Below are 72,089 nucleotides of genomic sequence, written 5' to 3' on the forward strand. Positions count from 1 at the left end.
AAATTGGTAAAATCGCATAATTTCTATTGCGTCGCCAATAAAATGCTCCTAAACCCTTCTAAGGCACTGCCGAGAATACTGAGGTCGTTCCCTAGGTCGTTACGGATGCTACTATGGAAGAATCCAAGAAAATTCGACCCGGACCCCTGACACCTAAAAAATCCGTGGGCTAACACACATGAAAAAGTGGCAAAATTGCCTAATTCCTATTTCATCAGTAATAAAATGCTCTTAAACCCCTCTAAAGCGCCGCCGGGACTACTAAAGTCATTCCCTAGGTCGTTACAGATGCTACTATAGAAGAATCCAAGAAATTTCGACCTGGACCTCCGGCACCTAAAAAATATGTGGGCTAACACATACGAAAAACTAGCAAAATCGCCTAATTCCTATTGTGTCGTCAATAAAATGCTCCTAAACCTTCTAAACACCGTCGAGGCTATTGAAGTCGTTCCTTATGTCATTATGGATGTTACTATGGAAGAATCCAAGAAAATTCTACCTGGACCCCCGGCACCTACAAAATCTGTGGGTTAACACACATGAAAAATTAGCAAAATCGCCTAATTCCTATTGCGTCGCCAATAAAATGCTCCTAAACCCTCTAAAGCGTCGTCAGGGCTACTGGAGTCGTTCCCTAGGTCATTACGAATACTACTATGGAAGAATCTAACAAAATTCTACTCGTACCTCCGGCACCTAAAAAAATTGTGGTCTAACACACACGAAACAACTGGCAATATCGCCTAATTCCTATTGTGTCGCCAATACATTACTCCAGAACCCTTCTAAAGCATTGTTGGGGCTACTAGAGTCATTCCCTAGGTCGTTATGGATGCTACTATTGAAGAATCTAAGAAAATTCATCCCGGACCTCTGGTACCTTAAACATTCGTGGGCTTACACACACGAAAAACTCGCAAAATTGCCTAATTCCTATTTCATTGCCAATAAAATGCTCCTAAACCCCTCTAAAGTGACTCCGGGGCTACTAGAGTCGTTCCCCAGGTCGTTATGGACTCTACTATGGAAGAATTCAAGAAAATGCGATCCGGACCCCCGGCACCTAAAAATTCTGTGGGCTAACACACATGAAAAACTGAAAAAATTGCTTAATATCTATTGCGTCACCAATAAAATGCTCTTCAACCCTTCTAAAGCACCGTCGGGGCTACTCGAGTCATTACCTAGGTCGTTACAGATTCTAATATAGTAAAATCCAAGAAAATTCGACCCAAACCCCCGGTACCTAGAAAATCCGTGGGCTAACACACACGAAAAACTGGCAAAATTGCCTAATTCCTATTGCGTCGCCAATAAAATGCTCCTAAACCCCTCTAACGCACCACCGGGGCTACTGAAGTCATTGCCTAGGTCTTTACGGATGCTACTATTGAAGAATTCAAGAAAATTCGACCCGAAACTCGGCACCTAAAAAATTCATGGGCTAACACACACGAAAAACTGGCAAAATTGCCTAACTCTTATTGCGTCACCAATAAAATGCTCCTAAACCCCTCTAACGCACCGCCGGGGCTACTGAAGTCGTTGCCTAGATCGTTACGGATGCTACTATTGAAGAATTCAAGAAAATTCTACCCGAACCCCCAACACCTAAAATATCTGTGGGCTAACACTCACGAAAAACTAGCAAAATTGCTTAATTCCTATTACATCACCAATAAAATGCTCTTAAACCCTTCTAAAGAGCCACTGGGGCTACTGAAGTCATTCTCTAGATTGTTACGGACGCTACTATGGAATAATCCAAGAAAATTCATCTTGAACCCCCGACACCTAAAAAATCTGTGGGCTAACACACACGAAAAACTGGCAAAATTGCCTAATTCCTATTTAATTTCCAATAAAATGCTCCTAAACCCCTCTAAAGCGCTTCTAGGGCTACTAGAGTCGTTCCCCAAGTCATTACGGATGCTACTATGGATGAATCCAAGAAAATTCGACCCAGACACCCGGCACCTAAAAATTCCGTGGGCTAACACACACGAAAAACTGGCAAAATTGCCTAATTCCTATTTCATTGCCAATAAAATGCTCCTAAACCCCTCTAAAGCGCCGCCGGGGCTACTGGAGTCGTTCCCTAGGTCGTTACGGATACTACTATGGAAGAATCCAATAATATTCGACCCGAACCCCAGACACCTAAAAAATCTGTGGGCTAACTCACACGAAAAATTGGTAAAATCGCATAATTCCTATTATGTCGCCAATAAAATGCTCCTAAACCCTTCTAAAGCACCACCGGGGAATACTGAGGTCGTTCCCTAGGTCGTTACGGATGCTACTATGAAAGAATCCAAGAAAATTCGATCCGGACCCCCGACACCTAAAAAATCCGTGGGCTAACACATACAAAAAACTGGCAAAATTGCCTAATTTCTATTTCGTCGCCAATAAAATGCTCCTAAACCCCTCTAAAGCATTGCCGGGGCTACTGAAGTCGTTCCCTAGGTCATTACGGATACTACTATGGAAGAATCCATTAAAATTTCGACCCGGACTCCCAGCACCTAAAAAATCCGTGGGTTAACACATAAAAAAAACTGGCAAAATTGCCTAATTTTATTGTGTCGCTAATAAAATTCTCCCAAACCCCTCTAAAGCGCTGTCGGGGCTACTGGAGTCATTTCCTAGGTCGTTACGGACGCTACTATGGAAGAATCCAAGAAAATTCGACCCGAATCCCCGCTACCTAAAAAATATGTGGGCTAACACATACGAAAAAATGGAAAAATTGCCTAATTTCTATTGCGTCGCCAATAAAATGCTCTTAAAGCCCTCTAAAGCATTGTCGGGGCTACTAAAGTGGTTTGCTAGGTCGTTACGGAAGCTACTATGGAAGAATCCAAGAAAATTTCAACGCGAACCCCCGGCACCTAAAATATCTGTGTGTTAACACACACGAAAAACTGGCAAAATCGCCTAATTTCTATTGAGTCGCCAATAAAATGCTCCTAATCCACTCTAAAGCGCTGTCGGGGCTACTGGAGTCGTTCCCTAGGTTGTTACGGATGATACTATGGAAGAATCCTATAAACTTCAACCCGGACCCCCGCTACCTTAAAACTCTGTGGGCTAACACACATAAAAAATTGGCAAAATCGCCTAATTCCTATTGCGTTACCAATAAAATGCTCCTAAACCCTCTAAAGCGTCGTTGGGCTACTGGAGTCGAACCCTAGGTCGTTATGAACGTTACTATGGAGGAATCTAAGAAAATTTGACCCGAACCCTCGGCATTAAAAAAATCCGTGAGATAACACACACGAAAAACTGGCAAAATTGCCTAATTCCTATTGTGTCGCCAATAAAATGCTCCTAAACACTTCTAAAGCGCCGCTGGAGCTACTGAGGTCGTTTCCTAGGTCGTTACGGATGCTATTATTGAAGAATCCAAGAAAATTAGAACCGAACCTCCGGCACCTAAAAAAATCAATGGGCTAACACATACGAAAAACTTGCAAAATTGTCATATTCCTATTACGTCGTCAATAAAATGCTCCTAAATCCCTCTAAAGCGCCGCCGGGTCTACTGAGGTCGTTCCCTAGATCGTTACGGATGTTACTATAGAAGAATCAAGAAAATTTAACCCGAACCCCTGGCACCTAAAAAATCAGTGGGTTAACACACATTAAAAACTGGCAAAATCGCCTAATTCTTATTGCGTTGCCAATAAAATACTCCTAAACTCCTCTAAAGCACCGCCGGGGCTACTGGAGTCGTTCCCTAGGTCGTTACAGATGCTACTATGGAAGAATCCAAGAAAATTCAACTCGGACCCCCGGCACCTAAAAAATCTGTGGGCTAACACACACAAAAAACTGGCAAAATTGCCTAATTTCTATTGCGTCGCAAATAAAATACTTCTAAACCCTTCAATAGCGCCGGCGAGGCTACATGAGTCGTTTCCTAGGTAGTTACGGATACTACTATTGAAAAATCCAAGGAAATTCGACCCAGACCCCCGGCACCTAAAAATTGTGTGGCTAACACACATAAAAAAACAAGCAAAATTGCACAATTCCTATTTTATTGCCAATAAAATGCTCCTAAACCCCTCTAAAGTGCCTCCGAGGCTACTAGAGTCATTCCCTAAGTCGTAACGGATGTTACTATGGAAGAATCCAAGAACATTCGACCCGGACCCCCGCCACCTAAAAATTTTGTGGCTAACATACATGAAAAACTTAAAAAATTGCCTAATTCCTATTGCATCGCCAATAAAATGCTCTTAAACCCTTAGAAAGTGCCGCCGGGGATACTAAGGTCGTTACGGATGCTACTATAGAAGAATCCAAGAAAATTCGACCCGAACCCCCACCACTTAAAAAATTTGTGGCTAACACACATGAAAAACTGGAAAAATTGACTAATTCCTATTGCGTCGCCAATAAAATGCTCCTAAACCCTTAGAAAATGCCGTCGGGGCTACTAAGGTCGTTACGGATGCTACTATGGAAGAATCCAAGAAAATTCGACCCGGACCCCCGACACCTAAATACTCGGTGGGCTAACATACACGAAAAACTAGCAAAATCGCCTAATTCCTATTGCGTTGCCAATAAAATTCTCTTAATCGCTTCTAAAGCGACGACGGGGCTACTGGAGTCGTTCCCTAGGTCATTAGGATGCTACTATGGAAGAATCTAAGAAAATTCAACCCAGACCTCCGGCACCTAAAAACTCTGTGGCTAACACACACGAAAAACTAGCAAAATCGCCTAATTTCTATTGCGTCGCAAATAAAATGCTCCTCAACCCCTCTAAAGTGTCTTCGGGGCTTTTGGAGTCATTCCCTAGGTCGTTACGGACGTTACTATTGAAGAATCCAAGAAAATTCGACCCGGACCCTCGACACATAATAAATCCGTGGGCTAACACACACGAAAAACTGGCAAAATTGCCTATTTCCTATTTCATTGCCAATAAAACTCTCGTAGACCTTCTAAAGCGACTCCGAAGCTACTAGAGCCATTTTCCAGGTCGTTACGGATGCTACTATGGAAAAATCCAAGAAAATTTGATCCGGACCCCCGGCACCTAAAAAATCTGTGGGCTAACACACACGAATAACTGGCAAAATTGTCTAATTCTTATTGCGTCGACAATAAAATGCTCCTAAACCCTTAGAAAGCGCCGCTGGGGCTACTGAGGTCGTTCCCTAGGTCATTAAGGATGCTACTATAGAAGAATCCAAGAAAATTTGACCCTGACCCCCGACACCTAAAAAATTCGTGGGCTAACACACACGAAAAATAGGCAAAATTGTCTAATTCTTATTGCGTCGCCAATAAAATGCTCCTAAACCCCTCTAAAGCGCCTCTAGGGCTACTGAAGTCGTTTCCTAGGTTGTTACGGATGCTACTATGGACGAATCCAAGAAAATTCGACCCGGACCTCCGACACTTAGAAAATCTGTAGGCTAACACACATGAAAAACTGGCAAAATTGCCTAATTCCTATTGTGTCGCCAATAAAATGCTCCTAAACCCCTCTAAAGCGCCGCCGGGGCTACTGAAGTCGTTCCCTAGGTTGTTACAGACGTTGCTATGGAAAAATCCAATAAAATTTGACCCGGACCCCCGGCACCTAAAAAGTCCATGGGTTAACACACACGAAAAAACTGGCAAAATCGCCTAATTCCTAATGCGTCGCCAATAAAATGCTCCTAAACCCCTCTAAAGAGCCGTCAGGGCTACTAGAGTCGTTCCCTAGGTCGTTACGGATGCTACTATGGAAGAATATAAGAAATTTCTACCCGGTCCCCCAGCACCTAAAAATTTAGTGAGCTAACACACACGAAAAACTAGCAAAATCGCTTAATTTCTATTGCGTCGCCAATCAAATGCTCCTAAACCCTTCTAAAGCATTGCCGGGGCTACTAGAGTCGTTCCCTAGGTCTTTACAGATGCTACTATTGAATAATCCAAGAACATTCATCCCGGACATCCGGTACCTAAAAAATTTGGGCTAACACACACGAAAAACAGGCAAAATTGCCTAATTCTTTTTGCATCGCCAATAAATTGCTCCTAAACCCCTCTAAAGCGCCGATGGGGATACCGAATTCATTCCTAAGTTGTTACAGACTCTACTATGGAAGAATTTAAGAAAATTTGACCCGGACCCCTGGCACCTAAAAAATCTGTGGGCTAACACACGAAAAACTAGCAAAATCGCCTAATATCTATTGCGTCGCCAATAAAATGCTCCTAAACCCTTCTAAAGCACCGCCGGGGCTACTGGAGTCATTCCCTAGGTTGTTACGGATGCTACTATAGAAGAATCCAAGAAAATTGGACCCGGAACGCCGGCACCTAAAAAATCCGTGGGCTAACACACACAAAAAACTGGAAAAGTTGCCTAATTCCTATTGCATCGCCAATAAAAGGCTCTTAAACCCCTCTAATGCGCCGTCGGGGCTACTGGAGTTGTTCCCTAGGTTGTTACATACGATACTATGGAAGAATCCAAGAAAATTAGACCTTGACCTCTAGCACTTAAAAAATCTGTAGGCTAACAGACACGAAAAACTGGCAAAATCGCCTAATTTCTAATTTGTCACCAATACATTACTCCAGAACCCCTGTAAAGAGCCACCGGGGCTACTGAAGTTGTTCCCCAGGTCATTACGGATGCTACTATGGTAGAATCCAAGAAATTAAGACCCGAACCCCCGGCACCTAAAAATTCTGTGGGCAAACACACACAAAAAACTAGCAAAATCGACTAATTCCTATTTCATTGCTAATAAATATTCTTAAACTCCTCTAAAGCACCTCCGGGGCTACTGGAGTCGTTTCCTAGATCGTTACGGATGCTACTATAGAAGAATCTAAGAAAACTCGACCCGGATCCCCGGCACCTAAAAAATCTGTGGGCTAACACACACGAAAAACTGAAAAAATTATCTAATTCCTATTTCATTGCCAATAAAATGCTCTTAAACCCCTCTAAATCGCCTTCGGGGCTACTAGAGTCGTTCCCTAGGTCGTTACGGATTCTACTATGGAAGAATTGAAGAAACTTCAACCCAGACCTCCCCCCCCCGGCACCTAAAAAATTTGTGGGTTAACACACACGAAAATCTAGAAAAATCGCCTAATTCCTATTGCATCCCCAATAAAATACTCCTAAACCCCTCTAAAGTGACTCCAGTGCTACTAGAGTCTATCCCCAGGTCATTACGTATGCTACTATGGAAGAATTCAAGAAAATTTGACCCAAACCCTTGGCAGCTAAAATATCTGTGGGTTAACACACACGAAAAACTAGCAAAATCGCCTAATATCTATTTCGTGGCCAATAAAATGCTTCTAAACCCTTCTAAAAGACCACCAGGGCTACTAGAGTCATTCCCCAGGTCGTTACGGATGCTACTATGGAAGAATCCAAGAAAATTCGATTCGGACCCCCGGCACCTAAAAATTCTGTGGGCTAACATACACAAAAAACTGGAAAAATTGTCTAATTCCTATTGCATCGCCAATAAAATGCTCTCAAACCCCTCTAAAGCACCGCCGGGGCTACTGGAGTCATTCCCTAGGTCGTTACGTACGATACTATGGAAGAATTTAAGAAAATTAGACCTGGACCCCCAACACCTACAAAATTCGTGGGCTAATAGATACTAAAAACTGGCAAAATCGCTTAATTCCTATTTTGTCACCAATACATTACTCCAGAACCCGTGTAAAGCGCCGCTGGGGCTACTGGAGTTGTTTCCCAGGACGTTACGGATGCTACTATGGTAGAATCCAAGAAAATTTGACCCGAACCCCCGGCACCTAAAAAATTTGTGGGCTAACACACACAAAAAACTAGCAAAATTGCCTAATTCTTATGGCGTCGCCAATAAAATGCTCCTAAACCCTTCTAAAGCGCCACTGGGGCTACAGGAATTGTTTCCTAGGTTGTTACGGATGCTAATATTAAAGAATCCAAGAAAATGCAACCCAAACCCCCGGTACATAAAAAATTCGTAGGGTAACACACATGAAAAACTGGCAAAATTGCCTAATTCCAATTGCGTCGCCAATAAAATGCTCCTATACCCTTCTAAAGTGCCGCGGGAGCTACGTGAGTTATTCTCCAGGTCGTTACGGACTCTACTATAAAATAATTCAAGAAAATTTGACCCAGAACCCCGGCACCTAAAAAATCTATGGGTTAACACACACGAAAAACTAGCAAAATTGTCTAATTCTTATTGCATTGCCAATAAAATACTCTAAACCCCTCTAAAGTGTCCCCGGGGCTACTGGAGTCGTTCCCTAGGTCGTTACGGATGCTACTATGGAAGAATCCAACAAAATTCGACCCGGACCCCCGGCACCTAAAAAATCTGTGGGATAACACACACGAAAAACTGGCAAAATTGCCTAATTTGTATTTCATTACCAATAAAATGCTCCTAAACCCCTCTAAAGCGTCTCCGGGGCTACTAGAGTCGTTCCCTAGGTCGTTGCGGATGCTATAATGGAAGAATCCAAGAATATTTAACCCGTACCCCCGGCACCAAAAAACTCTGTGGGCTAACACACACGAATAACTGGCAAAATTGCCTAATTTCTATTGGGTCGCTAATAAAATTCTCCTAAACCCTTCTAAAGCATTGCTGGGGCTACTAGAGTCGTTTCCTAGATCGTTACGGACGCTACTATAGAAGAATCTAAGAAAATTCAACCCAGACCCCTGGCACCTAAAATATTTGTGGGCTGACACACTCGAAAAACTGGCAAAATCACCTAATTCCTATTTTATTATCAATAAAATACTCCTACATCCCTCTAAAGCGCCAGGGCTACTAGAGTCGTTCCCCAGGTCGTTACGGACGCTACTGTGGAAGAATCCAAGAAAATTCAACTCGGACCCCCGGCACCTAATAAATCTATGGGCTAACACACAAAAAAAACTAGAAAATCGCCTAATTCCTATTTCATTGCCAATAAAATGCTCATAAACCCTTCTAAAGCATTGTTGGGGCTACTGAGGTCGTTCCCTAGGTCGTTACGGATGATACTATGGAATAATCCAAGAAAATTCGATCCGGACCCCCAGCACCTAAAAAATCAGTGGGCTAACACACACAAAAAACTGGCAAAATTTCCTAATTCCTATTTTGTCACCAATACATTACTCTAGAACCCTTGTAAAGCGCCGCCGGGGCTACTAGAGTCGTTCCCTAGGACGTTACGGATGATACTATGGTAGAATCCAAGAAAATTCGACTCGAACCCCCGACATCTAAAAAATTCGTGGGCTAACACACACAAAAAACTAGCAAAATTGCCTAATTTCTATGGCGTCGCCAATAAAATGTTCCTAAACCCTTCTAAAGCGCCGCTAGGGCTACAGGAATCATGATAATTTAAGTTATCAAATTGACATGCATCCTAGAAGTGACTAACAACATGCTAACTAGCTCAATTTTAAAGAAAGAATAAAATCAATTGGGTCATGAAAGTTCTAATTAAATAACAACTTTAAGCATGTTTTTGTTATCTAAATCAAGTTAAAAGAAGAAATTAAAAAAACATGAAAATCTATATTGTCAAAGAAAACTACTTGAAAAAATAATGAACAAAACTAAGAGCTTTCGTGAAATAATCCAACAAATGATAGCTAATTAATCCTAACACATGTTAACTATAAGAACTTTCTATCATTAATCTAATTATTCTTAATACATGCTAACTAAAAAAAACTACGAATCAACTAAATATAAAACATGAATTAATTAAATAAAATAAAGCTGAAAAAAGATTTTACCTCTTTCCATGCAGCGAAACTGAAGACGACGAGCGGAAGACAACTTCACCACCACCCAAGAGCTTAATAGAACTCCAATCTACAAAAAGAAAAATTAAAAATTTAGACTCGAATCTTCGTGGGTTCAATGTTATAAGAACACTATTCTTAGCCTAAATTTCGACTTCAATCTCCTATTTTTCTTGAAGAAAAATATAGATTGAAAGCTAGAAATTTTCATAACTTTTAGGCTGGGAACAAGAGTCCAAAATTCTAACCAAGTTAAGAAAATTTCTAACTTTGGGGTAGCTAAAAAACTCTCTCACTTCTTCCTCTTCTTAATGAAAATATGAGCCTTTATAGTAATCTAACTAACCTAACTAACATTGTATTTCGTAAAAAATAAAATCTTTTGAGATGATTTTCAAATAACCACATAAATAGTAATCAAAGATATAGTTATATAGAAATATGTATATTATACTAAAATTTATAAAAAGATAAAAATAGTTATAAATAATATCTTTATTTTTATAAAAGCTAATTATTTTTAAAATGTTCAAAATTTAAAGAAACTCGATAGTTAATTTGCGTTGTGGAGGGTCAAAATTGGGTGTCAACACTCACCATGATCTACAACATTTCTTTAGCATTTAGGGGGCACTCAATAAGAATTAGGCGATTTTCTCATTTTTTTCGTGTGTGTTAGTCAATTAAATTTTTGATGAACTGATTTACGGGCACTTTTTTTTCTCAAATCTTTACAGAATTCTACGTAATGACCTTGGAGAACAATACATACAACCTCACCATGATCACACTATTTTTTAGCATTTATAGGTCACTCAACGGAAAATAGATGATTTTCTCAATTTTCGTGTGTGATAGTCATTAAAATTATGGTGAACTGGTTTTCGAACACTTTTTTCCAAACTTTTACAGGACCCTTCATAATGACCTGAGAAAACAATACGTATAACTTTACCATGATCCACTCTATTTTTTTAGTATTAAGGGTCTCTTAATAAGATCAGAATTAAGTGATTTCCTCAGTTTTTCCTATGTTACTCATTGAATTTTTTTGAACTAGTTTTCGAGCATTTTTTTTTCTAAAACCTTTACAAATCCCTCTATAATAACATGGAGGAATAGTACGTATAAGCTCACAATAATCCACGCAATTATTTTGGCATTTAGGGGGCACTCAATAGAAATTAGACGATTTTTTTTCATGTGTGTTAGTCAATAAATTTTTTGGTGAACTGATTTTCGAGCACTTTTTATTCAAAACCTTTATAGGAGTATCTGTAATGACCAGTGGAACAATATGTATAACCTCACCATGATCCACACCATTTTTATAGCATTTAGGGGTCACTCAATATGAATTATGCGATTTTTTTAATTTTTCTTATGTGTTAATCAATGGATTTTTTGGTGAACTGATTTTTGAACACTTCTCCAAAATTAATACATGACCGTTTGTAATGACCTGGAGAAACAGTATGTGTCACGACCCAACCCCGTAGGCCGCGACTAGGGTCCTACCTGGACCCCCCGTACCTATATCTATTAGCTGAGGTCACATTGAATCATAAATAAGACAATATCATGTAATAAAGCCCACTGGGCGATAACATTTTCATAAACCTGTAGCCCTTTTCATTTATACCACAACCCGATAGGGCACGCAAGCCGACAAGGCTGCCATAACATAATAACATATATCATATATCATGTAGACCCAGCTGAATCAAACTGACATACACAACCCACATATACATGTCTGCAGACCTCTAAACATATAAATGACAACATATGGCGGGACAGGGCCCCCGCCGTACCCCTGAATGGATAAAACAATTTCTATACATCCGTGGACAGTATCAAAAACTAGGCTCCGATACAATGGAGCCTCTTCCAGCTGAGCTGCATGGAATCCTAAGCTGACGGACTCCCAAAATCTGTATCTGTACCTGCGGGCATGAATGCAGCCCCCCGAGAAAGGGGGTCAGTACGATATGTGTACTGAGTATGTAAAACATAATATAATACAACTGGAAACATATCTGAGATAGAGAATCATGGGATAAGATATCAATTCAGAAACCTGTACCTGTACTTTATGAATTACAAAAACATGCATGTTCGAGTCATATCATATAGCCGGCCCTTTCTGGGGTCCAGTGAATTATCTCTGTAAAACCATCATGGCCCCAGTGCCATCACCACCTTATTACAACACATCATCATATATTTATACACGTATCCTGGCCCTCTATTGAGGGACTCAGTGAATAATGCAGTGAACTGTGCACGAGAACATATCCTGGCCCGGGACTCAAGGAAAGAAGTGTTACGGTATACACGAGTAGAGTAGTGAGTAACTATATGCAATTTAAATCGTTATCAGAGACTCGACAAAATAAGAAAGTTAAGCTTTTATTTGAGAACCCGAGTAACGGTGTAGTCATCTCGAGTGTCCTCTAACTGCCATTATGGGTTGTCTCAATTATAATCTCGGGGCTCCTAGACATGTACTAAAGTAAAGCCAAATCGCTTATGGAACCAGAAACATTTGTTAACATATAGTCTGTAAGACTTGGAGCCTGTACATTTGTTACCTTTTTAACATATAAAAGTTTCCAGGGAAATAGTTCGATTATTATAAAAGTTCGATATTCAGACGTAAATAAGAGATTCTAAGAATGGAGTTACCTCGGAACTCATATCATTTTTAACCTACAACTAAGACATGCCAGAAGAAGAAAGAGAATAAACTATATGTGGTCTGTACTTTCCTTTATGGGATCTGCATACACATATTTCATACCCGGCCCATCATGGGGCTCGGTGAATCATTATGGCATCATAATCTCACTTTCGTACCAAGTACGTATCAAAGGAAATGAGAGATAGTTTTCCACCTACTAGTGTTTAACACATAGGAGCCTTACTAGGCAATACTCAATTCTTGCAGAAATTCCAATACTAAGCAGTGGATATGGGTTATGAGGCATACTTGGAGTTTTGGGAATGGAATTATCCCCACATTCCACACACACTTTACTTAAAGCTAAAACTTGCCAAAAGGAAAGAAAGATAGCTGTACGAACTTATACCAAAACATGCCAAGAGAAAGCTTTACATACCTTTTGGGAGTTACCCTTTATCCTGCTCGTCTCGTCGTCTTCTGAACCTATTCAATATGAAAGTAATACGAATATCAACTACTCTTAACTTTCCAGTATCTTGGATTACGCCTTAATGTTAATGGAATCTATTGCCTTAGTTGTTTCCTCGACTAGTCCTTTAGTTTGTTAAGGCGTTAACGAAAATTGGGCAGCACCTCCCCTATAATGTGCCCTATCCGAATTTCCAATTAGGTCCCTAAGACCTACAGCCAACCAACAACAACAACCTGCAGCAATTCATACCAACCATATACAACATAAATCCCAAACGACTTATTCAAAAATACGATATTAAAATAGGGCGTCTAGCCTTTATTTTGTGACGCCTTTAATTATACATAACGAGGGGTCATGTGGCTTATACCAGCAACACCCTAACCCACATTAGGACATATTTAGGCCCTGCAACAACAAGCCACACCCCTGCATCAGCAACTCACAAGAACGACACTTTATTTCGACAACAATTCAACTATAACGACTACAAATTAGTTTATTCCGAACGCCAAGTATTTCTAAGCCATTTTCATATTTCCAGCCACCAATAGGGCGTGTAACATGCTCCATCAGAACACATAAATCTCAAATTTAAAGAAGAAACCTTACCTTACGTTAAACTTGTCAAACTCGCCAAAACTATCCAAAATGTGAAATCTGGACAGCTTACTGTTTTACCTTGTCGCTTCGTTTCGAAGGGGTAATGGAGGGAAACAGGATTTACGCCCTTCATGAAAGTTATATACATATGTCTTAAGGTCGCAAACAATTTCGAATCATCCCTACATCAATTTTGTACAAAACGATATGACCAAAATACTTACAGCTGTCCGTGTGGAATTTCCAAAACCAAATTTGAGCAGTACCTCCTCTACACTTCATCACCACTTTTCAAGCTGATACAAGTAGAACTGGATTTTGGAGTATTAATGAAAGTTATAGAACCACTAAATACCTTTCCAAAACATATTAAATCACTCTAAACGAATCTGTACACAAGAAGTTATACCCATATTACTAACAACAGTCCCTTCCAAAAACGGGTTGGTTAATTATTTCTTAACGTTTTCTCCTTCAACTTTCTCTTATTTCTTTCCAAGTGTAAACTGCAACCATGGTTCCTTAGGCATCCTAAGACACATGTATACACCCCCACATGGTTGAAAAACATTGTAGATAATTAATTCACGGAGGAAAATTGAAGAACTCACCTTTAATTCTTCAAAAACGTTGTTGCCTTGTTCCTTTTGGTTCTTCACGTTTTTCCTCTCACGTTTCTGTCCAATTTTTCCCAAGTGTACAGCTGAAGAAATGACTTCTTAGTCATCATAATATACATATATATGCATATATACATCTCCACGTGCTTAAGAAACACCGTAGCTAATTAATTCACGGAAGAAAATTAAGGAACTTACCTTAAACTTTCTCCAACCATGGCTGCCTCTTCTCACGTTTTTTTTTTCTATGTTAGCTGCTGTTTCTGGATAATGAACATCTTAAGAAGCATATATACATATATATATATATGAGGTGACACGTGTCATCCCCCTAAGGGTGACACGTGTCAGCCCCTTATTGGGCCACCTCAACATGCGGCCAATGGGGTGCTTCCACGTGGCAGTGGGGTCCACCTCCCCCAAGCAGGTGGGTCACCTACTTGACCTCAAGCAGGTGGGTCACCTGCCTGCTCAGGTGCTGCCACGTGTCACCCTCCCATTGGCTGCCCCGCGAATTTTTTTTTCTCTTCCTCGTGGGTTCGTAATCTCGTTCGTAATCTCGTCTCACTTTAAGAGACTATGAAACCCTTGCTACGTAAGCTTGGTATGTAATCAAGTAACTCACGTATGTAAGATTTCTAAATTAGCAGCTTACGTAGATAAGTCGAGTCCTACGACTCGTTACTTGGCCTCCTATTCCTTCCGGACTCTTATGATTCCCCTTCCAACCTTCTCTACCACGGGGTATCACATCCTCCCTTCGTTGGAGTCATTTGATAGTGTCGTAGCATATCCGGTTCATATGGTAATGTCCAAGGAACTTATGAAACATTCTGAGTTTAAAAGGGTGAGGTGTAACAGTATGTATAGTGTCACCATGATCCACACTATTTTTTAGACTTTAGGGGCCACTCAATAGAAATTAGGTTATTTTCTTATTTTTTTGTGTGAGTTATTCAATGAATTTTTAGTGAACTGATTTCGGACACTTTTTCTCAACACCTTTATAGGATCCTCCTTAGTGACCGGGGGAAACAGTACTGTAACACCCCGACTTTTTGAAATGTCTAGTTAACCCGTGTCTTCGTGGTTAGATAAAGAGTGATTAATAAATTAAGATATTTGTGGTATGTCACATTTTAAGTGTTCAAGGTTCGTATTTAACGTTTTGAAATTTAGCAGGTTGCAAAATAAAAGTTGGCGAAAATTAAGGTGAGTTCCTTTATAAAGATTTTTTTGAAATTTGGGTCAAGTGTCTTGGAGCTTTTCTCCCAATCTTTAAAGATTTGTGGGGCCCAAGACCTATCAAATCGAAGTTCTACGAATCTAGTTTCCAACGTATCAAACTGTTCATCAATACGACTTCAGAATATGGAGATATTTGCATTTTTGTAAGACTGCACAAGCAAACACGTGAGGTGGGTCCCCTAGGTCGGTTGAGCTTTATAAAAGTGTATCTTCTTCATAATTTCTCATTTTCAGTTCGTGAAAAGCCCCAAAATCAGAGAAATTACTCTCTAAATCATCTTTATACTGTGAAAATCTCATCTTGGATCTTTAACGGAAATTGTACTACATTGCGAGCTCGTCACCTTGACATAGTTTACCCCGTCAATTTTGTGGCACAGTTTCTTGGGTGTTGTGGCAGTAGGGTACTACCCATATAAAGTGTTCTTTGAGCTATAAAGCGGGTGTATATCAAGGTAAGAACTTTCTTTTATTGGTTTATGGCTATTTTAGACCTCGGGTAGTAGTTCCATTGGTGAAAATTGTTATCTTTTGCCGGATAATCATGTCACCTTATCTTTTTGCATACTAATTCAGCTCTTTCCATATTGTAGTATTATGTGGGTGTAGGCAGAGGTTAATTGACCACTTAAAAGCGTTGAAAAAAGGTATGTTAAGTCTATTTCCTTATCCCAGCATGTTTCCTTAAAGCTTAGGTGCTACAAGAAGGTTGTTGTTATCGTTATTATATTTTAGCCAAAATTATTGGTTATTGGTTGCCAGAGTTGTTGTAATACTCCCTTGTTGGGATTTATATTTTGTTAGTAGCGGTCTTAGTTAGGCATGGCTTAGAGGTTGTTCGTATAGGTTGCTTATAGCTAAATTGCTCGTCTTTAGCCTAATGAATTGTTATTGTTTCCCTTGGGGCTATTGTGGTTAGCTGCATGAACGTGATCGTGCCTAAGAAGGTTATGAGTTGCCTATGGGCTATATTGATGCCTGAGAAGGCCATGTGTTGCCTATGGATCTATGAATTAACTATGAGATTATATTCATGCCTAAAAGGGCTATGTGTTGCCTGCGGGGCTATATTACTGCCTAAGAGGGATATATGACTGCCTACGGGGCTAGGGGACTACCGATAGGGGTATATAGACTGAATTAACACCTTCTAGGCTTATGGGGGCCTAGGCAGGTGGTCTTGTTTGTTATTTGTACCTACCAAGCTTATGAGGGCTTGGTTAGGTTGTTGTTTTATTATTTTTGATGTGTTTATATTTAGGAGCATGTCAGTACGCTTACCTTAGTCTTGATTCATTTATCTGATTACTTTCAGTATATTATGATACTTGCTCATAATCTATCACCTTTCATACTCGGTACATTATTTCATACTGATGCCTCATTGCCTAAGAGAACTGCATTCATGCCTGCAGGTCCCGATAGAAGACCCGATAGACCTCCTCAGCAACAGGATTGACTTCTATCAAGTTGGCTAGCCCCTTTTTTTCGGAGCCGGCAGAGTTTGGAGGTTTGTTAGCTTTTGTTGTAGATACTTGTTTGGGTAGACTGGGGCCTGTCCCGCCGAGCTTCACTACTCTTAGAGGCTTGCAGATTAGTGTGTGGGTTGTATAGCTACATCATGGCTAGGTTGGTATGGTTTGTTGGGTTGCTAGGATTGATAGTTGTTTGATGCATTGTCTTGTTACATACCTACTTTCAGTTTCTTTATAGAGATCATGGTGGCCTCGACGACCCAATCAGGACTTGTGTGCTAATTGGTTATTTATATATATGAACTGTTGGGAGTAGTTGTTTCATTTATAGGGTTGTTGTTAGGGGTATTGCCTGCCGATGGCTTAATTTAATTCGAGATATACTTGTTTGTTTTCTTGATTGCGGGTGGCTGCCATGTGCTAGTAGCAAATGGTTTAGCAGGGTCGGTTCGGGCCTGAGTTTTGGCATTCGGTGCCAGTTGCGCCCCTTGAGTTTGGGGCGTGATAAGTACATATACCCTCACCATGATCCACACCATTTTATAGTAGTTAGGAGTCACTCAACAAGAATTATACAATTATCTTAGTTTTTCGTGTGTGTAGTCAATGAATTTTTTGATGAACTAATTTCGAGCACTTTTTTCCAAAAACTTTATAGGATCCTCCATGATGACCTGGGGAACAGTACATATACACTCACTATGATCCACGCTATTTTCTTAGCATTTAGGAGCAACTCAACAAGAATTAGATAATTTTATTAATTTTTCATGTGTATTAGTCAATGATTTTTTTGTGAATTGATTTTCGGGTACTTTTTTTAAAAACCTTTACAGGATCCTCCGTAATGTCTTGAGGGAGCAAATTTTCTTAGTTTTCATGTGTGTTAGACAATGCATTTTTTGGTGAATTGATTTTCATTTACGTAGTTTTGTTTTCAAAACCTTACATGACCTTCGTAATGACTTGCGAAAATAATGCATAGAGTCTTACCATGATCCACACTATTTTTTTAGTATTTAGGGGTCACACAAAAGAAATTGAGCGATATTCTTAGTTTTTCGAGTATGTTGTCAATGAATTTTTTTAGTATTGTTTTCTCAAAACCTTTACAAGATCCTCCGTAATGACCTGGGACAATAGTACATTTGTCTCACCATGATCCACGTTATATTTTTAGCATTTAGAAGTCTCACAACAAGAATTAGGTAATTATCTCAATTTTTCGTGTGTAACTTAGACAAAAATCACAAAATTCCTGGAGTTTTTTTTTTACACAAATCAAATTTCAGACAAAATTTATAACTTCAAACTGAGATTTTAACTTCTTCATTCGAATATGTTATAAAGTGGTTAGATTTATAAATTTTAAAAAGTGTTATGAAATAAATAATGGTGGATGTCCACCACTTGTAATTACTCAGTATCTAATTCTACCACTGTTAATTGTCCCCTCTTATCATCCCTCAATTTGCCTATAAATAAGGCAATGTAGAGAATGAAAGAGGGTGCAGAAAATATCAATGCAAATACAGTTCTAAATTCGTCTTCTTCCTCTCTTCTTATTATTAATTTGCTTTCTGCCTTTTGCTTACTCTTTTAATTTAATTACTTTATAACACGTTATCAGCACGAGACTCTATCACTTTGAACTATTTTAAACAGGTAATAAAAGGGTAAGAATTTTATTTTCTTAAAATGTCTAATATTTCTAAACTTTAATTTGTTGCTCTTGATATATCTGAAAAAGGCTACTCATCATGTGCATTAGATGCCGAAATACACCTAAAATTGATGGGTCTGGCAGGCACCATCAAAGATGACAATAGGACATCTACTCAAGACCATGCCAAAGCCATGATATTTTTCCGCCACCATCTTGACGAGGGTTAAAATTACAGTACCTCACATTAAATGTACCCTTAAACTGTGGAAAAATCTAAAAGAAAGATATGACCATCTGAAGTTGGTCATCCTTCCACAAGCACGTCATAATTGGCTCAATTTGAGATTAATAAATTTTAAAAATATAATTGAATATAATTCTGCCTTGTTTAGAATTTAGCACAGTTAAATTTATGCGGAGAAAAAATTACTGAGCAAGACAAACTTGAAAAAACATACTCCACATTTTCACCCGCGAATATGTTCCTACAGTAGCATACTAAATACATTGGTGTCACGACCACCCAGAATGGGCTATGAGTGGCACCCACACTTAACCTCCCAGGTGGGAGAACCAATGATACAAACTCAACTAATAAATATGATAATAACGCGGAAGCTCAAATAAATATGTTTTTTCCAAAACCTGGAAGTCATCACATGAAGGACATTTAAATTCTAAAACTAAGTCTCGAATTATCAAACACCAAATAAATAAATAACATAACGTGTCCGAAAACTAAGGACACCATGCCATGACAAGAGATTCCATCGCCAGCTAGAAGGATAACTCACCCTGAAATCTTATGAACTGGAGACTGACTAGAGCTGAGGTCGAGTCGAAGTCGGTGTAACACTCGCTGCACTCCACAAAATAAAACAAGAAAAGATACAAGTAGGGGTCAGTATAAGACAACATGTACTGAGTAGGTACCATCAGCCAACTCAAAATAGAAATTAATATGCAATAAGTAATAGTGGGAAATCAACCGTAACACTTAACAGGTGGCAACCAACAAGATCAAGACCAAGTGACAATACAATGAACAATTTCATAACCAATCAACAATATTAAGATCACACATGAGAACTCAAGCCTCCATATCACACTCTTTTGGAAAATGAATTATTGGAGATTGGGTAGTGTTAAGTCATTTTAATTTTTTTTCCTTTAATATTACCGTGCCGGAACGTGACACCCGATTCAAATATATTGTGTCAAAACGTGACACCCGATCTAAATATTGTGTCGGAACATGACACCCGATCCAAATATACCATGTCGGAATGTGACACCCGATCCATATATACCGTGTCAGAATGTGACACCCGATCCAAATATATCGTGTCGGCTCGTGACACCCGATCCAGATATAATTACTTTATCATTTTTTATTATTACATTCCACTTTATTAATAATATTTCATCAAGCCTTCTATATTCAAGGCACCACTTTTGATAGGGCAAGTTCAGAATTATGGATTTCATGGCCTCGGAATTTCAGACCAATCACAACAACATATCAACCATCCAAACCACAACAATTAAATGCGTAGTAAACTTCACGCATTAATCAATGAATATCAATCACTATTAAGAGTCTATCTATGATATGATATAGAATAAAAACCATAACCTACCTCAACCGAAGAACCGAAGTAAAGCAAGTTAATCCACCAATGTCTTTCCTTTCTTCAATGCCTCAGACCAATTTCAATCTATCAAATATATAATATTTATAAGTAAACTAATCCGTAAACACCAATATTATATATATGTTTAACCTAGACCCAATAACTCATCCAATTCTATAAACACGTTCCTAATCTTGATGCAACTTAACATGTCAACTCCCATATTTTCTGAATTTCAAAACTAGGATTAAACCTCAATTAAATTAAATAATCACTTTAAAACTTGAGCCTTTCGTAACGCTTTCGAACGATCAAAATCTATTCAAATACATAATTTTCATAAGAATACGAATCCAATGACACCCATATAGCTATATTTATTTTTGGATAAAAAATTGGGTCAAAAAGTCATCCCGGGTCATTGAAGTCAAATCTGAAATTTTCTTTCCAATTATGTTCAATCATGATAAAATAAATTCACATGACAAATTTCAGCTAAAACGGATCGTTATTCGACCCCCAAATCAAGATTTTATATAAAAAACTCTAAGGTCATATTTCCTTATTTTAGCATTATTTCTCCACCAATATACCCTAAAAATATGTTTATAATCGCATAAAAATTTAATGGAAAGGATGAGAATAATTACCTTGATGCTTTAGAATGAAAATCCTTATTTTTCTCTTCTCCTTTATTTTTCTTTTTCCCTTTTTTTTCTTTCTTCATCCGTATATTTTTTTTTCCAAAGGTTCGTTTTCTTGTTGGCTTTCTCGCTGCTGCTTATGCCATCAGATTTTATATATATATATTATTTTATTATTATTACTATTATTATTATTTATTTCCTTTTTTTTTTCTACTCAATTATATATCAAAATTAATAAATCATATTCTTTTTCTTTAATAATTGGTATAAAGTGATAAATAAATTAACACTTTAATCCGCTAATTAAATAAGTTATGTAAGTTTTTTCCTCAACTAAATAATCATAATTATCGAAAAGTCCAAAATACTCAATTAAAATTTTACGGGATTAGTTTTTTATGAACTAAAAATTCCTAATACTCAAAACGACCTAATGGGTCATTACAACTGGATGCTAATTTACCTATATTAAATAAATTTTTAAGAGAAATACAAACTTCGGATCAAAGCTAGCTACTGATTTTGTCGATAGTATACTTTTAGGGACGTAAATCAATAGACATTAATAAAAAGAAATTAAATTCGACATACGAATGGCAAAATATCAAAGAGAAAGTGAAAATTAAAGTAAGCATGGTATTATTTCCGTAATATTATACATTTTAGCAACAAATTAAAGTAGTTTAATACATATTATATTAGTATAAATAGACATGGATTAACTTTTGTTTGCATTATATAGTACTGATAATCTGATGGCATTGAACATCGATGCAATTTTCTTCTTGCTACAACCTCAAATTCTGCATAAGCCTGTTCAAGCAAAATAATACAAAAAAAAGAGTTTAATATCAATATACTAATCTGCAAAAAAAAAAAAAATTACGCTATTAGATCATCAAAAAAATAATTACAGACAATTAATAAATGAAAATGATAAAATATATGAGATAGAACGTGTTATAACATATTAAATAACATTGATTATCACATAATGGTTTTAACCCTATTGGTATTTTTCTAAAACAAGACAGTTGAATCACAAAATATTCTGTATTCCGGCAAGGTCTGAAAAAGAACCGCACCTCTTGAGGTGTATCATATAGATAGTTTACTTTAATGCAAATATTATTGGTTGCTTTCATTCCATATTGGGTACAAAAGTTATCTTTCAAAGTAGTAGAATTCTATTGATTTGCATATAAATTGCTTAAAATTTATTTTACATCATGTGATGATATACTTATTAAGACAAAGATATAATTGTTAAACCATTTTGTTTTGTAATATAATAAAGTGGTCAGAAATTAATTAAGATGTAGGACAATATGCATGTGCTCTAAAACAAGTGGGATTAGATTTCATGTGGGTTACTTAATTAGAACTTAAACAAGTAGGATTAAATTTCATGTGGGATTGCTTAATTAGCAGCTAAAATATTATAGGTAATATTTATAGCTTCCTAAAATAGTAAATTATCAAACAATACTTTTTTTAAAACTTAAATGTGTCTTTAATTAGCATAAATAGAAATATTCAAGTAATATACATTGATAGTATCTGATCTCTTGAAATGTAATTACGGGCTATTTTTCTTAGCTTGAACTTTCTAAAAATGTTGTCATTCGTATTGTTCCTTAAAAATGAACTACTTTATGAAGGATTTGATGTACACCCCTCGATATTTTTTTAAGAGTCCAAACAATATATATTACTGGTAATTTCTCATAATAAGTAGAATTTGTAACTGAAAAATAAGATATGTATCTTATACGACATGTTAAAAATATACAATTTACAATACACTATCAGTGAATATAAGTTAAATCCGACCTTAAAAGACTTGTTGATATATTAATGAAAAAGATTAACAATACCTTTGTTCATTGGAATAACTTCTTCCATTGCTACCATTGGCCCTATAATTGGGCAAAGGAACTTGATCATTTTCTATCTGCATGACATCTTTTACAAGCAATTCATAGTGCCTTTTCACTTCTTCTGCTGATTTTCCACCAACACACCTAGCTATATTATGCCACCTATCAGGAGTGTCCTTGTCAAATAAAGCCAATGCCTCCTCAAATTTCTTGTTTTGTTTTGTTGTCCAAGTGGCCATTGTGTGTTGAAAATTGATTGGAAGAAGGAGAAGAAGTTCTAGAAGAAATTGGAGTGCTTAGGACTAAGTCAAAGGGATTGTATGGAAAAGATGGACAGGCTTTGTTATTTATAGGAACAAGATGAAGTGGATGAAAATCATAATGAAATTATTGTGAAAATTTCAAAAAAGATAACAATAACAATATATTTCATGTAATCTTATAAAAAAAGAGAGAGAGAGAGAGAAAGAGAGGGGGGAAGTGTTGGGAGTAGCAAGTTGGGGAATCTCTTTTTCATTTTGTAGGAGGGGATCTAGTTACACATAAATGTGATTCTTGTCAGCAATATGAAGTGAGGCTAATGGAAAGATGCATGTGGAGGAAAAAATAGGATAAAGTTTTATGAAGTCTCTTTCTTGCTTTTTATAGTATCATCATGAGCAAGTGGATCACCTAGCTGGTAGATAGAATTTAAATCCCTAGCTTCTCCAAAATATCAAAGCATGAAATCATTATGAATATAAACTAAAGTCTGAAGAAATGATTTATCCAAATAATTGATATATCAACCTATCAAGCTACATCATCAAATGTTTGGGAATTTCTCTATTTGATTATTTTCGTTTTTTCTTGTTTGTACACATCTTTATTTTGTTTCGATAGTGTATTGGAGGTTTATGCACTTCACTTGTTATCTATTAAACGTGCGTTAGAGTAAAATCAAATTGACTTTCTAGCATTTATTTGTTTTTTTAAAAGTTTTCTTGACCATGGTTAAAAGAGAAAATGATAAAAGATTTCTTAGTTAGTGCCCTAGCATTATTGGATGGATGTTAAGTAAAACTTTTATTCAAAATTTTACAATATCATTCTGCAACAACTAGCTAGATTGGGTAGTCTAAATATCATGATATATATGTTCCATTAACTAGGCACATTATTCCATGTTGTTTGGAATCTTTGCCAAATAGATCCTTTTGTATATGCTCTGACTGTACATGGTGTACAATAGAATATGATTCTCCTTTTTCTTTTTATTTGATTTCTTGTCGATCGTTTGGTATTTTTTGAGCTTCAATTAAATTTGAATTCAATTTTTTTTTATATTAAAGTTAAAATGTTTCCTAATAAAAATAACTCCATACTAGTTAGGACTTGACCTGAGAAGCTAAGACCACTTATTAAAAATGATTATGATTCTTCATTGAGACAATATCTTATGTTTTACCAGGTTACAAGTAAAATGGCTTTCAAGCTAATTGAATTGAAGCACTATTTTTGCCTAACAATTATATTTCCTGATCTGAAAAGGTTTACCTAAATAAAGAAAATAAATGTTGATTCAAAGACTGATTGATTTTTTAGATGGTCACTTAATTTTTATTTTATTACACTAAAATTATTAAACTTTTTATAATTAAAAAATCACCCAATTTTACTTGAGTATCGCGAGAGTCATCAAACTATTTTTTGTAAAATATCACTCAATCTTGCCTAAATATCATAAGAAGTCATTAGGAGAAAACAAACAAAAAATTATATGATACTTAAAGCAAAGTTAAGTAACTTCTTGGTTTAAAAAAAAAAGATTGTGACTTAGATGTAATTCTTAGGTGAGAATGGGTAATTTATAATAGTTGATTGACTTTATATGATATTTGATCAAGTTGAAAGTGATTTTTATGTTAAGAAATAATTTCTCAGTGACTTTTGTTTAAGTTATGTATTTATATCAAACAAAAATATTAAATATATGTAAGTATTTAATTACAAACTTAATAACTAATTAGGGACGAGTTCAGTACTCATAACTTTAAATCCTGACTCCTCCTCCGATGCTGAAGTCTTTGGAGATTATAAAAATTAAAAAAAGAAGAGAATATCCCATTATATATTAACAAGTTGTTTGGAGTGGAGGGCGGCCCTGATTCTCAAAATTTCATAGGTAAAAATTCTGCAAAAGTTGGAATAGAAATCTATATATGTTGATATATATATATAACATCAGTCTTGTAGTATTTAAGAATCTTGTCAATTGAAAATGATATGGAATAAAGCCCCACAATTTCCCCTAAAGTTTGTCTTCTCTATGATTGGTAATCATGGAGGATATTTCATGTATAGCTTTTATGAAAATGTGGACCATATATAATTGTGGTGTAGTGGTAGAACTGTTTCACACTTAATCAGAGGTTTTAGGTTCGAGTTTTGGATATGGAGAAAATTCTGTTGCGATCCTGCAGTGCGTGATCCGAATTTAATCGGAACTCCAATGCAAACATTTATAGGTGTGGATTTAGGGGGACGCAATGCATTAGTACACATTCAAATCGAATTATATATAAAATGCCTAACTTAAACCTAATAGTAGCATAATCTATTTAGGCCTTCAACACCCCTATTACATTCAAGTCTTAAGTCTTTTGGAGTCTCATGTAGAAATAATTTATTGATGGTTAGCGATGAGGCTACAACATAGATTTTCTACTTATTATAATATCATGTCATATTGTATTAATCGCCTAGTTTAAAAACTTAAACTATATTAAAGATATAAACAATGTAATTTATCATCTCATCCCATCTAAGGGCAAAAGATATAGGGTCACACATACTTTATATATATTGAAGTAGCTCATAGTCAAGTGTGTGTGCTATAGTATTTTTGACTATGCTATGTGCACCATGACAAAGCAAATGGATTGCAAAAGGCAATTACAGAAGAATTATTCTGCTGACATAGATATATTACAGGATATTGGGAGTCAATGGTTGAAAAATTAAAGAGAAATTCCTAAAGTACCATTTACTGCAAAATGGGATTTTAAACCAATAGCAGGCCGGATTCCTCTATTTACTTTTCCTAGATATGCATGAATTATACCTATATTATATATTCGCCGACTATTTTTTTTTAATCGATTGGATACGGGATTGCTTAAATGAGGTTATAAACAATATTCATTTGTTTTTCATCCGGTGTCTGGTATTCATATTGGAGTCTGATTAATTTGAATTCTTGTGGCATATATGAGGTCTATTTAAAGAAAAACGCTTCCTAACATGATTTTTGCCATGTTGAGAGCATGAATCTGAGATTTCGGATTAATATGAAGGGATACTATCCATCCCGTCACAACTCTTGTTGGTCACAAATAATATAGAGCTACATGATAAGAATTGAAAAACCATGTGTACCTTTCACTGAGATTATCCCCTTTTAGGACAACTTGCTTGGGGGATTCTTTACTTATACTGGAGTGGAGGGTCCATACATACATATATATATATATGTGTGTGTAAAAACATAAGATTTTCAGATTCCAGCCCCACCTTTCTCACTAAGAAACTAGAATGTTCTTTGGCTCATGGTCCTCTTTCAAATGAGTGGTAAATGGTAATCATGGAGAATATCTTTTTTCATAATAATAGTGTCAGGGCTAGTTTGCACCCACTAAAGGGCGGAATTAAGGTTTAACTTACGGGTTCAACAAAATCTAGTAATTTTGACTCAAACTATAATATATGTATTACGAAAACCACTAAATCTGCACAAATATTACATCAAGAATAAACAAACTTACTAACTACTTGATGTCATTCTTAGAACTTCTAAAATTTAAATCTTGAATCCACCTATCCACAACTCGATTATTCCAATGCACACCTACTATATATGTCATGTTGCACGAATGTTTATAAACAAAAAAAGTTTAGACTCTTTTTTCTCTTGAAATTCCTTGCTAGACTCAGGTGTAAGATACTAACATTTCAAGTTTTCGTTGTCCTTTGAGATTTTTAAATAAAAAGGATTCCTTTTTTTGAAACCTTTCAATTGGAGAATATATTTTTTTCCCAATTACTAACTTGGGTGACTTATAAGAAATAAAAAGAGGTACACCTTTTAAATTTGTCCAGTCATGTTCCAGTAAAAGCTTGAGAAGTACACCAAAGGATGAATAGAATCTTCGAACAAAGGGAAAAGTAATTTGTTCAAAAAAGATATTCTAATGGCAAGGACGGCACCATATTGTCATTTTTTCCAAAAAAATAATTACATAACAAAATAGTTCAACAAAAAAATATCGTCCACTGTGTCGAAAGGAAACCTCAATATTCTATCAAGAAGAAACTTTTGCATATGGAAGGAATAAGATCCAACAGAATGATCATATATCCATTGGTGCAGCACCTTCATCAGTAGGGGCACCCGCTTCAGGTACTGCTGGTTTGGTATCAACAGCTGCATCTGTGGTTGCAGCAGGAGCTTCTTCACCAGCTAACTCGAATTCATTGATCAATCCTTGGATAGTTTCTTTATCCAACGTATGGAAAGCCTCACCGACTCCTACCACAGCAACTGTACAATTCGTGCTCGTCAGCTTTTCTCCTTGCAATGTCTCCCTCAACGCGAAAAGTGCATCCTTAAGCAGACTTCCTCGTGAAGAGTCTGTGAAATTCTCAAACCTACGCTCCAAGTATGTTTTTGCAGCTTGTGACCGAGATCCAATGGCAAAAGCTTGGTATTCAAAGTAGTTACCACTAGGACAATTGTAATAGAGGTGAGCGCCAGATTCATCCAACCCACCAACAAGTAGGCCAACGCCATAAGGTCGTTTCCAGGACCGTTGAGTACAAACCTGGCCCCAAAAAGATGTCAATAGAATATAGAAGGAAAACAGGCATCGACCTTTTGAAATCAGCTAGTTCCCTTTATCAAGTAGCAGCATATGTATGTCAATTTATAATATAATCTAACAAAGGGAAACAGACAAATTATTGGGTACTAAATATCCAATCTCAAATAATTTCCTAATAAACGACTTCAATTTTGTAAAGCTATTTGCTTAACACTAATATATCAGATTAATCTTTGGTAATACAAGAGAAATTTGCTGTTATTGAGGAGGGAAAGGATGAAATTTCCTTTAACTGCTGTTTGGGCATCAAATGCTCTAATAAAGCAGCTCCTTTTTCGTTCTTTTTTAAAATTCTCTTTTTGTGTGTGTGGGGAGGGGCGAAAAGTACTTAATAGCTCCACGGGTGCTGTCTTGACTACTATCGGAACTTCACCATTATCAGAGATCTCTTCACTACAACTACCATAAAAACATTTTTGGGACAAATCTAGAACAGATTCTTATAACAGGAATCCCAGAGGAAGGACATTCTGCACACATCAACGTTCTTACAACCAAAGCTAATATATCCATTTAAAAATTGGACTGTCCAACTTTTCTTCTTAATCCATGCCAAAATAATATACCTTTTCCACACAAAAGAAAGTCTTCTAAAATATATCATACTCCACACAAGTTACAAGAAATCATTTTACTCACCTAGATACAACTTCTTCCTATTCAGTTCTGAAAACCTAAAGTAATATGTGAACCCACAATTCTTATCATACGCTAGATAGTGAACATTTAAAGTCTCCTCTTAATAAACTAAATATTATCAAACCTCCACTTGGTAACTTAAGACATAACTTACCCCAGATAATTGAACAGAAGAGCATGACAATAAAGGACATACACATGCAAGGCACATCATCAATGACTTAACGAAAAGAGTAGTATCACTTGAAGCCCCTTGAGTTTCTATAGAAGTGAGGTTATGGCAAATAGTTGTGGCTTACAAAAACCATTGAAGGTTGCAGTTGAAACTTATAGAGTTCCGTCTCTATGACCCCTTTTCTACGCAAAAAGACCTCCGTCTAAAAATGATCTCATAGAGTTAATGGGATTTAAGCAACATATAGCAATTTTTAATACATTGGAACTCAATGAATTAATGTACAGTATCACTCTCAAATATGGGTCATCCGACAAGACAAATTTATTTTTTGAAAAATAGCAATTTAGAGAAGGTATAGGTGGCAGGAAATAAGCAAACACAGAAAAAGATTATAACCTATAGAGAAGTGAGAAGGAAAAAATTGAACATCATATCTGAAATTAACTAAGAAACCATTATGCATATGCAGTTAGTTAAAGCCTTAAAGCTGTATCAAAATTACAGCATTTTGCTAAAAGCACTAGCATTCTGAAAAATCTTTGTTCGAATGCTCTCACCAGTAGAATCAGAGATCTCAAAAGCTCTACATCAGCAGAATCATAAAACCACTCAAAAATATACAAAGATCTCAAGCGAAATCACCCCCAGAACCTATGCCAATCAACAACTAGATCTATTCTAACATTTTATATCTAAACATAATCACCGAGATATTTTCCAAATTAAGAGAGAGACTGAGAGAGAGAGAGACAGGAGCGCTCCCACTTCTAATTCACGGGGAATTCAGCTACTCCTCACCTGTTCTATTGTCAATTCCTAAGGCTACTGTCCTTTACTCAATTCAAGGATACTAAGCACGGATGGGATTAAACCCCTCCGCGGAAACCAAACTAAAACTCTAACCCCTCAATTTCAATAATCCAAATACAGCATTTCACTTCATCAACAAAAAATAATAGCACGCACACAACAGTATAGCAGAAACAAATGTAAACATAAACATTTTCTCACCTGAGCTTTATCAGCGAGCTGAACAACAAGTCGACCCACGGGCAACGCCGATTCATAAGAATAACCATAATTGATACACTCCGAACGCATATACCGAGAAAGCACACGGCCGTCAGCGGTGAGTCCGGCGATGGCAACACCGATATGATCATCAACTTTGAAAATCTTCTTCTGGTGAGAAGAAAGTTCGGAATTAGCCTTGTTTACGCACGCGAGAATCACGTGCGTTTTCGATCGAAGACCTATTGCTGCTGAGCCTTGTTTCACTGCTTCCATTGCGTACTCTACCTGAAATAGCCTTCCCGCCGGCGACCATGTCGTCACGTCGGTGTCGTACTGGTTTCTGAACATTTTCTTCACAACACTATCGATTGATTAACACTCGCCGCTCTTAAAATGCTTTCTATATGTTTTCGAATTTTTGTTTCTTTTTCTTCGAGGCAAAGTGGGAAAAGGGAGTTGTGGATTTTTACTTTTTTAATTACTTGACATGACTCTCATTATAATTTATATTTTTTCAGTATTTTGTCTCTTCTTTCTATTTTTTTTTTATTTTCTATTCCAAGTGATTAAGGACAAACTTTTAAAACAAGCTTATTTTGAAAAATATTTGTATATTTTCTATTCTGTTATTTTTCCACTTCTCTAGGTCATCCAAATCAGAGTCTGATCAAACATAGTGCTTGTGTGGTGGACTTTTTAATTAGTTATAGTTTTTGACATGATGGTAAGCACAACATCCTAACAAGTATTATCAGAGCCAAGAGTGCAATTTCCAAAAGCAACATGATAGTAAACACCAACATCCTGCCTATGGCAAGGTTGCGTGGTGGACTTAGTTGTTAAGAAATAAGAAATAAAATTACATTTTTGCTATTACCTATAATATAAAACTATTAGGTTCATCCAAACCCATACCTTGTTTGCTTCACTCCTATTTGTGTGGGCATGAAAAAGATGTATAAAGTTCAGAACCTATATCTTCTACTCAAACCCTCTTTAAAATGAGAGACTCACCAGTATTATACGAAATTAGACTCATTTACGTAACGTAATAATAGATTACCAAACATAGCACGATTTTTCTTTTCAAAACATTTAGGAGAGTCGAAGAGAATATAAGATAACAATATCATATCAAAGTGAATATTTTCACCACGAGAGTCAAAATTAATACTAGAAAACTTCAATTTATATGGACAATGATGATCTAAGTTCTTCAATGCTCCAAACAAAGTATGGTTTAGGGAGAACAGAAGGAATTTGCTTCTAGGTCCTAAGAAGGATCTGCTTTAAGCCAAACAAAGGGCATTTACAAGCCAAGAACATGAAGCATAATTGCATTTTGCGCATGCATACGATTCTCAGCTTGGGGGAATACGATGGAATTTGGTGCTTCAATCACACCATCGGTAACTTCCACTCCTCTTTCTGCCGGCAAGCAATGCATAAAATAAGCTTTTTTTCCAGCTAGTTTCATCAGTTGTTCATCCACCTGTAGAGAAATAATGTCAAGCATGTTTCAGTACAGCAACAATACACGTATCTGAAATACAGGCAGAGTTCGAGTTTATTTTGATAAGTTCAGGCACAGTTCAAGTTTGTAGAATATAAAGCAATGGTTTAAGATTATAATTTGCTTTTTGATTCTTCAAAAGTTACGCATCAGAATTAGAGATGATCACATTAACCCCAAACAAGAAATACAGTTAACTAAAACAAATATCTAGAATTGACCATAATTGCATATCTAAATAACTGACCTTGCTTAATTATAATACGGAAGTCTAAAATTGTGCACAAAGTTTATGCAAAAACCAAACCTAGGCAGAGAACATCTCCACATTAAAGTTCCAGAAAGTTCGGAAAGTTGCTAGCATATTCAGGTAGAGTCTCTTTGTCACAAATGTCCAATGGTAAACACCACTGAACCCCATCCTTTCTGGTTCTTTCAGTGTCATATTCTAACCCACCCACTCCAACAGTAAATGATAAATTGGTTCCTAGAAACCTGGATCCCCATGGACCAGAAAAGTTAAATAGAAGATCACTAGGAGATGTTCATACCCATGAAATATTTTCATAAACCCTTAATAAAGTTGACCTCGCTACAATAGCATGATAGCTATAGCAAGAGGTAATTTTAGGAACCTCCTAGATTGCTGATGTAATGAACTCTCTGGCAAGAAAATTTCGTGTTAGGTTGAAATGGGAATCTAATTATCCTACTTGCACAAGCTGAATAGACAATTAATTTAGAGTCATTTCTCATGCTCCTACCTGGAATCCTTGAAATACTTGACGGCGATGTGCAGCTTCTTCCTTTTGTCCCATGCTGGCCCAGACATCTGAATAGATAACATCAGCGTCTCTAACAGCTTCTTTCGGATCATTAGTTATCTCGATTTTGCTGACTCCAGCCAGTCGTGCTTTCTCAACTGTTCCCTGATCAGGTTCAAAACCTTTGGGGCAGGCACAAACAAAGTGGAACGGAATCACTGAAGCCAGAAGCAGCCACGAATGCACTATGTTATTTCCATCTCCAACATAGACAACCTAAATTTGCAGCCACCACTAGATTATTGAAATCCATTTACCAATACAACCAAACATGTTTGAGATTATTTGAAAGAAATCTGAGATGTTTTGAGATGTTTTAACTTCCACATCCACCACCCTCTGTTTAATGAATCATTTTTGTTGGTGTAACTTGTAAGAAGAACAATGTTGATATTATAGATCACTTTTTGAATTTTTTATGCTCATTTATTTCTGTTTAGAAGTGTAGGTTAACATATACCGGAGCTTAATGCCTTATGATTGAGATGTACTCTTTTTGCATTTTCTGGGTGAACATAAATAAACCATAATTATTTCATCAGGAAAACTAAAAAAGAGCTAACCTTAGTTCCTTCCAGCTGGCCGACATGTTCAATTATTGTATGGGCATCAGCCATTATTTGACAAGGATGGTTATAATCTGTCAGGCCATTGATCACAGGCACAGTTGCATGTTTAGCTAGATCAAGAATGTCCTGCAAAAGAAAAGAAATACAATGGATACCAATATTTGATTTGCAGCGGGAATGAAAGAAAAGGGGAAAAATTTCCTAAACTCAGCGGGGACAGATAATTCAGCCCACATTTCTATTTAAGCAAAGCCTAAAGAATATTAGACATGAAAGGCTACAATTCAGTTAACTTTCTGGGAGAGGTACAGCAACATCATCAAACTGCCATCATCTGTAAGATATAGTAAATTGTTAATAAAGCTAGGGTCAAATTTGAGCAATCATTGATGGTTTGCATCATTGTAAACCTAGAGAAAAAGGAACAACGAAAACAAAAGACAATTTGATGTCCGTGGAGCCAAATGTCAACAGAGGTTTAATCATAACAAAGTTTGTAGGACCACCAAATATAAATGGGCCTTTTGTTTGCACCACCCTCAACCTCCTCCTCACTGTCCCCAGGAAAATAGAGCAGATTTGTTTCAACTATTATATGAAGTTGCCAAGAGCGGGTTTGTGGGATTTCACGGGGTATGTTGTTGTTGCCAAGAGTGGCTTTAATCAAAGATGCAAAAATGTGGACCAGGCAACTATAAGACTACAACATATAAAAATGTTATGCAATGCTTCTTACAAGCCTTAATTCTTACCAAGCACCAGGAAAAAGTCGCAACAAAAAACTCACCAGCATACCTGATGAGCAAAAACTCTAGCCATAATGATATCATTATAGCGAGAAAGAACACGGGCAACATCACGAGTTTCTTCCCGCTTACCCATCTGGATGTCATTTGGTCCCAAATAGATTGCATGGCCTCCAAGCAAGTAAAACCCTGTCTCAAAAGAAACCCGTGTCCTCATAGAAGGCTTAGAAAAAATCATCGCCATAGTTTTGCCCGCGAATGGGAGATATGTCCTCTCTCCTGATTTCAGTAACTCTTTAACCTCTTTGGCTCGATCCAAGATGTTCAAAATAGTGGCTTTGTCGAAATCACTAATGTGTAGAAAGTCCTTTTGATTGGCAGTTCCTGGAATAGAAAATTTAAAAGATATGTTAAAATATCCAACCTCAACAGACTCTGATAAGAAGTTGCACTTGACGCATGTTTGAGCGTGTTCAGATCACATCTTAGCCATCATTGATCCAAAGAACAGGTTTAAGCCATCGTCAAACATACTCTTTTGACAAATTTGCATTTTTACTATGAGTAGCTTTATGATAACTTTTCTTAGCATTCAAGTTCTAAAAATTGGATACATGGTGTTTCTCTAATTCATATATTATTTGCAAGCTATCCTTGTCAGATCAATAAGTTTTATTTTTTGCAAATAATGGCAGATAAATCTTAGGAAAGTGCCAATCAGACACATTTACATAGACAATACAAATGTCCGTGTATCAAAAATATGTCTTTTCTTAACCAAATCAGTAATGAAAAATTAAGATACTCACTCCACAGCAGGAAAACAGTTAAAACTAGAATATGTCAACAATTTTAAACAACACATGCCTATTTTTGGTGATTATTTGAACTCCAATACTTGGAAACAACTATAAATACCAAAAATTGAAAAGTAAACGAAACAACTAAGAGTCAGTAGGGTATAAACTAAAATGTTTTCCATGCCTCCATGGAAAATAATTTTCGTAGAAAATGTTTTAATGTGGGAAAAAAATCATTTTCAAGTGTTTGATTTGCCATAAAAGACAAAAAGCAGGCAGGTAAATTGACAAGGTAGAGATAACATATGAGGGTAATGTTTTGGTCATCTTTCTGATTAACAAAAACGTCTAACTGTTGGCTGAAGCAAATGACATAGCTTATGAGTTTGGATGCCCATGAAGGAAAATGACTTGGGAACACAAGTACTGAGAGTCATTTTCCCTATTTTGGTGGAAAAGGTTTCCCTTCGAGAAAACATTTTTAAAAACTCTATGTAATCAGACTCTGAAAATCATTTCAAAAACAAAGATATCATCCAGTAATCGATTTACCATCTACCAAAAACACACCCAATCACAAATGAAGCAGAGAGCAAACAAGCTCAATCATCCAATGTGCTTGATAAAAATAGACTTCCTAGACCAGTATATTAGGATAAGCAACAGTCTAACTCTTTTAGACAAAGTTCCAAAAGAAAAGAATCTGACTTTCAGACAATTAAATTAAACAAGAAAGTTAGAAATTCTGCGCCTTTTTTTGTTAAGTACTTTTTCTTTGTCACAGTCTATTCTGGCATTCTCAGAGTCACTCAAAGCATTTAGCTTTAGATGGATAACTCGTCAAGTACTTGTCTTCAGCAAACATTAAACAAACTAAGCCTGGTTGGATGAGCTTATAACTTATAGCCAAAAGCTAAAAAAATTAGTATTTCTAGCTCACGTCTTTTGACTTATGTTTGTTATTTTGGCTTAAAAACAAGTGCATAAAAGCATTCTTTTCATTTTACAAAACTGCTTAAAATCTATTTTGGCTTAAAAGCATCTAAAACAGAACAAAGCACACAAAAGTCTGCCTAAGATTGAAACGGGATTTTCTGCGTATGAAAACGCATTCCAAGCATAAACAAACCCTTGCATTACAAAATCAATCAAATCTACAGGCTACAGCTCCAAAGGAAAAAAAAAAGGTTCAAATTAAACACAGGGAAATAAAACGAAACACAAAAAATCGTGTAAATGGACCGGACCTTTTGCAATAACCGAGGAAGTAGGAGCTACTGCTGAAGAGGTGGTTTGACATGAGATGCGTTGACGTATAGCCCGAAATGTGACCGGAGAAGGTACGATTACACCGGAAAAGTGAGACGATTGCTTGCCGGAGTGAGAGAGAGTGGAAAGAGAGGAGAAAGAGAGGTTTTCCGGTGATCGGAGAGAAGATAACTGAGAGAAAATGGCGGCCATTGTTGGTGCTGTTTGGTTGGTGATTGGTGCAGAGTATTTGTGTTAATTATGATACGAATAAAACCTACTCAAGAGAAAAGAATTAGTATTAACATTAGCTTAATCACTATTAATCAATCATATATTCTACTTTTACTTAATTTTCTAATAATATGCATTATTTCTATATCAATTTATGTTGATCCATAGAATTTTAAAAATCAATCAAATTTCTTATGTTTTAAATATTATAAATTGTTAATTATTATATTTTATAGCATTTTTTTAATATAATTTTTAAATGTATAACAAACTAACAAAATAAATAAAACAAGTAAATTAAAACAGAAAAAATACAAAAACTTCATAAAATACTCTCGACTAGAAATAGTTACATTGATAAAGAGATGTCTGCTTGTAATCGCTTCTACATAGTAGTATTAAATTAATGTTGAATTTCATAGTTTAATATGAATATAATATATAAACGTGTATTTTAATTTAACTTTAACTAATACTTATGCTCTCTAATTTTAAATATATATAAATATATGTTCTATCTGATATCGTACATATATTATGCCTAATGAAACAAAGTAAAAAATACATAAAAATATTCAAAACAAGATAGGATGACTTCGAAAGAGAGTGACATGACCACTAATCGATATTGCCACTTATCAACTTTAGATATTGCAACTAGACAGGATAAGGATATTTCCTAGGTAAGAATATATGGAGAATGAAGATTAGAATAGAAAATTAATAGATATTCGTGTGTTGTCTAATTTTTTATAATTATTTTATTTTTAAATTTTATTATTATCTTTTATTACATTGCTTTAATTATTGTAGTAATTAGTATGTGTTGCAATAGTTCTTTCTTAGTGAAGAAGTCTAGATTTAGTTGGTTGTTGACTTCCGCATCCGGGGAAAGTATCTGCTACTCTGATATTAGCTATTCGAGTCATTATTATCGACTATTTGATTTTTTCATAATTGTTTTTGTATATTACTTTTAATATATTTCACTTGAGCTGAATATCTATCAAAATAATCTCTTTACCATTATATATTTCACTTGAGCTGAATATTTATCAAAATAATCTCTCTATCATCATAACATAGAAATACGGCAACGGAGTGACGAACACACTATCTTTTAGATCCCAAAAAATAGAGAAATACAAAATATTCTACTGATATATTTCACATTCTCACTAATTAATTAAAAGTAACATAAAACCTTATCTGCACAAAGGGGCGGAGCCACCTTGAGTTCAGGGAGTCCATGTGAACTCTTTTTAGCGAAAAATTGTACCTTTTATACATAATTAACATGAAAAAACATAAATAATTATCTGAATCCAGAAGCGGAGCCACCTTGAGTTCAGGAGGTTCCTGCGAACCCCTTTTGGCGGATTATACATAGTTAAATTATATATATATAATAGATAAACCCCCTTCGACTAATTTATGTGTCTACTTTTCAAATTTTGATCCCCTTTAAAAAAATTCTGACTTCACCATTGCCTGCACCTGATATTTACACTAGACTATAATGAATAATTATTACATAACACATTTCTTCACATAAATAGTTAACACACATTTTCACCTTAATTAGAGAAAGATAAAAGTTTACCCACACCTAATATTTATACCCGATATTTACACTAGACTATAATGAATAATGATTACATAACACATTTCTTCACATAAATAGTAACACTTTTTCACCTTAATCAGAGAAAGATAAAAGTTTACCGACACCTAATATTTATACCAAAGTAATGTAAACATATTTCTTCCCATATCACTAAACCATGAGTAGACAGTTTATAATTTAACCATGATAAATTAATATCTTTCGAATATGACACTTTTAATAGGCCACTTTACACTTATATTCACTAGTTCTTTACATAGACAAGAACCATAAGTTTTACCAGTTTCAGCTTTTTTTCCTTAACATTAGTATTGGAGTCTATACAAAATATATACAATATATTCACAAGTTTTCTTTACATATTTGAGCAAGAGCTATATATAATTGATCTTCAATGCTGATAGCATCGATAATAAATGGCATCTATATATATATATATATATATCGAGTTCTTGCATCAACAAACTGCAACAATCCTGTCAAAGAAATGAAGCAAGCTTACTTATACATATTGAGTGATGTTGCTCGTGTTTAAATGGAAGGGATCGATGTATAAAGGAAGAAAAATATGCGACTGGATTTGCAAAAAACTAAAAATTGTATCACTGAGAAAGATGATTGGAATAACACACCTTTGCTATGTCCAATTCCTGCTGGATCGAAGTTGAGTAAGCTTGTCCCTCCAAAGAGCTGCGACACACAATACACAAGTACAAATTAAAAGCTTTAACAAGGTAGACAAACAGAAAAATCTATATTAATCACCAAAAAAATTTCAACTTAACAGAAAACCGGGGAAAGATTGATATATATATATATTGGTATACCCCATGTAGATGTTTATTTCGACTTCAATGAAAATGTTCAAAGCACTACCTTTGTTAATTATCGTGATGTCCAGATGAAAAGTTAAAATCCATAAGAAATGATCCTCCATCTCCAACCCCTCGCGGAGAGAGGACCAGGTTTTTCAGGAAACACGAGTGCAAGAAAGTGTTTTTCACCGTACTGAGAGGGAGTTTGATTTCTCAGATGGTCTCTCAAGTAACAGTTATTTCTCAGAAAGACACTTTTTTTGTTGAAGAAAATTGGAATCAAGAGGAACTTAAGGTGACTTTCTGAGATAATAACAATTAATTGGCTGATCATGTGAGAAATTAACTTCACTGAGAGGTTAACACGTCCAGAAAAGAACTTGATAGAAGTCCAAGTTGACGCCTTCGTCTAAGGTCCTAAGCCAACAGCATTCTACATGCCATTAGTCCAATTACCTAGCATTTTAGAGCATAGAATTTGACTAAATCGTTGGAAACACTAACAACCATGCTCCTATATTTTGGTTTTTGACACATTTATACCACATCAAATATTTTGCAGCATCAAACTCATTGTCTAAATCCAATCTGTTGGCGACAAACATGTTGTCCCAACAAGTTTCCACACATGTACAAACTCACCATCTTCACAGTACAAAGTAAACAAAATATTTTGACCACATGAAAAGAAAGGTTGATAGACCTCAAGATATTTATATGTTAACGTTCGATATAATATGTAGACAAGTTAATAAAGTCTACCTGCATCTCGGTATCGTTCTTCTACTGCAGCAACCAGCATGTTCCGCACAAGAATAAACTCCTTTTCGTCAATGGATGGCTGCCTAGTAGGTCTGAATCCATAATGCTAATCAGAACTATATTTTGTTCAAAAAAACTGTAAAGTAAGGTATCGTTCTCTGTCGATATCAGGTGAATTTTCAAACTACTGCTCTTCACTTATATAACAGAAACTAATATACGCACCATATTATATCCAATTATGTGTGGTACACAAAATTCAGGAGAATCAGTAGATGACTATTTGAGGTACCAAGATTGTCATCAAATTGTATTTTCCCCAAAAGCAGAGTTATTTATTTATCCATTAAGTAGTTGATAAGTCTTGCGCTCTACCAACTGAACTAGACAGGCTTGTTGATTAAAATACACATAATGAACATAAAACAGTTTTCCCGCACTTTCCAAATGCCACTCACTTTGAAAAGGGTGTCTATAAAACTAACTTACTTGTCAAGCCCAGTGAACAATAAGCCGTCAGAAGTGGCAGCTCGCGGTGCAGGATCTGCAGACTCAACAATCCTCACACCATCACTGTATGCCAAGTTTTTATTGACTTGTATTGGCACCTAAGAAAATTAGAAACAACACAAGTACTCATACTTCAATGTTGTTTGGTTCACAAATATGGTTCCACCAAGCTATGACACCAAATTGTAAATAAAATTTCAGTTTGTGGTTCAAAGGGGATTGTTAATGACTGCATTGTCGACAATTTGTACTGATACTTCAATGTTTATAGGTTATTTTAGTTGGGACAAAAAATGTGGCCATTACCATCAACAATATCAAAAAAGTAACAAGCTCCAACTACTTTACCTTGCATTTCACAGCTATGTTGATTGCATCAGAAGGACGAAGATCGAAGCTAATACTCTCAGCATCGTTATCCAACTGTTATCACAATCACATGAAAGTTGTTAAAGCTGCATACTACCAAAAATGTACACACAATTAGGTCAGCATTCAGTAACTAGTACATTTTACGCATACCTTGGTTAGATGTAACTGAGCAAGATATGTTTCCTGCTCTCTCTTGGTAACTCGAACAAGTTTAACCTTCAAATTACAACCGTCAGATTAAGTTTGAAAATATGTGGCATTTACTGGTAAATGCACAAACAATAAACTTACTGCATAGCCCATCTTTTCGACCATTTCCTTCAAAACTTGATACATTGTAGGTCTGGCCTGAAATGGAGCAAATATTTGTATCTTTTAGTAACAGCATAAAAGCAATGCTTGCTGTAACTTTCGTTGAATGGACTTATCAGAATCAATATAAAAACATTAGACGTACAAGTTGGACATTGCGTACAGCGGCCATGAGCAGCACACTTGACATCTCCACTGTTGCATAAAATAGAGACACAACATTAGACAACCTTATTTGGTAAACACTCCCAAGAGACTGTACATTCACTAAGACAATCAATGAATCATGTACATACGAACAATTATAGGAAGAAGCAGCCCAGTCCCGTCCTCCATCCTTAGCACAATCGCGGGGTTTGGAGCATAATCATGTACATGAACCCCCTGTGGATTGTTATGGACGCATTTCACATGCCTGCCATCTCTCATCTTGATCATGAAACCATCTTTCCCGCTTTGCACTTCAACTACATACAGGATAATAGGGAAGATCACCACAAAATTGTATTGCATTTTCACTTTGACATGTGTTGAGACTTGTTGATTAATTGTGTCTTAGGTTAAATGAAGCAATACTATCACACAAATCTAGCACCAAAAAGTGCGGCATAGAGGGGATGAAATTCAGCATAATCCATCATCTCCAATCAATTTTAAGAGAAGATATAGTTTTATCCACTTGTACTAAAGATAACAACAACAATATACCTAGTGTAATCCCACAAAGTAGGGTCTGGGAGGATAGAGTGTACGCAAACCTTACTACTACTACCCTAGGCTAAAGAAAAAACAGTCTAAAGCAGTATAGAGAAAGAAATAACGAAAATGAAGACAATTATGGCAAAAATACTAGAGATAACCTGATAAATCATCATCCTAAACAATAGTTATAACAAGATACTACCAAACAACACACATCCATTCAACAAACAAAAAGTAGAAATATCACAATGAACAATAAAATCAACATACCAGCTTCAACCACGCTAGAATTGACATAATCAGCATCACTTTCATTAAAATTCTCGGCCATGCTACCATTGTCATTTGATGATGAACTGAAACTACATCCGATCATCAACTTGCTTACACGTGATCGTGGTAAACGAGCCACATTAACCCGTCGTCTAGATATCCCATTAAACCCCCAGAACTCACTTCTCAACATCTTAGCCTTCATTATAGGTGAACTGACTCTACCTGTTTGCTTTCCACGAAACAGAGGACAAACAACTGGCCCTTGCAGAGAGCTCATTTTGCCTAATTTGAATTTTATCACACAACAATTAGATTATAATCCAGTATATTCGTTTTATAAATGAATAAATATAGCTAGTAAAGTTCTTGCCATCATGATCGTGATCACGAGGCTCGCAAAAATGCAGGTAAAGTTGCGTGCTATAAACCCAAGTAGTTTATACTTTTTTGTAAAAAAAATACTGAACTTGCTCTGTTGGAATAAAAATACTAGAAATATAAAATTTATTGATTTCAGTGATCAAAACATTTTCTTCATTTTATCAACTTAAAATTAGGGGATCAAATTAATTAACATGGAAAAAAGTAAATATTCCCACCTGAATTACAAAGTTTTCCAGTGAAAAAAAGCTCTTAATCTTCAGAAGAACTCCAAAAGTCAACGGCTTCTGATCACCAGAAGAAAAATGGGCAGGGGTTCGGGGTGGGGTGGGGTGGGGTGGGGGTGGGGGGAGAGAAAGAAGATATTTAACTCAATATTTTTTGGGTGCAATATATAGGCAATGAAATACTCTCGTTCGACTTTACACTTTATTTTAAAAAAATTAAATAGAAGGATAATTTTATCAAATCATTTTTTAAATATAATGTTTTGAAAATGTAATAGAAAAATGACTATAATTAAATAATAAAAATAAATTAAAAAAACTAAGTGTAAAATTATCTTTTAATTTTATAAATTGAATAAGTATTACAGTGAATAAATAAAAATGGACAAAGAAAACATCCTACTTTTATGGAAAGCTTCAGTCATTTGACATCTATACCCTTCTCAATTAGTCAATTTTTTTTTAAAATAATCATTGAGATACCTAATGCTGAAAAAAGAAGAAAAGAAAAGGTTACCTACGCATTATCTCATTAATTTGGATTCTTCACACACACACACACACACACACACTATATATATATATATATATATATATATATATATATTTATTTATTTGTAAATTTATATTATTAGACAGAGTATTTAATGGTTTTTATCAAAAAAATAAAAAAATCTCACAGATAAGTAAAAGTAAGATTGGCTGAGTCTTACCTCACGGGTTTGCATCTCGATTTGTTAAAGAGGGAAATATTTTCACTCAGCAATTTTTTTTTAATATTTGAATGATTATAATGCGACTGAGATGGTTTTGACATGTGAAAAGAAGAGACACAGATGCCTCAGTGCGGAGGTGTGAGAGGTTGGCCATGGATGGTTTCAGAAGAGATAGGGGTAGGCCGAAGAAATATTGAGGAGAGGTGATTAGACAGGACATGGCGCAGTTACAGCTTACCGAGGACATGACCTTAGATAGAAGGGTGTGGAGGACCCATATTAGGATAGAAGGCTAGTACATAGTCTCGTTATTCTTCCGTATTAGTAGGTGCATTAGCGCACTATAATTTCTTGTTCTCTGACTTTTGTTATTATCTTTCTATTACTTTCTGTACTTTGATTACTCTATTTTATTTGCGTTATTCGTTATTTGCTTTTTCATAACGCTTTGAACTTCTTAGCCTTATCTGACCTCTTTTTATGCTTCTTTTGAGTCGAAGGTCTCTCGGAAACAGCCGTCCTATCTTGGTAGGAGTAAGGTCTGCGTACACTTTACCCTCCCCAGACCCCACGTTGTGGGATTTTACTGGGTTATTGTTATTGTTGTATTTGATTGATTATAATTTATTTTTTTTAAAAAAAAATCCATCTTGCAATATGTAAAATCTGGAAGATTAAAATAGTTGTATTTTTATTTTTTAATGTTTGACTATATACTTCTTTTCGTCCGTTTTAATTTGTCTGTCTTAATTTCTTTTTAAGTACGCTTTAAAAAGCGTCTCTTCTTAGCAACTTTTTAATTTTGATTTCTCATACATATTTAAGACCATAAAATTAAAAGACATTTTGATATATTTAATATATTTTTAATTTAAGATCACATAATTTATAAGATTTTTTAATTTTTTTTAAATTTTATGTCAAATAAAAATATGATAAACAAATTGAAATTGAGAAAATATATCTTTCAGACCACTTGATTTAGATATGAATTCTTGCCTACTATTACTAATAGATCATATCCTTCACACATTCCGTCTGTACAAACTTTTATTTAAAAAGTCTTCTTTAAGGATAAGTATGTTTTGATTTTTGTATTTTCCTAACAAGTTCACTTTCACTTGTTATCTTTACATTTATAAACAGATGATTATAAAGATTTTTGGTAAATAGGTCATTAAATCAAGAATAAATTTATAAAACATTATAAAATCAATTAACAAGATAATATTTAGCTGATGTTTGATCATGTTTTATAGGTTGTGTTTAGTCATGAGTAAAAATTGGAGTTATTTTTAATTTTTTGTGAGTAACTTAGAGTGAAGAAATTAAAAACATCTTTATGTTATTTTTTAAATTTTTGAAAATTCTGAAATTAATTTTAAGTTAAATTTCAAAATTTTATGACCAAACACGTTTGGGCCAGAGTTCAACTCTAGAAAAAAAAAAGGAAATTTTTTGCATATAGTCACTCACAAATACCTTAATTATGTTTCATAACTATAATTTGCTAATTACAATTCGTAGCTATAGTTATAACAACGTTTGTATAATTCACGCAATATTTGTATACGTTTGTATGATTCGCTATACAATTCACAGCTTTTATATAGCATTTGTAAATTTAACTATACAATTCATGCACAACGTTGATATAATTCGCTATACAATTTATAGTGTTTGTATATTTCACTATACAATTCGATCCGCGCATAACATTTGTATAAATCACGCGAATTATACAAAACTCAACATCGCACGAATTATACAAAACTCAAACTGTAATTACAGCTAGATGTTTGCCGCGAGCCATAATTAATTAAAAAATATTAACTAATTAACTAGTATATATTTACTTATCCGCGTAATTTTCTCAAAAAAAATAAAATTCCCTTGGAAATATCCCTTGAGATAGACAATGACACAGAAATTAAAGAGTTGATGCCAATTCATAGCCTTGAAATTTTCGAAAATTACAAGCAACCTGTTGAATCAGACTTTTCCCCTCACCCGATGATCAATGTAATCGATATCTATATAGAAATTTGACTAATTCAAATTTATATTAAAAATTAGACTTTTAATAAAAGATAAAGCATTTTCTATCATATACGACTTTATTCCTATAATTCAAACCGAAATTCCTCGTTAAAAATAAAAGAGTAGTTACGACGACCATTATATATCTAGATGTTGATGTTTTAATTCGTATTCAGTATCCAACTTTTAGACTCAAAGTATGGTCCTTCCACTAAAACTAAACGACTAAAAACTTAACAAGTGGATGTGTGACAAACAGAAAACAATTTAATTTTTAATTGTATATATAATGTCCAAATATCAATTATTGGTCACTCTCTCTATCCAAGCCATAAAGATCAAAGCATTTTTGGTCGTTTTTTGATGGCATTAAAAAAATATGCACTTTTTTAAAATCAACTATTAAAAAAAACATATTTAAGTGGTTAACTTATTTATACAATAGATATTTGAGATCATACGTAAAAGTTTTTCCGAATTTTGTATCAAAAATGTATAATAGGAACATTTTATCGTGTGCTTAGATGATCAATTGAAACAAACCTTAATTTCAGTATCTAAATGAAATTTATCGACAAATTTGGCTGTCATTTATTATATTGAAAAGATCTATCTTAATTATATCCACATACAGTGACAATGAGTTTTTTTCACAATTAATGCAATTTGAACCTGTTGTTACGTTTACTTTGTCATATTTTCTAAGTTACTATTGTTGACTATATGTTTATAACCTTTAATTACTTAAAGTGACATGATATTGTTAAATCTTTTTACACTAGTAACCATGTCTAGTATATTCATCAACAATTTGTGCATTTCAAAACGCAGTCACAGAAAAGATATGCATGACAGATAAATTAATATTAGAAATAATGGGTGTTACATGGAGAAACCAACAATTTAAAGTTTAAATTTTAGGATAACGATATTATGTGTTAGTAACTATATTTCGAATTTAAATTTTATACATATTTAGTGATTTTTTTTGCACAGATATAGTTTTTGAATTAAAGTTATTAAATTCGGCTGAGCTTATCGGACATAACCTAATAGCTGTATCAAGCGAAAACTTCTTTTCCTAGATTTTGAATTTAAATTTTATACAGATTTAGTGAATTATTTAGAACAAATATAAAATTTGGACTTAAGTTATTGAATTCGGCTTACCTCATGCGTAACCTTATACTTAGAGCTCTATATATTGCACTACCAAAAAAAAAAAACTAAAAGTAGCTATAAATTTCGTCGCTAAAATATTCGTAGCTAATTAATTTTTTTAATAACCCAAATAGGGACATATTTTGCACTGCTTAGCTATATAATTTATCCGTCGCTAAATTATTATTTTTTTAGCATATGTGCCTCCTGCCCTAACATAGGCAGCATCATGATACCTTTGTGATATAATGAACTTCAACTACTTTGTGAACTTCCCCAACTACCTCTACTTTTGTCACTTGAAAAAACATTAATGCAACTTTAGTATTGTTGCTCTTCAACTTCTTTCTAATAATAATCATCTGAGAAATCCCTTGAAAATGTAATTGATATTTTTTATTTCTTATTTTGAAGTAGAAGAAATAAATAGAGTTCTTTCTAAATGGAAGAAGATTCAATTATAATTATTGTTTTATTTGGAGTTATTTTGTGGACAACACTTTTTTTGTTAATAAGAAAGGCTTTTCCAAAACATTCATTTGATTTTTGCAATCGTTTGGTTTCTACAATTCATGCTTCTTTAGCAGTGACTTTGGCTTCTCTATCTGTTCAAGATTGGAGTTGTCCTGTTTGTCCTGTGGCTTCAAAATCTTCTCCCCAACAGGTACTTTTTCTATGTCGTTTTGCACGCATTTTAATTATTTTATCAGATATATACTATTTCTAGTAGCACAAATAGCGGTTCGATCCGTCAAGATTTAGGTAGACAAAAAAAAAATACCCTATACTTTTACTCGCTTTTAAAAAATATTCGAAGATCTTGTCTTTTCTTTTCATCAAATGAAAAGAAAAAGGAAGGCCTTAATTTTAGCCCTTTCAAGAATGAAGGCTTATATCATGAGTGTTTATCTATCTTTATTATAGAGTGCTGAGTTGTACACTTGTACTAGGGTGCTAAGTTGATCTATTTATATATTAAGAATTTAAGTTATATACGTCTTCGCGAAGAGCTGACACTATCATATCACACATAGATAAATCTCAAAATATAACAATTTGTAATGTTGAAAAAAATAAAATCGATTACATGCTATATAACATATAAATATTACCTGCTATCAGGTCTCTCGAAGAATGTTCATAGGTAAGCTTTTTTAAAATGTGAAATTCATAATTTTGAAAGTTTAAAATGTAAAAAGTGTTTTGCAATAACAATGCATATAACTTAAACTTGTATTTATTTATTTATTTGGTCTTAATTCTTCTTTTGCTAATTTGAAATTAAGATCTAACAATGACTCTTGGTAAAAAAATAATAATCAAACAGAGGAAGGCACTTGCAGTGACAGCAGCCTATCTTATTTATGATTTTGTATGTTGCCTCTTTGACAAACAAGTGAGGATTGATAACTTGGTTCATCATTTGGTGTGTATTGTTGGAATTGGAGCTGGCTTTGCTTATAAATTGGTAAATATATCTTCTCCTAATTACAAGTCCTCTTTACATCTTTTCCTAATTAATGAGTTTTATAGCATGTTTGATCATTTTTTTGTAAAATGAAAAGTACTTGTTTTTTTTCTAAAAAATACTTATTTTAGAAAGTTGAAATGTTTGGGTCAAACTTTTAGAGAAAAAAATAAGGGGTCATTTGGTAGCTGATTTGAAAATGAATTATGCAGGTATTAAATCTTGCATAAGTAATAATATCATGTTTGGTAACTGATTAGGAGGTAAATTATTCATGTACAAAATTAATATTGTGTTTGATTTGCTATTTAGAAATCCGCATAACTAATACATGTATAAGTTATGAGAGAATCTATATATTATTTTATGCAAGATCGAAGGTGGAATAACTAATACATGTGTAATTAATACACTAATAACTAATCACTGTATAATTATATCTGCATAAAATAATACATAAATTTACACGTAACTAATCCCTACATTACTAATATCGACATAACTCTTACCAGCTACCAGACAACTCTTAAATATTTTTGTGTAGTAGCAAAAGTTGTTTTTCAGAATCTAAAAATAACAATAACGTTTCTCGGAAACACTTTTGAAACATTGGTCATCTTCTACTATTGGCAAACATGTTTTTTCAAATTGATTAGTCAAACACAAACTGTTATTCACAAAAAGATGTTTTCGAAAAACTCTTCTAACAAATTTTATTTTCTTTAATATAAGGAGATTTTGAAAGTTGAGCCCTACAAACTATTAATCTTTCAATTAGTTACCAAATGTTTAGTCACTTATTGCAGTGTGGTTCAGAAATGGTTGCTGCATTGTGGATAACAGAGATTTCAAGTCCATTTCTTCATCTAAGGGAGATTCTCAAAGAACTTGGATACATAGACACTGATCTTAACTTTGCTGCTGATGTAAGTTTCTCAAACTTTTTAGTTCACATGCATTCCCATTTTCACTACTAAAATATTACTTTACTATTTCCCATGGAAAAATATCGAGCGTCTATTTTCACAAATATTTTGATTGTATCTGCGAGAAAAGAAAAAATAGCAATGTTTTTATATAGAATAATTAGGAAGTTTTTTACTATTTCAGTGAAAATTTATTTTCCATCATGCATTTTTTCAGTGGACTGATTCGGTAGGAAATGAGTGGAAAATTATATTCTATAGCATAAATTTCTCATTAAATCGCAATGGAAAAATATTTGTTTCTACTAATGTTTGAAGAAACAATATGAAAAGAGTAATAATTATTTTTTCGTTCTGAATCAACTAGAGGCATATCTAAAGCAGGTTTTCTTGGTTGAATTGAACTCATTGCTTGTGACTCCAACTATGTATGCTTAAAATATCACATATTTATTTTGAACACATTATCTTTATATCTTAGATTCGCCTCTGGAGTGATACATGAAGGTCTAATCCTCCAATATGCCCTCATAGCTAGTACACTCTTGGTTGCATTCGTGGTTGATGACTTTTTATGAACTAATGATAGAAATCCTTCCCTAACAGTTGTTGAACAATTCTGTCACGCCCCGGGAGGGTACCCTAGACGTAACCGGCATCCGAAGGCCATTTCTGCCCTCCGAGCGAACCACTTGGTCCAGTCACTCATTCATTCAATCACAATCTATTTGTAGGAACTCAATTAGAGAAATACTTTTCATAATATAAGGGCCGAGGGCCAAACATTTACAATCAAATGAAGACAATGAAGTAGGACTCCTCAAGATGACCGCTCGACCTCCCCACACTCTAGTCTATGAAGCCTCTATTCATGTCTAAAAGGTGCCAATGACAAGCCCATGGATACCAACAATCTAAATAAAAGGAAGGGCAACAAAACAGTACAAGAAGGCCCAATATCCTCCGGTCTAGGAGGACTCACCGACTGGCTGGAAGTGTATGTGGATCTTCAACGGAGCGTCGGTTGATGATCTCTAGTACCTGTCTCTGCATCATGAAACGATGCAGGCCAAATGGTGTCAGTACATGGAATGTACGAGTATGTAAAATGGCCGAGTACAACGAACATCAAGAAAGAATAAATCAACTCGGGAGCTCAACTCAAAAGGAATGACAACTCAATCAAAGGTCCTAAGTCTGAACAAAAATATGATTTAGACTGGACCAATCATATACAACTCAACTCAATCTGACTCAGAGTTCTATCAAAAACCTATTTGGGAGTTTCCCTTAACCGACAACCAACACTTATGAGCCAGTGAAGGTACAACAAAACGACGTTGTTGCCACGCTCGTTCATACCTTGCCAGGGTATGAACAAATCGAACACTCATGGATCCAATCCAACCAAGTCCTATAATGTCAGGACAATTCTCTCGGGGAAGCATCCGACTTTAACGGTTCAATCCCCCCTACGTTTGGCAACATAGGTATTAGGTTCGAGTATGGACTATACTCTTGCCCAATTCGATGTTCGATACTCCTCCCAAGACTCAATGCTCATAAAACTCCATCAAAGCAACTCAATCAACTCATATCGACAAGTCTCATTACAACCTTGCCAACTCATCAACTCTATCACAAACAAATCTCTTCCAAGCATACTATTTGCTCAATCTCAATCATATCATCAAAAGAAAATTTAAATGCACATGTATAACATCATCTAGATATAATCAATCATTACCTCCATCCATTTGAGAAAATCCTTGTGACTCACCACATCTTCAAGACTTCAAATCGACCCTTTTTTTTATAATAGGCAATATTTTTAAGAAAATAAAATACTTTGTCAAATCTACATAACTAAGAAGATCAATAAAACATATTTAGCAACTCATTTCTTCATCATCTCATACTCACATAAGGGCTCATTTTAGGGACCTCTTAGCTCAACAACATTGACACATAAATAATCAAGTAAGATGGAGACAAAACTTATTCAAACATGTACCATACCAAGAAACTCCATTTTCATGAATATCTAACCTCAAAGCAAGAATAGGCCACATGGGTGGACTCAACCCATGTTTTGGATAGCCTTACATACCTTAGTGAAGACTTGAAGAAAACCTTGTAGTTGGGTCTTCAATAGAGGACTCAAGTCTTGAAGTTCTTGGACTCCTTTTTGTTGGAAATTGAGAAGAAGAGAAGAGAGAGGAGCTAGGGCTTTTAGAGACAGAGAGGGGGCTGAAGAAATGGTCCCAAAATGTACCAGGCTTGTGTATATATAATTTGGGACAATTCCCAAATTGCCCTTCCTCCAAATTCTGAAAATTAGGCCAAAACGCCCTTGGCGCGATAGTGGCGCGTCGCGCCCTTACAGCGCCAAGGCCAGTTATGCCTAAAACCTGCACAACTTTTAGTGGCGCGTCGCGCCAAGGACCAAACTACTGAGGCATGTTTCTGGCGCGATAGTGGCGCATCGCGCCCTTATAGCGCCAAACCCATTGTTCTGAATTCTGGGGATTTGGCCTGAAAAACCCTGCACAACTTTTAGTGGTGTGTCGCGCCAAGGACCAAACTACTGAGGCATGTTTCTGGCGCGATAGTGGCGCGTCGCGCCCTTACAGCGCCAAGGCCATTTCCCCAGTAGTTGCAACCCAGACCAAAAATGAAATTCCTGTCGTGCTAGTTCATCTTCGGATCGTCATATCTTTTGACTCCGAACCCCAAAATTTACGTTCTTGGTGGCGTTGGAAAGAAGACTTGACGACCTTTAATTTGATAGGTCGTGGGCCACCCAAATTGACGGCTTTCAAAAGATAGGGTCGTTAAAAGTCGACCCTTACATGAACTCGTCCTAAACTTAGCCACGACGGATCTTTTGGGCTTAACTCGGTCCTAGGGGTCCTCAATGACCCCACATCACCTCCAACACTCTTAAATTCCTCAGGGACTCATCTTAACTCAAGCACATACTTCGAAATAAATACGATGGGCCCCACACGTATACAAAAAAGGTCCGAATCTTAAGGAAAATTTTGAGGGGTGTTACAAATCCGTCTTGGGAGTGTGGAGAATCGTAGGAATTCACATTGCCTTTATCGGTTTAGAATTCCTTTTGTATAGAATAAATGTATTAAAAAATGCCTTTCTTTTCTAATTCACAAATTACCCTACTTTTCTCAACTTGACACCTACTTTAAAACCAACATATGACAAAGCTTCTTTTGTTACTACTGGTTATCTCTTAAGACAAAATTGATATTTTGCAGGTTTTATTTGCAGTCATCTTTTCCATTGCTAGGATGATAGGAGGACCATATCTCAGTTATGTAACTCTTTCTGCTGTTAATCCAATCATTATAAAGGTAATGTGCATATATTTGGCATATAAAAATTATATGCCAAATTATATTACAAATAGTTATTACAAAAACACAAATTAGTGACGGACAACGTAACTTATGTGGATATAAAAAGTTTATTGCTATATTTTATTTAACGAGGAATTGATGGTAGATTTTCAAAAAATCCTATTAGCTATGAGTATTTAGTGACATATTAACTGCAAATTTCGTAGCTTTTTTTAGTAGTGGAATAACAACTAAATGTTATTGAAATTTCTAGGTCATGGCTTTGGGGCTGCAATTTGTCAGTGTTTTCTGGTTCTACAAGATTGTGAGGATGGTGATCTACAAATTGTCAAGAAGGACAAAATCTGGAACTGTACATCTTTCAAAGAAATAATTTGTTGACTATATATTTTGTTGGCATAAGACATATGTATGCCCTTTAATTTGGTTTCATTTCATATTTATGCCTTCCAACTTTGGGTGTGCACAAGTATGCATTTAAATTTGTATAAAATTAAACAAGTAGACACACATATCCTACGTGGCAGAATACACATAGGATGCCACTTAGGACACAAAATTGTCATGCAGAATGTCATGTAGGATGAATGTGTCTATTTGTTCAAGTTTTGAATGGTTAAAGTGTCCATTTATGCACTAGTAAAATTAGAGGTTATAGTTGTTAGCTGAAATCAAATTAAGAGTTATATTTATGTATTATGCCTATTTTGTTCTTGTGATATATGATTCAATATATTTAGGCATAATACATAAATATGCCCTTTAACTTGTCTCATTTCACATTTATGCCCTCAAATTTTGGATGTGCACAAATAGATACTTAAACTTTTATAAAATTGAACAAGTAGACACACATGTCCTACGTGACACAATACACGTAGGACACTATGTAGGACGCAAATTACAATGTAGGATGAATGTGTCTATTTGTTCAAGTTTTGCATAGTTAAAGTGCCTATTTGTACACTAATAAAGTTAGAGGTCATAGTTGTCAGCTGAAGCCAAAGTAAAAGTCATATTTATGTATTTCCATATATTTAATTATGTTATATTTGGATTATTTAGGAAAGTATATATATTACTTTAAAATATAGAAAACATACGGACAATCAAATGGTGGATCAATTAATAACTTTGAGAAAGTTATACCTTATATATACAATATAATTTTTTACCTGAGAGTGTTCACCCGAACCCCTCAGTTTCTCCCAAATCCATCCTTGTATATATATATAAGAAATAATTTTAATTATATAAAAATAATATAACTGATGAGCCTCTTGATTTTACTTGGCTCCGCCCTTGTGTTTTCCATTGGTATTGAGTTAAATATATATAACTTGTTCTACCCTAAAAATTCCTAAACATAATAGAAAAAGGTTTACAAAAGACTCCTAAAAGATTATAAACATATATTTATCATATATGGTACTACACATTATTTACACAGCTAACGTTTTACATGAATCAAAAGTGCACAGTTTAATTAAAGATTAAACATACTTAGTCAAATATTACAAAAATTAAATTAAAAATTTGTTATGCCTTTTTTTAATTTTTATTTAAATGTAGCATTCTAACACGTTAAAGGAAAAAAACCCACAATAACCAGCCAAACTAGCCAGCAAATCACTAGACGGCAATTTGAATTAGTAAATTATCCCTTTAATTATAAGAAAATATCTAGCTCTATGTTTACTGGGAGAAAATATTCACATCACGTAGTTTAATATAAAATATTATATATAGAAAATTATACCTGATTTAGTCCATATTTATGTATGATCACCTTTTATATATTATTATATATTTTTTAACAGGGTTAATACATTATGTATATGTTTCCTCTTCAAATATAATATTGTATAGTGGGTTACGTGACATAATATTTTATGTTGGGTTGTATATGTTTGAAAATTTCCCTTATATTGCCATTTGTTTGACCAAATTAATTTAAGAAATGTGTATGACCAATTGGCAATAAAAATACGTTTTGTTGCTGTTTTCTAGCCTTTTGGTTATCAAGACTTTTGAGAAAATTAAATAGATTCGTTTTAAATGTTTGTTTTAATCTACCGGCCTGAATTTAATTAATTAAAGCAGATCGATATAAAAAATAATAAAATTCTATTTTACTTTTGTATATATAGAACTATAGATATACTAGATTAAATGTGACCTTCCTTGCTAGCTAGTTCAACTAATAACAAGTGGTTATAATTGCGGAAAACGAAAAAAAATATTAGAACCATCTTATTATATTTTGAATCGAAATAGCGACAAGTCAAGTGTTACGGAGTTTGAGAATAGAAGTACGTTAGTCTTTTGTAGTTTCACTATGGATAGAAGGATTCATGTTGATGATCTAGATGACAAATTATCATATGTTCAACCATCTTTTGATGGATTTATGGATTTGATTAAGAATGACAAGAAGGTAATTAATAATATAAATAACCTAGCTAAGTATTATTTGATATTTTGTTACTCCATATGTTTACCATTAATTAATTTTTATATATTTTGTATTAATTTTAAATTAACATGGTGGGAAAAAATTGGCAGGTAACAAAAACTTTGGTGAGCAATGGTTGCGTGGATTATAAAGGGAATATTGCAAACAAACGAACTACTGGAGGATGGAAGGCTTCGCCATTCATCATAGGTCTCTTCTTCTTTTTTTTTTCCTCATTTTTTCTTCTTCAAATTTAAGTTATATATATTCATGTGCAATTTTTTTCATATACTATCGATATATTATATTAGATTATTTTTCATTTTCATACGATTTTTAATTAATGTTTATATAAAAAATTACCTACAGTTATCTTTTGATCAAGCGACCTGATCATGATATAAAATTCTTCCCACAGTCAATACATAAAACTTATTTTTTTTCTTTTATCGCTCAAATACAAGAAAGTAAAAAAAAAATCATTCATTTTACCTACCCTACCCCTTGGTACCACCCTCTTATCTTGTAGCGGAATCAAGAATTCTAATAAGATAATTCAAAAAAATGGTGGTGCCACTATTGGACCACTTTTATAGCTAGACTAGACATTTTTCACTATTTTTTTTTTATGTATATATGGTATCAACCCCGTTATCTTGTTGCGGAATCAAGAATTCTAATAAGATAATTCAAAAAAAAGTTGGAGTGCCACTTGGTATTCCGACCATAAAGCAATTTTTGAGCCACTTTTATAGCTAGACATTTTTCACTATTATTTATTATATGGATGTATAGTCAGATTTCTTTATAATAATAATTTTTTTATTCTAATTTGTTTATTTTTTGGTTTGATCGAGCAGTGAATGAAGTGGCGGAGAGGTTGGCATTCTTTGCAGTAGCAGTAAGTATGGTGACATATTTGGTATTTGAGATGCATCAATCACTGCCTGATGCTGCAACTCATGTCAATGATTGGATTGGAGCTGCCTATGTTTTGACACTTCTTGGAGCTTTTCTAGCTGATGCTTATTTTGGTCGATTCTTAACCATCATTATTTTCTCTTGTATCTACTTTGTGGTAAGAAATTAAATCACACATTTATTTAGTTTTCTTGTTCAACTTTCCACAATGTTTATGATATGGGTATATCCGTATATAATCATTGTATAACTTATGTGTATATATTGATTAGGAGAAGTAATCAATGAATCCCTCAATTCCACTATGTTTAGGAAAAGTTAGTTTTTAAATTTCATGTCGATTTCAAACTATATCACACAAAATGTACTGAGGGCATATAAGTTATGCATTATATATACACACAACTTTTTACTTACTGATTTTAAAATTTTGAATCCGCTTCTTATCAGGGAATGATATTATTAACACTATCAGCATCAATAGACAGCTTAAGACCACCTCTATGCACAAAGAGGCCATGCACTCCATCAACAAATGCTCAAACATCTTTTCTCTATGGAGCACTCTATCTAATTGCACTTGGGACAGGTGGCATCAAACCATGTGTTTCAACATTTGGAGCTGACCAATTTGATGAATCAGACAAAAAAGAATCACAAAAGAAATATGCATTTTTCAATTGGTTCTTTTTTGCAATTAACATGGGTGCACTATTGGGAATAACACTTTTAGTTTATGTGCAACAAGAAAAAGGATGGACTTGGGGTTTTGCTGTGCCTACAATAGCAATGTTTGCATCAATTGTTGTTTTAATTGTTGGATTCAACAAATATAGGTATAAAAAACCTATGGGAAGTGCTTTTACTAGATTTGCTCAAGTTATTGTGGTTTCTACAAGAAATCATTTTAGAGGTGTTGTGGTGGGAAATGAAAGTGAATTATATGAGATGAAGACCAAAGAGAGTGATATTTTTGGTGCTAGAAAGCTTCCTCACACTAAACAATACAGGTTAGTATTAATTTCTTTTCTTTTTTTTACTTCTTCTTTATATAAAGAGTTCATTGTGTTTTCAATACATTACTACAATCAGATCTCTCTATATTAGTCAATATTATTTCACTATAACGATCAAGATTTTTTTAGAACACTTCTTTCATGTTACGTTATATTATCTGTTCTTTATAATAATATTTCGCAATAACAACCAACGAATATTCAAAAATAGAAAGGCTCGATTGTATAATAAAAAGAACTTGCTATGATATTTGTTGCTGATCTTACACTAAATAGTTCATAGTTAACAAGATTGTTTTTTTGGTAATTTGTCACTAAATCATTGATATATAGAATTAATAACGAATTTTAATTGTTTAGCAACAAAAGTTATTTATAAACCACAAAAGTTGCTAATCGATCTGTCTCTAATTCCTATTTTTTAATTGTTAATATCAACAAATTGCTTTTAATATATGTGGTCTTTTTTCTACTAAAGACTTGCCTAGAATATTCGTAGGATTATTTTTTACAAGTTCTAAAAAACAAAAACAAAAACTATTGAAACTTTACTTTTGAAAAGGAAGAGAAATAGAATCTCCAATTTGAAACAAATGGTCAAATTTTAGCTAACAATTTTACATCCCTAAATATAAATTGTGTTGGATCTTTAAGGATCACACATATTTTCACGATATAATTAAAGTTATACGCACTGACAATCATTTTAATTAACACAATCAGTATAGTTTACTTGTTAATAACCAATATTTATTATAAGAATTTACTGGTAAGTTTAATATTCGCAATATTATCTCAACTTTTTTTCTTGTACTTTGTAGATTTTTGGATAAAGCAGCAGTAGTAACAGACGTTGAAACAATCACCAACAATAAATGGAAATTATGCACAGTAACACAAGTTGAAGAATTCAAATCCTTTATAAGAATTCTTCCAATTTGGGCCTCAACAATTGCACTTTCAATTTCATTTGCTCAACTATCAACATTTTTCCTAACACAAGCCAACATTATGGACCGAAAACTCGGCCCACATTTCACGATCCCGGCGGGGTCCGTCCCGGTCTTCACCGCCCTCAACGGGCTCCTCCTCGTCCCGATATACGAGAAATTCGTTGTCCCATACCTCCGTTCCAAAACGGGGCACCAACGTGGCATCACGTCTTTGCAACGTATCGGGGTTGGCTTATTTGTGTCAATTTTTGCACTAATGTCTGCCGCGTTGGTTGAGAGAATGAGACGTTCAAACTCTGACCCTACTAAAGGATTGAGCGTATTTTGGTTATTTCCGCAATTTTTTCTAATTGGTACGGCTGAAGTTTTCTCATATGTAGGTCAATTGGAGTTTTTTTACGACGAAGCGACGGACGGTACGAGGAGTATAAGTAGTGCATTATTTTTGAGTGAAATTGGAATTGGGAGTTGGTTAAGTTCAGCCTTAGTGAAAATTATTGAAAGTATAACTGGTGGTGTAGAGGAAGGGTGGATTAGGAATAATCTTAATAAAAGTAAGCTTGATTATTTTTATTGGATATTAACAGGAATAAACGGAGTGAATTTCTTGGTATATTTAATTGTTGCATGGAGGTACAAGGGGAGAAATTGTGAAAGAGGAACAATTAGAGATGAGTCTAATTTAATTGAACTTGATGTTCAATTCAAAAAGGAGAATGATACTGGGGAATTTTCTAGTATGGCCTCTTGAATAAGGTCTCGATAGTCGAGAATATATCTATCGAAAACAGTATTTTTATCCCACAAGAATAGAAGTATGTTTTGGGTATATTTCACTTTTTTCAGACCGATTTAAGAGATTATATTAAACGGTTTAATTATTTCAATAGCTAGTAGAAAATTGAAGAACTTATTATTTTTTTTCATTTTAAAGCACATGTTCTTTCATTTTTCTTTTTATTTTGAATATTCACATATATTTATATATGATCAAGCTTTGTAACTTATTTAATTGGTGTATATTCTCTACTTCTTTCGGTCTCAAAATACTAAGCACATTTTTGTATTTCGAATTTGATTAATTCTCGAAACTAAACAGAATTAAATTTAGATATTCAAAATCATATATTATAAGTTATAATTCTTCTCATATCAAAATATATATTTTTTTAAAAATAATATTGAAGAACTTAAACATTCAAATATATTCTTTTACTATTATGGAATAATATGTAATATCCATTTAAACAAAAGATTTTTGTAATATTAAAATATTGGGGCGTATTCAATAGCTTTCTTATTTTCTCTCGAAATATTAATCCTAAAAGTGTCAATTTGTTTACTTTTCCGAAATATATACAGAAAGGGAAAACCCCAAAAATTCCAATATATAAAAGTTCTAGCCCTAAATTAATTTGGTTAGCCTCGAAATTTCCTAATTACCGTAGGTTAATTTCCAAAACCCAATCCTAATTGGATTAATAATATGTATTATAAGCCTTTATAAATAACATTTCCTTGCAAGATTATAATTTCAAACCACTTTAATTTGTATCTCTAGCTCATATTTTCCCCTTATGGTTGCATTATTTTTATTTCGTCTTCATAATTTCGAGGCATAATTGAACGAAAAATATGGCATTATCGATATTAAAACGAAGTCTTCAATTTTCTAAACGATGGGATGAGGCCATTTTGCCATAGTCTTCTGTAACCTTGCAACAGCATTAGTATTTTTGCGATATTTGGACATGACAAATATGTCAATTATCGTGATACATGTGAAGAGGGCATGGTTCATAATTTTTGCGTGTTATTCGTTATACTTATGGTTACTTATGGTACATCTTCTTTTTCTTGGCTCAAGAAAAAATGTGTTTGTGTTCCACGCGATATATTTGCGAGAGATGCATGAATTATTACAGTATTGTTGATGAAGAAACACAAATATGTGAAAGAACTAAACTTAGAATAATGTTGGACTTACTTGAAGATCCAATTAGGATTTTGGTTTTCTTAACGGGTTTAGTAATTTCCAAGTTATTATTAGTGGATTGTTCAAGGGATTTTATCATAAATTGGGAGAATTATCAAGTGTGGAATAAGGTTTCTTTTGTGTTGTTATGGTTATGGTCATTGTCATGGTACACCTTATTTATCATTCTTCCTATTGCGACATCTTTGAAGCAATCAACCAATCAATCAACTGTGCCTCAATTTCAAACGAAGATGTTTATGAAGAGAGACGAGAATGTCTTTTGAAAGGAGGGATGCAATATTGAAATCAATCAATCAATTATGCCTTAGTTTCAAGCTTTCGATAGATGTCCTAAAAATGTATGTGAGATATGGTAAAACTATGGGATTAGACCAAAACTATGTGATTTTTAGTTCAATTGAGTTTAGGGATTAAGAAGCACAAGAACCTCGTGTTGAATTTTTTACTTTTATTATTACTTGTTTTTATTATATGAATTTTCTATTTTATTTTTACTTGTCCCGTTTAGCAATAAAAAAAATGATTTATTTCATATATATTTTACTTTTAACATTAAATATATTCATTCTCCAAATCATTTTTTAGTATTTTTTTGAAATTCTAATAATCACAGATATTATGGCAAGATATATACTTTATAAACAAAGCGATTATGTTTCCAAATAGGCCTAATCTATTTATAGTATATTAAAAGCATGAAGACTCTTAAAATGTTGATTGAACTTTTTGCCCTTTATTAAAAGACTCTTTTTTAGACAATATCGTTTTTTTCTATTTTTTTGGAATTATTTATATGATTTTTAATATAGTGTCTACTTGTTTTCAACTTTATACAAATTTAAGTATTTTCTTGTGCACCTTCAAAGTTAGAAGGCATAAATGCAAGATGAAGTAAAGTTAAAAGACATATTTATGTACTAGTTTAGTGTATGTGTTTTGCACGTGTGTACCGTGTTAATTAATAAAATTAAAGTATATTTAAAATGAAGAAATTATTATGTGTGTAATATCATTGAGTACGCAACTTTAAAAAATTAAAGTAAATATTACCAACCCATATCATCAAATTTATAAACACATCATTTTTTTATTCTTACCTCTTTGTACAAAATACTAATCAACCTCTTTTATATTTTTAAACATAATTTATATTTAAAAATATTATTTTAATTATTTTCTAATATTTGTGACCTTAAATTAATTCCACTTGACTATAATAGTCATATGTTCAATGAGACCAAAACTCTTTATTTCTCATTGATTTTTAAATTCATGTAAACCTTTTACCTCTGTATAAATTCTTATTAAAATGTTCGCATTTTCTATCAAAATCATGATTATGTGTCCTTTTGAACATTATGTGTTAAAGATCTAATGATTTATTAATTATTTTAATTTCATTAAAAATACACACTTAGTTTACTGTTTTTACCCAACAAAATATACACTATATATGCCCAACGTGAAATTTTTGGACATAAATTTTAATTTAATCATGCCTCAATATAAGTATTAAACACCGAATGAAAAATAATAATATTGAGTTCAGATTAAAACTAGAATTTTAAGTAAAGCAATATACAAAATTTTTTATCTTCCTTCTTTATCCTTCAATCTCAATATACATTTCTGATGTGAGTTAAAAGATGCAAAATAAAAAAATAGAATCCTTACAATTTTTTGTGTCTAAAAGATTTCTTTTTTTTTTTTCTAAAACTTTGATTGCACAAAAGCGAGGAAAACTCCAATATGAAAGTTGAAGAGTACGACGTACGTTGGCTTCTCTTCACAAGCCTAGGTTTTGTCTTTAAATTTATTGTTTTGGAGTGTTATGTTGCTTAACATTGTTTTCTTACCCCTTGTCTGGATGATTTTTACCCAATAAATTGTATTGTATTTTTAGTCTAAATACAATGTTTGTTTTGATTATTATTTAAATTATATTGTATCGTATAGTTTAAATCCATCGTTAGGTAATGACGAAAATACTCATTTTGTGTAATGACTGATTTGATGTGATTGTGTCGTTACCTTATATTTTTTTCTCATTTTGTCTTTACTTATTATTTATTAATTCTATTATATGATTATCCTACATTTTCAAATTAGCTATACCTCGTACCCTACAATTTCTTTTAGGTTTATCATTCAAATTTTGGATATGTGACATTATGTAACGATGGAGAACAATACAATATACCCAAACATTGTATTCATTAAAAAATATAGTACGATACAATACAACACAACACAATATAATACGATACATTATGAAATAATGCATAACAACCATTCAAACATAGTGTAATCATAGTTTTGAAGTAGGTTGTTTAGGTTTATAAAGATATTGATGGCTAATTGTGACTTTAAAAGCTTGTTTATTAGTATTAGGATTTTCATGAAATAAACCTAATAAAAAAGATATTATTTGATTTTAATTATTAATTCGAGAAAAATAGTAAATGAGGATTTTGTCTATTGTTGAGTCATTGTTGTTGCTATTGTATTATTGTACAAAGCAATAATTCTCAATTTATAGAAGTCCAAAACATTTTCCTCCAAAAAAGAGTTACCTAAGTATGTAAGTTTTTTTTTCTTCCACAGATTATTTATCTTATTACAATAACATGGGTTCCAAATAAACGAAACCAAAAATAATAATTCCTAAATATTAGGAGTTTAGTACTAATAAATTCCTACTTATTCTCAAATAAAATCTTTTTTTCCTTGTTACATAAAATATAAGTTTTTTTTCTTCCACAAATTATTTATCATATTACAATAACATGGCCGGTTCCAAATAAACTAAACTAAATCAAAAATAATAATTCCTAAATATTAGGAGTTTTGTATTAATAAGATTCCGCTTGGCTTAAAAAAATAGCTTTTAAGTCAAAAATAAAAAGTCAAATTTAGATGACTTTTAAATCAAAAAAATTAAAAATAGGGGGAGGCCTACTTTTAGTTTTTAAGTCATTTTAAACTTATTTTAAGTTATTTTATATTTGTCAAACACTTCCACAAGTCAAAAATTGACTTAAAATAGATTTGACCAACTGTTAAGCCAATTCAAACGGCCTCTAAGTTTCCTACTTATTCTCAAATTAAATATTTTTTCCTTGTTATTCTAACTTACGCCAAAAAAATTCTCCTTTTATAATCCTTTTTCTTGGTGTTGTTTTAATATTTGCCATCTTTTTTCCTTGTTATTATAATAATTCCTAAATATTAGGAGTTTTGTATTAATAAGTTTCCTACTTATTCTCAAATTAAATATTTTTTCTTTGTTATTCTAACTTACACCAATTTTTTTCTTCTTTTATAATCCTTTTTCTTGGAATTGTTTTAACCTATGCTACCTTTTTTCCCTTGTTATTCTGACTTAAGCCAAAAAAATTATCCTTTTTGAATCATCTTTCTTCGTGTTGTTTAGTTTATGCCACTTCAACTCAAAAGAAGAACTTGATCTTCTTTTTTCTTTTTTATCACATCAATTTTTATTTTAATTAAAAATAATAAAATAATAATTTGAGAAAAATAGTAAAAAAAATATTTTGTCTAAAAGGTGTCCTTCAATAAAGAGAAAAAAGTTCAATCAAACAAATTACTTTTAAATTATAATTAAATGACATAATCAAAACTAAATCACAATTAAAAAATATAAGGAAAAACAGAAAGTGATAAACCTTTGAAAAGCAAAGATGAGTCACTGCTTTCTATTGACAGTGTTTGTGCGTGTGTATAAGGAGTCTTATTAGGATTTTTCTTCACGTTATTAAACTACTAACTACTCCTATGATTCCTTTTTGATGATAATTTTTTTTTATCATATATTACTTAATTTTTAATTTTTCTAATACAACTTATCATATATTTTTTTCCTATCATATATATATATATATATATATGACTCTTTAATTTTAAATATTCTAATAAAAATAAAAAATATTTTGTACTAGTTGTAAAAATTAAAACGACATGTTATAATACGTCTCAGTATACAGTATACATTGCTATCACTAAACTATAATTAGCTAAAACACATTCTAATTAGGGGGTATATAGGTTGGTTTGGTTTGGGTTTTCATTAAAAAATAACCAAATCAAATATGTCGGTTTATTAAACTTATAAACCAAATTAACCCAATTTAAGGTCAATTTTTTCGGTTTCGGTTATAGTCGGTTCTTTCAGTTTTTTTTTTTTTACAATTACACAGTAATTGAAAAATAGATCAAATTGAAGAGGTTGTTTCCCTGATCGTGTGATTTAATGTCGCACTTGAAGTTCTCAATTGAAGGTTGTTCCATTGATCGTATTATCATATTGCTTAATGACATCTTAAAGACACTTGAATAAATAAAATAGAAAAAAAATAAGATGTACAATGTCATCTTCAAGACAGTCTTAGGAAGACATATCAAAAACTCACAAAAAGAAACAACGCATGTCAATTTTTTTAGTCATATTACAAGTTCAAATATGAAATAATATATGTAAACATTAAAAGTTATAAACTAATTTAAAAAATACTTAAAAAGCATATTATAATAAATATTTTTTGTGTATAAAAAAAAATTATATATGTATTATGTCGGTTTGATTTGGATTCGGTTTGACTTTTTTTCTATTAATACCAAACCAAACCAAAAATGATCGATTTATTTTTTTCAATGCCAAATCAACCAAATCAAACTGCAAGTTCGTTTGACTTGATTTGTCGATTCGGTTTGACTTGACGGTTTGGCTGATACACTTCTAATTCTAATATAACCTAAAATCATGATAAAATAGCTTAATTTTAGTGTAAATTCAATGGTTTTTACCTTCTTTAGATCCTCTTCTAATGTGCTGGCGTTGAATAATCATTTTTTCTTTTAAAAATTAATTCACAAAATTTATCAATTTTAGGATGAAAATTAACCTTTCTTTATATATTATTTAATTCAATAAATAGGAGGCTCCAAAACCCTAACCCTAATAGCTAGTTGGTCTCATATAGCCTCTTCTTTTTTCACTTATATATAGATGGTTTGATTTTAGTTTTAGTTTCATCCCCACGTATCAAGAAACAACAACAACATATTCACTGAAATACAAATAATATGGAATTGAATTTTGAAAGGTGTTTGATCTTATTTATACAATTTGATTTAATCTTCGGTACGTTGTTATTTTCCCCATTTTTTGACACACCTGAGTTATTATGGAGCGGCGTTAAGTTCAGGAGGTGTGTATTCGTGTTCTTAACGTGTTGCTCCATATACTTATGGCTCATTTTCTTCACATGTCATGATGAATATACATCATTCGATATACCTAATTTCAGACCAATAAGGCAAATATACAAGAAAATTTTCTCCGAAAACGTTGTGTCGATATTAGATTGGATATTCGACCTTCTAGAAAATCCAGCTATGCTTGCATTCTTTACAATTGGTGTAATAATGAATTATTCGACGATGAATTGTTGGAGATATTGGATGAAGAATTGGTATCAAATTGAAGTTGAAAAGAGGACTGGAATTGCATTTATGTGGTTATTTTTATGGTTTTGGTGTATTCTTTTTATTGTTATGCCATGTGTTAGATTATTTAGGAAGTGTATTTTTAATTTAATTGTGTTGGTGGATGAAGAAGCACAAGAACCTCTACTCAAATAGAGATGCAACACTAAAGGAGGAATGCAAATCTGGAATTTTATTTTATTTTATTTTTTGTTTTTTTCGTTTCGTTGGAATAGAATTGATTTCTCATGTGATTATTATCTCAGAAAGTCGTCTTTCTTTATTAAAAAAACTAGTTATTGTCCAATTCTATCAACATATCATAAGTTCTTTGATACAATCTCTGCATACTAAGCTAGCGTTTGGCCACAAATTTTCAAGTATTTTTGGCAAATCATTTTTGAGTGAAGATTTGAGTGAAATTTCATCATGTGTCTGGCCATAGATTTTGGGAGAAATATTCGACTTTTTCAAAAAATATGATTTATACTCATAAATTCTAAAAAAAAAATTACCCATGAATTTGTATTATCATTTTATAATGAACATGTAACAATAATTGTATACTCGTATAAATTATAACCTATTAACAAAAGTTATTCTTTTAATGGAGTTGGTTGTAGATATATATTAATTATGATTAATAGATAATGTGTGTTTTTATAAAATATAAAAGTTTGGGATAGTTTTTAAATTTTTTAGAATTCCCACATAGAATTTGGACCGAGCTCTAGTTTTTTTTTTCTAAAACTTTGGAACTTATATGCCAAATACTAATTTTCAAATTTTTTCCAAATATATTTGTGGCCAAATGGCACCTAAGAATATAATTGTTTTTCACTTTATTAAAATAGGAAAAATTTCACTCCAATTATAAATCAGTTTCCGTAGATATTCCAGAAACCTAAAGTTAGTATTTCAAATTGTTTTATCCTTAAAATTAGGGATTCAAACTTTTTTTCTCCTTATTTTGTAATTGAATATCCCTAAAACTAGGGATCTAGTTATTAAAATTGTCCCATTTTATTTGGAGTAATTATTAGTTAAAACACTCTAATTAATATTTTTTCCTATTTCACTAAATCCCTGGAATTAGGATTCAATTATTTTGTTTCCTAAGTCATGTATACAAATTTACTAATAGAATAAAGACTAATATTTACCAATATAAAGATATTAATACAAATACATGTATACCACTTTATTGACCAAATAAATATCAATGTATACTAATTTATTAGGTGAATACGGATTAAAAAAGAATTAGTTTGGTATAAGTATCCTGAGTATACTTCATACTAAAATAACACACAATTATCGACTATTTTATTCCACATTTATTCTTTAAAATGTTAAATTTTGTCCTTTAACAATGGAACTTATGCTTATGCTTAGTGGTTAAACAGCCGAATTCATCAAAAGGTATCAAAGCCCAACCAGAGCACAACAATGGCGGCAACGACAATGGAGCGTGACATCTTCAACGATGGTATACACTCTCTATGTTAAAACTCTATCGATGAACTCAATTTTTGTTCTATTTTTAGATCCATCATGATAAACCGTTAGATCCATATACCATGAGAAGTATTTTCCTGTTTGGTAATCAATAGTAAGTTATTCTTTTTTATGCTTTAAAAAACACATACTTTGTCATCCAAGGGTGCGTGGTGCATTTTGGAGAGTCTGAGCAACATAGCCTTAGTGTAGCACATTCAGGTCATCAAAGCTGTTAGATTCGTAATAGGATACAGGTACTTATTAGCTGTTTGAAAGAAAAATTGTAGATCCATATACCTTGAGTACTTTCCTGTTTGGTATATAATAAGCAGTATGTTTTTCTTTTTTTGTTCTTAGAAAACAGATATTTTGGCCTTAAAAATACTAGCATTCAGGATATCAATGTGTGATCTATTCTTTTTCGTATCTAGTTTGTGTTTTTCTTCAAGTTTGTAACTGATGTGTTTACTATGATATGGATTTGCATCTGTGGAAAAATAGCAGATACAAAATGAGGTGACGCCGAATTATTTACTTCACAATGTATATCTTCAATCCCCTTATATCTGCTTATTGATTTATTAAGGTATAATGTAACATTAGATATGATGAATTTTTATTGTGATTAAATCGTGTTCTATCTAGGCCATATATGACTTCATAAATCATGGTATTAGCAAAGTAATGTATTCATTAGGTTAGCAGATGCTATTGCAGATTATGGAAATATTGTGGCTGAAGTTAATCAAAGTGACATTTCTTCAACTATGGAAGAGATAGAAGAACAAAGCAGAACAGATAATCGTAATACCAGAAAGAGGAAAAAGACAACATTACGACACAGTTCGGAAGATGAAAGGAATGAAAAGAGAGTGAGATTCTCTGGTCATGTTCAGATTTTCCCTTCGTTCAGTGATACAAATGGTGAGAACCATGAAATCGAGGAAGAAAATTTACTCCATGTCAAACGATTCTCAAAATTAGAAGATGAAATTGTCAAGGAGGCCGTTAATAAATACATAGAGATACATAACTTGGGCGAAGAAGGTCTGAAAAGGATTGTGAATTCTAGATCTTATCCTGAATTAAAGGGTTGCTGGAAAGAAATAGGGAGTGCTATTCCATACAGGCCTTATACTGCGGTTTATTATCGTGCACAAGTCTTGTTTCGAAGGAGTGAGACGCGTAAATGGACTGAAGAAGAGTATGATATGGTACGGAAGTTCCAGAAAGAGCATGGGAATAATTGGAAGGTTTTAGCTGATGAACTTGGTAAACATCGGTTTCATGTGAAGGATAGATGGCGAAGGCTAAAATTGCTAATCAGAAGAAAGGACAATGGACTCAGGAAGAGTACCAGACTTTATTTGATTTAGTAAACACCGATTTGAGACTGAAGCTTTCTGAAGAGAAGAAATCTAAGTATGGGATGTTACGAGATAGTATTGCTTGGAGTGCAATAAGTGACAAATTGTCCACGAGAACTGATGCAAATTGCTTCTTGAAATGGTATGATCAATTAACATCATCAATGGTGGCCAAAGGTGAATAGGCGGATGCTGATGACTATCGCCTAGTTGATGCACTTTCTGAGCTGGATGCAAGTTGCATAGAAGATGTGGATTGGGACAATCTTCTTGACCATAGGTCTGGAGAGATATGTCGCAAGAGATGGAGCCAAATGGTTCTTCACATAGGTCAACTTGGAAACAGGTCTTTTGCAAATCAAGTAAAAGTTTTAGCTAAGAGATACTGTCCTGATTTGGTCGAAATAAGAGAGGCTTGGGATAGTAAACCACTCGTTCCATGATATGCCCATCGCTCAGCAGGGATGTGTCTGTAGAGAGTTAACAGCAACATATACGATTGGTAAAAAGTTTAGTAGAACACTTAGAAGACATAATTTGATAGAGGGCAAGAGGCAATAAACTCAGTTGATTACCTCCTTCATTGTTGCAGGTGTGTATGGCAAATGTGGACTATGTTAAGAGGGCGCGCAATAGAACAAGTTATCACCTGTTTCGTAGCATGATTTGTTGACTTATAACTCTTTGTACAATACAATACTATGTGATGTCCACACGTCATTAACATGCTCGAGAGTTTACCTTAGGTAGTTACTCTCTCTTTTTGCAGTTTTGCATCTTTTAGTTGCATTTTGTTGGTCTTTTAGTTTGTCTTATGCTGTTTTTATAGGTCTTAGATGGAACTATCCATGTGATATGTGGAGTTTAGGTTGCATACTTGTTGAGCTTTGCAATGAAAACTGCAAGTGAGTTTAGCCTTTTTGAGTAAAGGTGTTGAGGATTTATAATGCCTATGTTTGTTCGGACTCTTCAGAAATGTTGTTGCACACATGTTGGATCCCCCAAAAATGGAAGGTTCCGGCACACGCCCGTCGGCGTTTTTGCTTATTCTCTCATGAAGAAGAAATAACTGAGACGGGCTGCTAGGATATTTTTGACGATCTTCTTCACTTTTAGTTCAATCAAACTCTAGTTACATGAAGGAAGAGGCTTAGAACTATCATGCCCTCTGATCTGGCCTAATTGTCTAAATGGCAAGACAATATGCAACATTAGCTCCTGATGTTATTTTGTCCTAATATATTGTTCCATTCGATCTTTTAGGTCCCGACTTCACCTCAATGGTTAGGCCACCACGCCCGTAAAGTCTATATGTGATAGATAGACTTCTAAAATTATGACATATTTGCTTACTTGAACATAATTTCTATCCATGAAAAGAAAAAAAAATGACTCATTCCACAAAATTAAAAACTTTTTTAGAAGGTACAAATAAAAAATTCTCTTTATTTGATTGAGTCCTATTCTACATGTCCATGCCGGCAATAATGAATCATAACTCTTCAACCTAGCATTAGTTAGCCTTTTTACTTGCTTAATTGTTGGTGTTGCGGGTGTTTTGTACATAATTATACATTATTATTTGCATTATGTTATTTATTTTGGACCTTGTAGGATAATAATTTATATGAATTTAAGTAAGTTTCAAGTGTTCTCATATTTTTTTATGCTTGAATAAGCTAAGGTCTATTTAAACTATTCCATAAGAAATTTCGAGACCTGTGTATGGAAAAAATCCTATTGGGAATGTCACTTCCGAATGGGTCCTGCAGTGCATGATTCGAATTTTATTGAAGCTCCAAGGGCTTCGAACAAAAAAAAAAGAATTTTTGTGAAATAAAAAAAAGCAAGGTAAAATGCTCTCTAAATGTTTTGCCACACATTAGCTACGAGCATATTTGCGACCAAGATAAATTCATTGATGGACGTGACACTTTTTTTAAAAAAAAATTCACTCGGTGTCCGAAATCCCTGAAGCTCCGACTAAATTCGGATAGCACGTTGCAGGGTTCATTCGGAAGTGGCTTCACACATGATTTTCTCCATACTCAGAGCTCGAACCCAAGACCTCAAATTAAGGATAAAGAAGTCCATCACTACACCATAATCCATGTTGGTGGACTTGACACTTTTATTAGGTGTACATTTGAATTATTTGTAGTCCTAATTACCCCTTAAAATGGACGATTTGATAGCCGTTTACTTCACCCTGAACATTGACATGGCAAAGAGCGTAAATTCACTCCCTTTTTAAGCGTGTGAGGTGAAGAAAAATTGAAAAAACAACAACTTCTAAGTGAAATGTTATTTTAATTCTAAGTGAAAACAACTTCGCATTATATATTCTTCCGTTATCATTCATGTAACATTATTTGAGTTAACATAAAATTTAAAAATGAAAAGAAATTTTTTTAAAATTTATGATTTAAAATAATCCTTGATCTATTTGTGTAGCTATAAATCAATATAAAGTTAAATTGTATTAATTCATCTTCATATATCACACATATTTAACCTTCTTTTTGTTTGAAGTGTAATAATTACTTTCTTTATTTCATATTAAGTGAATTTATAAGGCAATATAAACCTATTAAGAAAAACATATAAGGATATAATTTAAATCATATTTTCTATTATTGCCCTTTTGTTTATTCTTAAGGCAATTATGAAAAAAATTTAAACATTTATCTTGAATTTTGAATAATTTAATTATTTTAAGAAATATATGTCATACCCCGGGAGGGTACCCTAGACATGGCCGGCACTCGAAACCATTGCTGGCCTTCAAGCGAACCACTTGGTCCAATCACACTCTCATTCAGTTACATTCTATCAGCGGAAGACCCAACTCACAAGGATTCTATTCATAAATAAGGCCAAAGGCCAACCACATATCCAATTTTAACTACTAGTAAGAATGAAACTAGTCAAAACGAACAAATCAACATCATCCACACTCTAGCCTATGAAGCCTCGAATACTTAGGAATTGATCCTAAAATATATATACAATTAGAAGTCATCAGGATCGAAACTATACACACAAGAAGGATGGCTTAGGTCTTAGCATAAAAAAATTTGGGGTATAACAACTTCGCTTGAAAAGCTTAAACTCTAGCTCTTTTTCTTCTTCTCTCTAATCCTTTCTCTCAAAAGTTCTAAGTGTTAATGAGATAAAAATCTTTTAGGTACTGATAAGAGACTGATTTTAGTCGTAAAACGGGTTGGGTTTAGTTTGGAAAAGGTAGGAAAAGACCAAACTAATCCTATTAAAATTGACTAGGGTCCATATACGGGAACTCCTACAGACTGTAGAAGGACGATCATAGAAGCCATGGACCAAAATTGGACTTCACTGGATATTCCTTTCATGGGTCTACGATCATGTTCCTATGGGTCGTAGACCCTTAGATGAGTTATCTTGCTCATTCGTAGGATGGGTTTTGAGATCCCTTTTGAAGGTGGAGTCTACAGGCCATATTTTATGGCCCATACAATATCCTATGGGTCATCTCTTTGGTCATAGGAATGGTTCTTGACCCTGGATTTTGGCTAAGTCAAGGATTCCTACGACTTACGAGTCGTAGAACGATTGATGGCTTGTCCTTGCAAGTCGTTCTGCATACCAAGTTTCCAAGATTTCTGAACTTCACTTACGATCCTTCCTACGGGTCATAGACTTAACTTGTAGGAGTGTTATGACCCTTCTGAAAATGGCAAAGTTTGGAGGGCTTCCACGAACCCTTTTTATGGATCGTATATCACTCTATGGGCCATAGAGCAGGTTGTTGACCCCACTGTCAGTTCACTTCCCATGTTTTCTTGAGTTTTCTCTTGGTTCTTAGACTTGGTTTAGGCTAGAATAGTACTGTGTGTTACAAGGAGAGATAAAGTTGCTTGAATTGTTACATTCAAATTTTTGTGGTCCTATGAAGAGAAGGACTTTGAGTGATGCATTTACTTTGTCACTTTTATTGATGACTACTCAAGGAAACTTTGGTTCTATGTCTTTGGAGACTAAATACCAAGTGCTAGATGTCTTTAAGCAATTTTAGGCTTTAATTGAATGAGAAATTTAAATAAAGCTAAAATCTTTATGCACTATTAATTACGGTGGTGAATATTGTGGATAGTTTGACAAATACCACAAGCATCAGGGTATTAGACACCAGAAGACTCCACCTAAGACTCCTAAGCTTAATGGTTTGGCAGAGAGGATGAATATAACCTTAATGGAAAGAGTTAGATAATTGCTTTCTGAAGCAATGTTGTTAAACTCCTTTTGGGGTGAAGCTCTATTGGCCGCTTCGCATGTTATTAACCTATCTTCTAATGTTTCTTCACAAATTGTTTTTCCAAAAAGAGTTTTGTATGGCAAGGATGTTTCCTATGACCATTTGAGAGTATTTAATTGCAAAGTTTTTACACATGTGCTGAAAGATGAAAAGTCAAAGTTAGATGCCAAGACAAAGTAGTGCATATTCATTGGCTATGGCCTAGATGATTTTGGTATGGGCTATATAATCTAACTAAGAAGAAGTTTGTGAGAAGCTGTGATATCGTCGTCATGGAGAATCAAACAATTGAAAATATGAAAAAAGCGAAGTAACTAGAATCTTCAAGTTCTGATAGTGAATTAATCTTGATGAAGTTCCTTATACAAGTGTGCATGATGTTGGTGGGCTTGATGGTCATAGTGATGTCCAAAACCATGTCCCAAATCAACATGTTGATATTAATAAGAAAAATGATGTTATTATTGATGATGCTCCTGCTCATGAAGTTGTGGATGAATCCAACATTCCTCTTAGGAGATTCATAAGACAACGTATTCCTTTCTCTCATTATTCACATAATGAGTATGTACTATTCTTTAATGGGGGAGAATCTAAATGTTATGAGGAGTCCATGGAAGATGAGCATAAGGATCATGCAAATTGAGATGAAACCTCTGCAAGAAAACCACACTTATGACTTGATGAAATTGCCTAGGGGAATGAGAGATTTGAAAAACACGTGGTGTTCAAAGTTCAAGTTGAAGCATAAGGCATGAAGACTAGGTACAAATATAGATTGGTTGTTAAGGGATTTGGTCAAAGGAAGAACATTGATTTTGACAATATTTTTTCTTGTCCTAAAATGTTATTCGATCGTACAATTTTTGTTTTGGCTTCTAGTATTAATTTAGAGATTGAGCTGTAACAACCCCTAAAATGTTGTATGTCGGTATTTCAATTCTCGACGAAAAAATACAGCCTCTGTATTTTGGACATAACTTTTTA

General features: G+C 33.9%; 6 protein-coding genes and 1 pseudogene across 6 annotated transcripts; 3 read left to right on the forward strand and 4 right to left on the reverse strand.

The window, feature by feature from the left end:
• Window positions 1-21,489: 21,489 nt before the first annotated feature.
• LOC129890077 (protein RADIALIS-like 3) lies at window positions 21,490-23,121 on the reverse strand. Its single transcript, XM_055965604.1, has 2 exons — window positions 22,731-23,121; window positions 21,490-21,666 (listed from the first exon to the last, which is right to left on the reverse strand). Exons 1-2 carry the CDS (start codon window positions 22,970-22,972, stop codon window positions 21,642-21,644), a joined length of 267 nt encoding a protein of 88 aa, XP_055821579.1. The 5' UTR covers window positions 22,973-23,121; the 3' UTR covers window positions 21,490-21,641.
• Window positions 23,122-26,940: 3,819 nt separating this feature from the next.
• LOC129890085 (proteasome subunit alpha type-1-A-like) lies at window positions 26,941-29,965 on the reverse strand. The gene is made up of 2 exons (XM_055965617.1): window positions 29,481-29,965; window positions 26,941-27,592 (listed from the first exon to the last, which is right to left on the reverse strand). Exons 1-2 carry the CDS (start codon window positions 29,829-29,831, stop codon window positions 27,122-27,124), a joined length of 822 nt encoding a protein of 273 aa, XP_055821592.1. The 5' UTR covers window positions 29,832-29,965; the 3' UTR covers window positions 26,941-27,121.
• A 685-nt stretch (window positions 29,966-30,650) lies between these two features.
• Window positions 30,651-35,474, reverse strand: LOC129881167 (ornithine transcarbamylase, chloroplastic-like). Its single transcript, XM_055955551.1, has 5 exons — window positions 35,183-35,474; window positions 33,185-33,519; window positions 32,384-32,515; window positions 31,761-32,036; window positions 30,651-30,975 (listed from the first exon to the last, which is right to left on the reverse strand). Exons 1-5 carry the CDS (start codon window positions 35,394-35,396, stop codon window positions 30,793-30,795), a joined length of 1,140 nt encoding a protein of 379 aa, XP_055811526.1. The 5' UTR covers window positions 35,397-35,474; the 3' UTR covers window positions 30,651-30,792.
• A 1,692-nt stretch (window positions 35,475-37,166) lies between these two features.
• LOC129881176 (bifunctional nuclease 1-like) lies at window positions 37,167-41,534 on the reverse strand. Its single transcript, XM_055955563.1, has 11 exons — window positions 41,393-41,534; window positions 40,788-41,075; window positions 40,112-40,282; window positions 39,961-40,010; window positions 39,795-39,851; window positions 39,654-39,719; window positions 39,480-39,554; window positions 39,111-39,229; window positions 38,622-38,713; window positions 37,677-37,734; window positions 37,167-37,520 (listed from the first exon to the last, which is right to left on the reverse strand). Exons 2-10 carry the CDS (start codon window positions 41,068-41,070, stop codon window positions 37,682-37,684), a joined length of 966 nt encoding a protein of 321 aa, XP_055811538.1. The 5' UTR covers window positions 41,071-41,075; window positions 41,393-41,534; the 3' UTR covers window positions 37,167-37,520; window positions 37,677-37,681.
• Window positions 41,535-45,659: 4,125 nt separating this feature from the next.
• LOC129890093 (uncharacterized) lies at window positions 45,660-51,858 on the forward strand. The gene is made up of 5 exons (XM_055965629.1): window positions 45,660-45,982; window positions 46,646-46,786; window positions 47,593-47,712; window positions 50,991-51,086; window positions 51,346-51,858. Exons 1-5 carry the CDS (start codon window positions 45,761-45,763, stop codon window positions 51,463-51,465), a joined length of 699 nt encoding a protein of 232 aa, XP_055821604.1. The 5' UTR covers window positions 45,660-45,760; the 3' UTR covers window positions 51,466-51,858.
• A 1,572-nt stretch (window positions 51,859-53,430) lies between these two features.
• On the forward strand, window positions 53,431-57,188 carry LOC129895126 (protein NRT1/ PTR FAMILY 8.2-like). Its single transcript, XM_055970785.1, has 5 exons — window positions 53,431-53,529; window positions 53,658-53,757; window positions 54,408-54,625; window positions 54,919-55,478; window positions 56,306-57,188. The coding sequence occupies exons 1-5, from the start codon at window positions 53,431-53,433 to the stop codon at window positions 57,186-57,188; spliced, it is 1,860 nt and encodes a 619-aa protein (XP_055826760.1).
• Window positions 57,189-65,247: 8,059 nt separating this feature from the next.
• LOC129890101 (RNA polymerase I termination factor-like) lies at window positions 65,248-67,771 on the forward strand (annotated as a pseudogene).
• The last annotated feature ends 4,318 nt before the right edge of the window (window positions 67,772-72,089 follow it).

Source organism: Solanum dulcamara, chromosome 1 (genome assembly GCF_947179165.1).
Source record: "Solanum dulcamara chromosome 1, daSolDulc1.2, whole genome shotgun sequence".
Taxonomy (NCBI): domain Eukaryota; kingdom Viridiplantae; phylum Streptophyta; class Magnoliopsida; order Solanales; family Solanaceae; genus Solanum; species Solanum dulcamara.

Excerpts from the sequence above, each read along its gene's own strand:
- LOC129890085 (XM_055965617.1), bottom strand. The coding sequence starts at position 29,831 with ATGTTCAGAAACCAGTACGACACCGACGTGACGACATGGTCGCCGGCG. Across the intron at positions 27,593-29,480 it reads AGCTCGCTGATAAAGCTCAG|GTTTGTACTCAACGGTCCTG; the intron begins GTGAGAAAATGT and ends TTTTGGGGCCAG.
- LOC129895126 (XM_055970785.1), top strand. The coding sequence starts at position 53,431 with ATGGATAGAAGGATTCATGTTGATGATCTAGATGACAAATTATCATAT. Across the intron at positions 53,530-53,657 it reads TGATTAAGAATGACAAGAAG|GTAACAAAAACTTTGGTGAG; the intron begins GTAATTAATAAT and ends AAAAATTGGCAG. Across the intron at positions 54,626-54,918 it reads TCTCTTGTATCTACTTTGTG|GGAATGATATTATTAACACT; the intron begins GTAAGAAATTAA and ends GCTTCTTATCAG.
- LOC129881176 (XM_055955563.1), bottom strand. The coding sequence starts at position 41,070 with ATGAGCTCTCTGCAAGGGCCAGTTGTTTGTCCTCTGTTTCGTGGAAAG. Across the intron at positions 39,720-39,794 it reads TCGAAAAGATGGGCTATGCA|GTTAAACTTGTTCGAGTTAC; the intron begins GTAAGTTTATTG and ends TGTAATTTGAAG. Across the intron at positions 39,230-39,479 it reads ACATAGCTGTGAAATGCAAG|GTGCCAATACAAGTCAATAA; the intron begins GTAAAGTAGTTG and ends TAATTTTCTTAG.
- LOC129881167 (XM_055955551.1), bottom strand. The coding sequence starts at position 35,396 with ATGGCCGCCATTTTCTCTCAGTTATCTTCTCTCCGATCACCGGAAAAC. Across the intron at positions 32,516-33,184 it reads CTAGAGTTTTTGCTCATCAG|GACATTCTTGATCTAGCTAA; the intron begins GTATGCTGGTGA and ends TTTCTTTTGCAG. Across the intron at positions 32,037-32,383 it reads GCCAGCTGGAAGGAACTAAG|GTTGTCTATGTTGGAGATGG; the intron begins GTTAGCTCTTTT and ends CTGCAAATTTAG.
- LOC129890077 (XM_055965604.1), bottom strand. The coding sequence starts at position 22,972 with ATGGCCACTTGGACAACAAAACAAAACAAGAAATTTGAGGAGGCATTG. Across the intron at positions 21,667-22,730 it reads AGTTATTCCAATGAACAAAG|GCTTATGCAGAATTTGAGGT; the intron begins GTATTGTTAATC and ends TTGCTTGAACAG.
- LOC129890093 (XM_055965629.1), top strand. The coding sequence starts at position 45,761 with ATGGAAGAAGATTCAATTATAATTATTGTTTTATTTGGAGTTATTTTG. Across the intron at positions 45,983-46,645 it reads CAAAATCTTCTCCCCAACAG|AGGAAGGCACTTGCAGTGAC; the intron begins GTACTTTTTCTA and ends ATAATCAAACAG. Across the intron at positions 51,087-51,345 it reads TTAATCCAATCATTATAAAG|GTCATGGCTTTGGGGCTGCA; the intron begins GTAATGTGCATA and ends TGAAATTTCTAG.